Here is a 70,000-nt window from a genome sequence, read left to right on the forward strand (position 1 = left end):
ATAATCAGTTTGAGTCGTTATTAAAGAGAAAAAAAGCTCCAGATTCTCTGATTTCAGCTTCTTCAATGTGAATATTTCTGGTTTCTTTGTTCCTTTATGACAATAAACTGAGTCTCTCTTTGGTTTGTGGACAAAACAAGACATTTGAGGACGATGTCGTCTGGTGGTTTGAGAAACACTGGTTGATGTTTTTAAACATTTTATCGACCAAACAACTAATCGATTAATCGTTTAAATAATCAACAGATGAATCGATGATGAAAATAATCGTTAGTTAGTTGCAGCTCTAGATTCACCAGAAACATTAAAACAGCGTCGCTCTGCTCTGGCAGCGAGGACAGCTACAGTTGGTCTGTAGAGTGTGTTGTGTCATTTATGTGTTACAGTGTGTGTAGCTGTGTCTCAATTCAGGGGCTGCAGCCTTCGGAGGACCCAGCCTACGCCGTCTCCGGAGGCAACGGCTACGGAGACTCCTCCTCCTCCTCCTCCTCCTCCTCCTCCGTCGGCTGCATCAACCGTCGGTAAATGAGACGGTCTACAGGTCTAGCCTTCAGAGCATTTCCTGATCCGAATGTAAACAACGGCCGAACGTAAACAACAGCGTAACGTTAAACATTTGAAAGTGGCGCCTGCAACGGCTCTACCGCTCCTCCGCTCCTCACTTTTTTCTTTCTTTTTTTTAATAAATAGAATAAATTCACGGGCAGTTATCATTAATATACTAATAAACAAACAACTGAACAGCAGCCAGGGGGCTAAGCTTCAGGCTTCAGGCTTCAGGCTATGAAGTGAATAGAAAATAAAGAGCAGAGTGATATGTTTTCATAGCTTTATTATCATTTGAGTCAGATGCTTTGCCTCCGCTCCTCACCTGTGCAGCCAGAGCAGAGCTCAGCTCAGCAGCGGGCAGCCACACCTCCGAGCCGGCTGTAGAGCCGGGTTACCGTGGCTACAACACAGAGCTGCTACGTTCGATAGCTAGCGGCTAGGTTGCTAATAACAACAACGGTGCAGCAAAGCATCTTGGGATACGGGAGGCCGCGAAGGATAGTAGCGATGCATCCTCCGAATGCAGGGGAAAGGAGGCTGCATTTGGAGGAGCCTTCGAATTTGGAGGAATTGGGACCAGACAGCCTTCACGCAGCGTTGTGATGTAATCAGCCTTCAAATGCAGCCTCCGAAGGATGCAGACCCTGAATTGAGGACAGTTACAGTTGGTCTGTAGAGTGTGTTGTGTCATTTATGTGTTACAGTGTGTGTGTGTGTTGCAGTGACAGATGGAGACGGTCTGAGTGATGCCGACCCGTCACTGTGATGTCACGGCCTCAGCTCAGTGACAGTGTTATGACATCACTGTGATCCTCTCTGTCATTAACTAAACACAAGGAGAAGGAACTCCCTCTCCACCTGTTCTCTCTTTATTCTCCTTCAACAACTCAAAGTCATTAAATAATAAAATCCTCCAACGTTTCATTTCATCAGTTTGATGTTTTGTTGAAGCAGACGGAGGAAGAGGAAGAGGAAGAGTCACCATCCAGGGCTGCAGTTTATAAAGACACACACACCACAGATGGATGGACCCAGATACACACACAGAGGTGTACACAGTGTACACACACTGTACACACACTGCACACAATGACTGAACTCACGCTGTGCACAGTGATGTGAGGACGATCTGCAGCAGAAACAACCACAGGACTCTGAGCTTTACATATTATATTATATTATATTATATGTTCTTTATATTCTTATACTATATGTTGTTATCGTCACTGTGTGTCTGTGTAATGCTGCTGCATCTATCTATCTATCTATCCATCCATCCATCCATCCATCCATCCATCCATCCATCCATCCATCCATCCATCTTATTGTAGCACCTTTAACCCTGGTTAGAATAGATACTCACATCTCTAGGTTCGGTAGGAGTTGGGCAAATGACTCAAAAGAGGAGTGGTTTGAACAGGTGATATTTTAATATCAATCAGAAATGAATAATAAACAAACAACTTTGTTGTTCAGTTTTTTCAAAATAAAAGGCGCCAGAAAATAAAAAATAAAACAAAAGAAAATTGTCCTGAGACACTGAGCTCCCTTGCTCAGCGTGCTGGAGTGTTCCGTCGCGGGATCCAAGGTGAGTTTGTGTGTCAATGTCAGTTGAGTTTCTTTATTTTCAGTTCAGTATTTGTTTCAACTACTACCCGGGTAGGTGAGAAGTGTGTGCAATCTTATCTGCTCTCCTTGTATGAGATTCAGGTGATCTGGAGTCGTTGAGATAGGTGGGTTCAGCAGCTGGCCACACTGCTTTCCAACGTTCTCTCTCGCTCTCCGATCCGTTGGGCTGCGCTCGCCGTCTCGTTCGTCTCACTCTCAGAAGTGTTGGGCTGGGCTCGCCATCTCGTTCTGTATTCCTCAGTTCAGACTAGCAACAAAAAAAAACCCAACCTACACAGAAAGTGCATAGGTATAAGAACTTCATCTGACTCTGTCTATTTCTTATGAGACCTCATTGTTTTCTTAGTTCAAAATCAAAAATATATATCACCCAAAATTTAGGAAATACATCAAAACACATTACATTAATTACTATGAATTAAAACAGTTAGTTTTAACCATAAATGAATTGAATTATTCATGAAGTATTACATTAACAATATTTTTAGCAGACACAATTTAAATGCATCTCTTTTAAACTATCTTTTTATCATCAGGTTTTAAATATTAAACTGTTGAATGTAAGATTAATTACATATTTTATACACAAAAGTGCATTTTTCTTCATCAATAAATGAAATATACCACACCTAGAATGGTGCTGTTACCCTTTGCAGTGGCTAAAGACACAAATAAACAGTTCGAGTGGCATAAAAAAATAATTAAACCGTATCTTCTCAATGCAAACCGCATGTAAACTTAGCCTTAGCTTAGCGATTAGCATTACTAAGCATAAAACAAGGCACAAAATAGCATTCCGGACTAGCGGCTAGCATGACTAAGCATAAACCAATGGACAAAACAGCATCCCGACCTAGCGATTAGCATGTCGTGTTCGCTAGTAGCTTTAGCATTTGAAGCTAGCGATCTTTTTTCACACGATAACTACGGTAAAAAAATACACAAAAGTAACATAAAAACATTGGAAGGCATGGTATGGCATATTTTAAGCAACATAGACCACGATAACTCAAGTTAATAACACAATAAATGCATTTTTTCCGTCTAAATGGCTACCGAACTGGAAGCTAACTGTGTGCTAACTCACCGGAGTCTATGCATTTTACTTCACAAAGGGGGTTTTTCCTCTCGGCTCACGGCTTATCGGTCGAACCTGGATTCGCCCGTGACTACCGGGTCCACCTGCGGACGTCTCTGCCGTTATCCGCAGCTTTCTGCTTCTCTTTTCGTCGTGTTTGCTCTGGTTTTAGCTACCGACTCTCTTGGTGTGGTCTGCTCTGCTCTGCTGCTGCCTGGCTTATGGCTAGAGAGAAAATGGCGTCTACTCTCAGATGCAGACTCCACGCGATACCTGACCTAGGTTCACGCTAGGGATACAAACACTAGCAGGAGTATACTGCCACCTACTGGAGGTTTAGTAGAACTGCTTAAATAACAAAAATAGGATTAGTAACCTCATTTTTCATGCTGGTTACATTATATTATATTATATTATATTATATCAGTCTGAACCTGATCAAGTCTGAATGTAATGGAACTAACAGCAGAATAATGAACTGCAACTTCATTCACTGTCACTAATATCATCTATGTAATGTAACTAATGTCAGCTATGTAATGTAACTAATGTCAGCTATGTAATGTAACTAATATCAGCTATGTAATGTAACTAATGTCAGCTATGTAATGTAACTAATGTCAGCTATGTTGTTATATAGATGTTATCACACGTTCCCTGTGCAGGTTTGAATGGAGCAGATGAAGATCTGCAGCGTTCCAGTCCCTCTGCTCTCCTGCTGTGAATGATGAACCATCTGTGTCTTCTCTTCTGTTTATGATGTTTTTTTCAGATGAACTCTAACAAACCGTTTCCACTGACGATGCGTTCACTACCAACGTACTGTAGGTCGGTACACTCTCTGATTCAGCCCTGAGCCTGCAGGAGTGTGACAAGAACCAACCATCTGGTGTCTGGAAATGGACCGGAAGAAACAACATCAAGCGTATTTCCAAATCCTCTCGGCCCCGGGACTCATTTCATTTCTAAAGCTCAGTGTGTGTTTGACCTACAGCTTAAAATACACGTGTGGTGTTGGTTTGCTCAGGCCTCTCCTGACAGATCGTCCTCCCACCGTCGTCTCTGTCTGCAGCCACCTGCGTCCATGGAAGGACACGTTCACTGCAATGAGCATTTAACATAGACACACAGAGATAGATCTCCCTGTTCTCCACCTGCGCTCCTCTGCACATCCACACACACAAAAATAAAGCATAAAAAGTTTCTCTGTTGGAGAACGAGTGCTTTAGTTTCAGTGTGTCACAAACAACAGTCACTGAATCAGCTGTGTCATGTTTCCAGAGCCACTTCCTGTTGCTGCAGCAGATGTGGGTCAAACCAAAGATATTCAATATATGGAAAGATCCTCCATGAGAGGCTCCAATGATAGAAACGGTTTCACTTCCTGTCTCTCTAAATGGGCGTGGCCAACCATCACCCCACCTCCTCTGTGAACGTGTGTGTGGATTTATACATTTTGGAGTTAGATGGAAGTGAGATATTTGTTGTTTTAGAGGGAAATACAGAGACTGTTGATGAAAAACTGTCCCTGAAGGCAACGTGCGTCAGCGGTTTTGCATGAATTTCCCTCTAAAACAACTCTGTGTGGTAACATTGTGTTATTATCTCATAGCGTGGTGAATGTGCAGCTCACAACTTGTCCACCAGAGCGTTGTGGAGTTGTTGGATTGTGTATTTGATGAGTTTGATGAGGGAAACCAAGAAATCTAATGAGCCTCCGTAGCGTAGCTCTGAGCAGCTCACGGCTCTGCTCTGCCGTTCTAAAAATAGCTTGCACCGACAATTAAAGGTAACGAACCTACTGCTATGACTATAGGGATTATGGCAATGGGCCAATTTGACAAAATGTTGAACTATCACTTTAAAGTGAACAACATGCATGGAAAAACACAAGGAACACAAAAACCGTTACACAAATTGGAACGTGTCTAAAAAGAAACCAACAGATAATAAAACTACAAAATGAGGCAATTAACATGACACTACTATAAAAAAAAAACAACGACAATAAAAAAAAACAGGAATTTAATAGATTTAGGTGAGGTGAACTGTTTACGATGGATGAAATGGATGAAGATGCAACAATGCAAAGACCAGAACAGGGTTTCTTGATGGAGTTGTGCTAGGATGGGTTGACAACACAACGAAACCAAATATAATACAGTGTGATAAAGTGCTACAGTGCTAAAAAAAAACTGTCAGGGATGGATGGATGAGATGGGGGTGCAGCAATACAAGAACCAGAGCAGGGTTTTTTGTTGGAGTTGTGCTAAGATGGAATGAGAAACACAAACGAGAACCAACAATCAGATCCAGCAGCAGGTCAGGGGTCCGTTTCACAAAGCAGGTTCAACAAACTCTGAGTCTAATCCTGAACTCTGAGTTGATCTACTCTGAGACAGGAAACTCAGAGTTTTGGGTTTCAGAACAGGTGATAACAGTTGGTTCAATCAACTCTGAGTAACTTAACTCTGAGTTACGGGGAGATGAAAAGCCCTCATCAATGGAACAAAGATAACATGATTCACCATGGCAACCAGCAAAAAAAAGCCTCGCCCCTCCCACTTCTCACGGTGGAGTGACGTATGAATGCTGACGCAGAATCACGTCCTGTTTACACATCCTGTCAGCCGCTGCTTTCAGTCTGCAGCTTCAGATAAAAAGGAGAAACTCAGGGTTAGTTGGAGAAAACCTGCTCCCGACCAGGTGAGGTTCACGGAGTGTGTTGCCATAGTAACTGACTCTGAGCTTCAGTTACCTCTCTTTGTGAAACGGGCTGGAGTTACTCCTCTCTCCCTGGTTTGAGTTACCTCCCTTTCTGAAACGGAAAACCCAGACTTTACCTCATTTCAGGGTGAACAGACTCAGAGTTTTCACTAAACCTGCTTTGTGAAACGGACCCCTGACCCCACCAGGCTGGGTAACAACAACAACAACAACAACAGACTTTGTTCCAGGAATCCACTCGTGCCTCGATGGAACATCTTTCTGCCCAGAGCAGCATCATGGGAAACTTTTCTCTATGTCATGGGAACAGCGACTAGGACGATGCCAGTTCCCAGTTCCCAGGGTTTATGGATCTCTGTGCTCGTTGTCGTTGTCACATATTTAGTAAAGTTGATCAAACTTCATGTTGGTTGTTGGCTGTTGTGTGTGTGTGTGTGTGTGTGTGTGTGTGTCGACAGTGTGTGTCTATGTGTCACGTGACCTCTGCAGCCTCGACACACCAACGATTTCACACTGGACTCAAATGCATGAATCATTCAAGTCAGAGAAAACAGAGCAAATGGTGAAGTGTGTGTGTGTGTGTGTGTGTGTGTACATTTTGCATGACTCTCTTTCTCTCCCTCAATGTGTGTGTGTGTGTGTGTGTGTGTGTGTGTGTGTGTGTGTGTGTGTGTGTGGCCCAGCAGCAGGGCAGACTGTGTGCGACCAGCGACACTGAGCTTTAACATGTGCTGACAGATAATCAATAGCAGATAGTGTTTTTTAGCTTTTAGGGAGAACTATTTATACCAGACTGCACCATCACTCTGCTCAGCAAATCAGATATTTCCATGGGACAGACACACACACACACACCGAGTGCTGCACAACCATGCTACACAACAGAGTGTGTGTGTGTGTACAGCTGAGCACAGCATGATCCAGATGAGGCAATAACACAATTAGGCCAAATGGTCATTTCATTTTACAATAAAGAGAATGACTCATGACTCATCACATGACTCATTAAAGCAACATTGTGTAGGAATTCCTCCATCTAGCGTTGTGGTTGTATATTTTTCATGCTGCATTCAGGTGAAATTGGGCAGACGGCAGACGGACGACATAAACAAGCCTCTATGTAAACAAGTGGTCCGTCAGCACGAGGCAAAACAATACACGTGACGATATGTTGTCATGGCGATGTGGTATTGTTTTACCGTCTTTCTCTGGACTTCTGTGACTAAAATGACATCTGGTTTGTTAGCGATGTAGCGAGCTTACCCGCTCCATGGAGATATGAATGATATGAACGGCTCATTCAGAGCTGAAAGGAACACTTCACTTTGTTGATGGAGGGGGATTACTGGTTAATGAGAAACACACTGAAGAACCAAATAATCCATTTTCATGAAGAGAGAACAGGAGAAGTTACACAATGTCTGTAGAAAAGGCCCCAAAGTTATGACATGTAATGTGTGTGTGATGTGTTATGGATGTGGTGTTAGTCAGCCCATATAGCAGCGCCCCCCCTGCTGGTTACGTAGTGTAACTGACGGCGCTCAGTCAGTGAAGGTATATGCTCCGGTGAGTCGGCAGAGTGAGGATTACCTTCAAGCCGTTAGTTGTGTATGAAACGTGAGTATGTGTGTATGTTGATGCACTGTATTGACATTGCAGCGGCCCTAGATTATTTCTGTTGTTCTGATGTATGGGTTTGACACTCGCCATGTGATCACTGTTTAAGCTAGTTTAGCATTTAGCTCACCTGCCGCTGATCTACGTCACTCCACGTGTTACAGTGCGTTCACACCGGGCGCGAGTAAAATATTTGCCTCGCTCTACTTGCTCGAGTTTGCCTGCTGGAATATTTGTTTTTATTCGCGGCATTCACTCGAATATTTCGCTTGAGTTCAATATTTTGAACTTGAGCTTCATTCGCGTCGCGTCATTCGCGCCGCCGGCACAAATTTGCGTCCATTCGCGTCTGTACATTGACTTTGTATGTAATCTTATTGCGCAAAAAATTTGCCTCGCGCCCGGTGTGAACACGCCATTATGTTATTATCGTTCCGCCTCATTAGCGTAATGTTAGCTGTGAACGTTACGTAAATGTTGCCATGTGCTGTTGTTTACATTATGTTAATTTGCTAATAAGTCAGGTGAAGTGTGTTTCAGGGCTGTGGTAGTGGGAATTAAAGGCAAAATGGAGATGTAGTCATTTCAATACTCCTTTTATTCTGTTTATTGGAGATTAAGGGATTTATTCTTTATTCATTTGTGTATTTGTTATTATTTCTTTACATAGAAAACCACATGACCTCATTGCCTGTAAAGAAGAAAATAAACCCCCTGAACTGTCCCTCACCTGCCTCTTCATTTGGCCTGAACTGACGCCAGATACAGTCCATTCCCCCGTGTCTCCACTACAATGTCCCTTTAAAATAAGTCACGTGACTCATTAACGTCAGTCAGTCAGTGAGTGGATGTGTGAAGGAGGAAGTTGTGTCATGAGCAGTGTCACATTATTTTGATGCAGTGAGACAATCTGTTGATGCATCTGGTGAGAGAAAGAGGGGGGGGGGGGGGGGGGGGGGGGGGTCCGAATCCTCAGTGCATCATGATCATCATCTCTCTCTCTCTCTCTCTCTCTCTCTCTCTCTCTCTCTCTCTCTCTCTCTCTCTCTCTCAATCGTCTTCTCCTCCTCCCTCCTTTACTCCCTCATCCTCCCTCCTTTACTCCCTCCTCCTCCCTCCTCTAAGTCTTCTCCTCTCTGTTAGCTTCCATCGCTGCACCAGTCGGTGTTGTGGCAGCTGTCACGTCACTAAAGGAGCTCCTCTCTATTATCACCAGTGGACAGAGTCATGAATCTCTCATGTGTTGACACCACTGAGGATGATGATGAGGATGATGATGATGAGGATGATGAGGAGGAAGAGGACAGACAGAGAGACAGACAGACAGGTGAACATCATTACTGTGTCTGTGTCTCTGCTGTTGTTGGAGCTTCAGTCTGAATCTGAGCGTCTGTGACAGGAGCCATGTTACATAAAGAGGAGGAGGAGACGGTGTGTGTGTGTGTGTGTTCTTGTACATGCTACATTGTGAGGACCGGTCCTCACTTTTTCCAAGGGCTGTTTGAGGGTTAAGACGTTAGGTTTAAATTAGGTTTAAATTAGGTTTAGAGTAACGGTTAAGTTTAGGTTATAATTAGGTTTAAATTAGGTTTAGAGTAACGGTTAAGTTTAGGTTATAATTAGGTTTAAATTAGGTTTAGAGTAACGGTTAAGTTTAGGTTATAATTAGGTTTAAATGAGGTTTAGAGTAATGGTTAAGTTCAGGTTATAATTAGGTTATAATTAGGTTTAAATTAGGTTTAGAGTAATGGTTACGTTTAGGTTATAATTAGGTTTAAATTAGGTTTAGAGTAACGGTTAAGTTTAGGTTATAATTAGGTTTAAATTAGGTTTAGAGTAACGGTTAAGTTTAGGTTATAATTAGGTTTAAATTAGGTTTAGAGTAACGGTTAAGTTTAGGTTATAATTAGGTTTAAATTAGGTTTAGAGTAACGGTTAAGTTTAGGTTATAATTAGGTTTAAATGAGGTTTAGAGTAATGGTTAAGTTCAGGTTATAATTAGGTTATAATTAGGTTTAAATTAGGTTTAGAGTAATGGTTACGTTTAGGTTATAATTAGGTTTAAATTAGGTTTAGAGTAATGGTTAAGTTTAGGTTATAATTAGGTTTAAATTAGGTTTAGAGTGATGGTTAAGTTTAGGTTATAATTAGGTTTAAATTAGGTTTAGAGTGATGGTTAAGTTTAGGTTATAATTAGGTTTAAATTAGGTTTAGAGTGATGGTTAAGTTTAGGTTATAATTAGGTTTAAATTAGGTTTAGAGTAATGGTTAAGTTTAGGCATTTGTTTTGGATGGTTAAGGTTAGGGTTAGGGGCTAGGGAATACATTATGTTAATGACATGTCCTCACAAAGACAGATTTACAAGGATGTGTGTGTGTGTGTGTGTGTGTGTGTGTGTGTGTGTGTGTGTGTGTGTGTGTGTGTGTGTGTGTGTGTGTGTGTGTGTGTGTGTGTGTGTGTGTGTGTGTGTGTTTGTGTGTGAGAGAGATTAAACTCTAAGGTAAACTGGAGCAGCGTCTCTGCATCAACAAACACTGATCAATAAAGTTTAACCACATGCAGAGATCCAAGTTCAAGTGAAGCAAATTAATGAATAAATAAATAAATAACATAAAACCAAATATAATAAGACATGAAACAGAAACATCAGAGCTACATCGCTGAGGTTTCTAATTATTTCAGTTTTGTTCTAATCTGTAATGAGACGTTCACAGACCGGCTCACTGCTGTTCAGGCTTGTTTTGTAGCTTAATTAACTGTAATAATCAAATTATTTAAAGGTTCAGAGTACAGGACTTTATATTTACAGCTACAGTTTCCTCTGTCTGGATCTTTTTTATCTTTTTAAAGGGATAGTTCAACATTTTGTCAAACTGGCCCATTGCCATAACCCCTATAGTCATAGCAGTAGGTTTGTTACCTTTAACTGTCGGTGCAAGCTATTTTTTAGAACGGTGGAGCAGAGCCGTGAGCTGCTCAGAGCTACGCTACGGAGGCTCATTATGGGATTTCTTGGTTTCCCTCATCATCAAACTCATCAAATACACAATCCAACAACTCCACAACGCTCTGGTGGACAAGTTGTGAGCTGCACATTCACCACGCTATGAGATAATAACACAACGTTACCACACAGAGTTGTTTTAGAGGGAAATTCATGCAAAACCGCTGATGCACGTTGCCTTCAGGGACAGTTTTTCATCAAGCAGTCTCTGTATTTACCTTATCACAGCAGTAACAGTGTAATTATCCTCCACGTGAACAAGAGCATCTTAAAATAGAAGCTTTCAGAGCGGCGACACCAACACGTCACCGTGGCCCGGAGCCAAACTGCCACCTCAGTGTTTCCTGCTACTACAGGGACTTTCACATGGAAAATTCATGTCAGGCCGACACAAAGTGTGAGTTTTTCTTTCTTTTTTTAATCTCTGGAGTGAATGATGCTCAGCGTCTCTGTTAAAAAATTAAATTCTATAAGAAATCCTTTAGAGAATGACTGCATATACAAGAGATCATTAAAGATGCAGAGAGTCAGAGTTGTTTTTATTCTACAGGACGAATAGAAGAGCTCACTCAGTCTGAGTAAACATGTTTCCTTCTTTCTGTCTTTATGTCTCATCAGATATGTTGATTTTAATCATAGTTTTTCATGTTGATATTGTCAACACGCCCCTGACTGGTTTCACCTGTGTCTCCTCATGTATTAATAGTCCTCGTCTCCCTTTGTCTTGATTTGTTGCCAGTTGTTTTTTTCTGTCTTGTGTCACAGTCCTGTTGTCACTCAACCAAATGTTCAAGTTTCACTTCAGTTTTTTGGCGTTTAGAGTCGATTCTGCATTTAAGTGTTTGTTTTTTTATACTTTTATTTTCCTCCTTTAAGAGCGTCTTTTGTTTCTTGACTAAATTCCTTTTGCATTGTGCATTGGAGTCTTCCCTGTTGTGTTAAAGGTTGTTCCACGTTCATGTCCTCAGCCTTTGACTCATTTAAAATGATTATTGCATTATAACTCATTATAAGTCTGGTTATAATGCGTTATAGAGATAGGCGTCAAATAAAGTGATACAATTTCATATTTCAACATGAGGTGCAAGAATTGTCAGTTTTTATTTTTTCAACATCCCACACAGAGACAGAAACATGGAGCTGAATGTTGGTTTATGTAACAAACAAACCATCTTCTCCATATGTTCACACTTCACACTCATTAAGTTCATGTTCACACTCAGCGCTCCACCTCCACTTTTCACTATGAAAGACCATTGTTCTCCTTTACAAACAACACACACACACACACACACACACACACACACACACACACACACACACACACACACACACACACACACACACACACACACACACACACACACACACACACACACAGTTAAAGCCTCTGTACTCTACAGGCGCTGAGGTTATAATCCTCTTCTCTTCTGTTCTGCCAAAAAGGAATAAAAACCACTTTAAGTCCTGTGGGATCAAGAAGTTTTAAATAAATATGTAAATGAAGAAGTGTGAGTTCTTCCTGCAGCATCACAGGGTGGTGTTGTGATTATCTCTTAAAACTCTGTGATCTGCTGTAAAACTTTCATTTAGTTTCTGCTCATTCTGTGCAGATGAAATCTGTCTCAAGTCCTTGTTGCTGTGGAAACTGTTTGAAGTATCTGGGAACATTTATGGACAACAAACTGATATCGACACGTATGAAAAAGCTCCTCATGAGAGCATAACAAGGTTTTGGGCGTATTTGAGAGGTTTTTCGAAATGTAGCGTTTCCATTAGCAGCTTTAATTGCGATAAATATATAAAATATTTAGGTTAAATGATAAAACTCCATGTCTTCCCTCTGGAGCTCAGCTGCTCCTCATGAAACACCTGACTGGCTGCAGGTCACACACTGATACCACGGTGTGTGTGTGTGTTTCCCTCCGCAATCATTTTGTCACTTGACAAATACACCTGACGTGTGTGTGTCTGTGTGTGTGTGTCTGTGTGTCGTGTTCAGGGACCAAATACGTGTCAACACACATCAGTCAGGAAAATAATTTAAAAAATGAGGAGAGGAAGCTGAGAGAGAGACCACAGGCTCCAGTGTGTGTGTTTGTGTGTGTGCGTGCGTGCGTGCATGTGTGTGTGTGTGTGTGTGCGTGCGTGCATGTGTGTGTGTGTGTGCGTGTGTATGTGTTTTTGTGTGTGTGCGTGCATGTGTGTGTGTGTGTGTGTGTGTGTGTGTGTGTGTGCGTGCAGCAGTAACCCTGTGTGCACGTTGACCTTGGAGTCTCCTTATGCAGCCACTCAGGATGGGACTCCACACAGAGTCAGAACCAAGCATTGATTAGTGTTCACACACACACACACACACACACACACACACACACACACACACACACACGCACGGGGACACAGATATTGGCTGCACACTCCTCTGTTAACTCTCTCTCTCTGCAGTGCAGTTCATCCGATCCGATTGGCTCTTCGTGGTCATGTGAGGTCACACAGACAAACAGGAAGCAGCCAACCAGACGTTTGTCATTTCCTCTGCCAGCCACCAACACACACTACTTATATTTATTATTATATCATATATTACTGTAGGGTTCTCTAACAATGTATTAACATTTCATAGGTTTGTTTTCATTAAAAAGGTTGAGTTTGAGCTCAAATTAAAAACAATGGTAAGATTTTACAATAAGGGTCCCTTAATTAACGTTGCTACATTATTAAGCATGAATTAACTGTTTACAGATATATTAACAATCATTATTATGTATTACTTAGGATTAGGAAACACATTAATTAATGTAGCCTATTAGTAAGCAGTTTAGAGTTCCCTCTAAAACAGAGTTGTTTTAGAGGAATTAAAGGGACAACGAGGAGTTTCTATTCGGTTATAAAAAAGTCTCACGTTAATGTGGATGAATCTCCGCTACCCACACTTGTTAATGGGCCCATTTTCGATAAATATATCGTTCTGTCTCTATCGTTATTTTGTTATTATTAGTGGTGGCGGAAATGCTGGTCGAGCCGACCAGCGTTTCCTTCGTGGCGAGTTATGAGAATAACGCCGCCGAACCGCCGTTTATGGTCGGAACTACGGTGGTATGTGAACCTCTTTGAACCTCTGACTTTAATTATTGATGAATGAAAACATGAGTCCGTCTTGCGCCGGTCAAAGAAATGTACGGTGCGCGCGGAGGCTCATAAATGTAGTGTGAAAACGCTTCGCTTTTCCAAAACTCCTCGTTGTCCCTTTAATGAATTTCCCTCTACAACAACTCTGTGTGGTAACGTTGTGTTATTATCTCATAGCGTGGTGAATGTGCAGCTCACAACTTGTCCACCAGAGCGTTGTTGAGTTGTTGGATTGTGTATTTGATGAGTTTGATGAGGGAAACCAAGAAATCCCATAATGAGCCTCCGTAGCGTAGCTCTGAGCAGCTCACGGCTCTGCTCAGCCGTTCTAAAAACAGCTTGCACCGACAATTAAAGGTAACGAACCTACTGTTATGACTATAGCGATTATGGCAATGGGCCAATTTGACAAAATGTTGGACTATCCCTTTAATGAAGCAGCTCCAGAGTCTCTCTGCCTCGGCCCATTACTGTTCTCCATTTATGTTAATGATTCACCTCCGAGCATCCATGGAAATCGATGCAGATGACACTAGAATGTCTCAGGAGAAAATGCTGTGTCAGTGAATAAACTGCTGCAAGAGGAAGTGGGTTAGTGAGAATAGGCTTAAAGGGATAGTTCAACATTTTGGCAAATTGGCCGCACAGTCTCGGCCCGCCACAGTCTCTCACAGGAAAAAAGTTTTTTTTTTTTTAGCGTTTCACCGTCTTTGCTCTGATCTCTGCCAGTCAGCCCCTCCACCTGCCGTCTCTCTGGCGTAGGCTACGGTCGCACTGCACGTACACACGTACACACACACACACACACACACGGGCGCATGGACACGTGCTTGGCCGCTAATGTAAACAATAAATAACCTGTGTCTCGGAGGAGAGAGGAGAGGAGGAGGAGGAGGAGGGGGGGGGGGGGAAGTGGAAAGAGGAGAGGAGGAGAAATAGCAATAGAGTGTGTTCATACTGTCAGGACAGTGATCAGATATTGATCAGTGATCAGACAGTGAGCTGCTGCTGTGTTGAGTAAAGTTGGTAACAACAGTGGCATAACGTAGCAGCGAATACATGAGGGATAATTAACAGATTACAGACATGACGTGGAGACGAGGAACCAGCCGTCGCAAAGCGAAACTTTGGAATCTAATTGTCACATCTGTCGCATATTCGTGTCGCCGCCGGTGTGTATGGTTTTGATGCGAAATATTTGGCCGCGAATATTTCGCAATTTCGTGTCGTTTATTCGTTACGTCCGCGGTGTGAAAGGGCCTTAACTACCGTATTTTCCGCACTATAAGGCACACTTAAAAGCCTTTAATTTTCTCAAAAAACGACAGTGCGCCTTATAATACGGAGCGCCTTATATATGGATCAATTGGTTAATTGGTTGATTCATACTCAGCTCCATCTAGGGGATGCATAACGTAACCCCAGTTTGACTGCAGTATCTTCTATTCTACCGTAGATGACCAAATAATCGCCCGCGTGCAAATACGCGCCTGTGCTCTAATAGCCGCCGGGGTCCGACCTCATTTGGCAAAATAAACGCCGGTTCAATTAAACGCCCGGGCGATTAAGTGTTTACCATAGTCTAAAACAAAAGTTTTTTTTTAACAGCGCTTCACCGGCTCTCACCTCTTCTGTCAGTCAGCCCCTCCCCTCGCTCTCTCTCTCGCATGCAGGCGCGCACACACACACACACACACACACACACAGACACACAAACACAGGCGCGCTAGACTGAGGGATATAAGGATATAGATAAATGCGCTAATGTACAGTGTTGAAATTACCGCGATCGACCCCCCCTTCCCTTATCATTCATAACACTGCTCTGATCAGCTCCCTGTGTCGCGGTTACACAGACAAACTGTCTTTTTATTTATTGTCTGATGTCAATAAAGATGCATCGGGAGAAAAAGTAGTTTTATTCCAGTAGTGCTATGGTGAGCTCCCTGTTCTTTGCATGATGGTCTGGTGCTGCTCATTGCAAAAATAAATTGTAGCCTGTTGCAAATACGCGCCTGGTTCTTATAAACGCCTGGGCTCCAAGTCGATTTAGCATATTAAACGCCCGGGCTAATAAATGGTCATCTACGTATGCGCCTTATAATCCGGTGCGCCCTTCTAAAATAGGCCATTCATTGAAGGTGCGTTTTATAATCCGGTGCGCCTTATAGTGCGGAAAATACGGTACACTGCACTTTTTACATGCTGCTGTTCTTGTTTGTCTGAACTCCTGCAGATACCAAAACCATCAGTGTGATTAGTTCATCACACCTGGTGAGTTCAGGGTCACATGGAGGTCACAGCCTCAACTCAACATCCCCACGCACTATGACGAATCCTGATTGGTTGTAAGTTTGAGAAAATACTAGGGGTGTAACAATACACAAAAATCACGGTTCGATACATACCTCGGTTTTGACGTCTCGGTTCGGTTCATTTTCGGTACAGTAAGAGAACCAAATGCAAAACATAAATTTGCTTGTTGTTTATTAGGAATTTTTCTAAACCAAATGTACATGTTTTAGTCAAATGTAATTATTTTACTCACCTACTAATGTTATGTTGTACATTGTCCCTGAGGCGTAGTGTAGTGTAGTGTAGTGTAGCGTTGTGTAGTGTAGTGTGGCGTAGTGTAGTGACACAAACATCTGGCAGATGATTAATTTGATCAATAATCTTTAATAGACACTTTACACATGCTCATATGTTCAACATCCATAATATAATCCACATGAACCTGTTAAATGATTTATTTATTATTATAATGTCGTACAGTAAGTTTTTACACCTGTTCCCTAAAAGATCATAGTTTTAAATTTTACAATCTTATATTTTATATTTTTTCATTGGCAACGTGGATAATCTTTATCTTATTATAGTTTTATCCATAAATAAGAGTAAAGTGATTTAGATAACATGATTACAACAGCAGAACAGTCTGTGTTCCATACAACTACAGAGTAAATATTAAATCACCCAGCTTATATTCATAGTGATGATTAATATGATCAATAATCTTTAATAGACACTTTACACATGCTCATATGTTCAACATCCATAATATAATCCACATGAACCTGTTAAATGATTTATTTATTTGTATAATGTTGTACAGTAACTTTTTACACCTGCTCCCTAAAAGATCATAATTTAAAATTTTACCATCTTATATGTTTTGTCATTGACAACGTGGATAATCTTTAGAGTATTATAGTTACATATATATGTAAATATACTGTATATATATACTGTATATTTACATATACATGTAACTATAATACTATATAATATTCTCCATAAATAAGAGTAAAGTGATTTAGATAACATGATTACAACAGCAGAACAGTCTGTGGTCCATACAACTACAGAGTAAACATTAAATCATCCAGGTTATATTCATAGTGACACAAACATCTGGCAGATGATTAATATGATCAATGATCTTTGATAGACATTTTACACATGCTGATATTTTCCACATCAATAATATAATCCACATGTTAAATGCAAGTAACGATAAAGTTTCATCAAACTAAATAATCTAATCCAGAAGTAGAAAATAAAAACATTAGTATTGTGTTGTTGAAACAAACAAAATCACTGTGTGTATCAGTGCTAGTCTCACTCACCAGACCTTCCTCCAGAGAAGAAAGTTCGTCCTTCTTGGAGCAAAGGGAGTAAAGACATCACAGCAGAGAAGCTCCTCCAGCTCAGACTGGATCAGTGCAGACAAACCTACACACACAGTCGACTGCAGCATCATGATGAACCACACTAAACCTCCTGTTTACTGGAGCTCACACAACTCAGCTGTGGCTCCAACAGGAGAATAAAGCCTGAATCCAGGGTGTAGAGGCTGAGTGAAGGAGGTCTGGACTCTGTGGATCAGAGTCATGGTTTCAGTGACGCTGTAGAAAGACAGAGTACCTGCCTTGTGATCCAGGTACACTCCTATTCTGGAGGACCGAGGGCCTGAGACGAAGGTACCTTTATCGTTGTGTCTGAATATATAACCACTACTGTAGCAGTATAATGACCAGGATTTATCATTGTATCCAAATGCACATTCACACAGTGACCCTGTTCTCTGGATGTTCTTGTAGGAAACTGCTATATCAACGTTACCGCTCCACTTCACCTCCCAGTAGCGACGTCCTGTCAGACCCTCTCGACTCAGGACCTGACAACATCTATTGAATCTGTCTGGATGACGTGGATATGGCTGGTCCACCTTCATCCTAGTTACCTTTCTGTTCCTGTCACTCAGTAACAACCATCTGTATACTGTGTTTGGATCCAAAATGATTTGTTTTGAAAATCTCCAGAACTCAGCTCTGGTCTGAGGTTCTCTCTGCAGCAGTAAAACTTCTACTTGAGTCATTGACCATGTGACCTTTGACCCCTCCTCACTGAGAACAGCCTGTAGTTTGTCTCTGGCCTTTGACACTGCTGCTGTCACTTCCTTAAAGTACGTTGGAGATTGTTGAGTGATGGTGGGTAACTTCGTTGCTTCACCCAGATGAGGCAGAGAAGGGTAGTTGTTTAGGAAATGGAGGTGGTCCTCTGTGATTGACAGCTGCTCCAGACCAGAGTCTTTCCTCCTCAGCTCAGTGATCTCCTGCTGCAGCTTCTCCTCATCAGTGCGGCAGAAGATCTTCATCACCTCATCATGGCGAGGGCAGATGTTCTCCAGGAGTTTAGAAGAGGCTTGGACCAGCGTGTGTTTCTTCAGTGGAGCTACGTCGTAGTGAGGCTGAAGGTGCTGCTCACAGTAAGAGGCCGTACACACCAGACAGGACTTGACGGCTTTCAGCTTCCTCCCAGTGCAGAAGTCACAGGCCACGTCTCCAGGTCCAGCGTAGGAGTGATCGGCTGAAGGAGCTTTCAGTCCGACCTTCTTCACTTCCTCCACTAACTCTGCTACCAGGGTGTTTTTCACCAGGGCTGGCCTCGGTGTGAAGCTCTGTCTGCACTGAGGACAGCTGCACGGCTTCTTCTGATCATCTTCACCCCAGTAGTTTTTAATACAGCTCATACAGTAGCTGTGTCAACAGGGAATAGTCACCGGCTCCTTTAGAAGATCCAGACAGATCGAACATTTCCATTTTTCTTGATTCAGCTGAATCATTTGCTGCGCCATCTCTCTTCCAGGACTGAATGTCGGTAAGTTTCACTTTCTGTTTCCAGGAAGAGAGCTGTTCTCTGAGCCACACAAGCCCTGAAACGTCACTGGTTTCCCCCCATATGTGTGAGAGGGGAGGAAACAGTGAACAGGCTGAAATCTGATAGCAGGAGGAGGAGGGAGAGGTCGTCAGGCTGGTGTGTGTCAGGAAGAGGAGCAGTGAGTTAGAATATCGTCTCTACACATGGAGCCTGTGTAACTGTCATAAAGCAGCTGGTGATTGACTCAAACTCAGGGATCAGACAGGAAACCAAGTCAAAGTTCAACATCAAAGTCTTTAATGAAGCCTGAGCTCAGTCATGTGACGTCAGTAAATAGAAGTAAATAAAACAGGTGAGAAGCAGCAAACAGGAAACAATTATCACATCATCAGATTGAAGCAGCTTTGCAGCAGTGGTCGGAGCCATTTTAGACAAATTTAGGAAATTCTGAGCAACAAGAGACAAAATAGGAAGACAACAAGAACATCAGCTTTATTGACTACACTACACTTGTGTAGTGACGTAGTGTAGTGTAGCGTAGTGTGGTGTAGTGTGGCGTGGTGTAGCGTAGTGTAGTGTGGCGTAGTGTGGTGTAGCGTGTGGTTGCGTAGCATAGTGTAGTGTGGTTTAGTGTAGCATTGAGTGGTGTAGTGTGGCATAGCATAGTGTAGTGTGGTTTAGTGTGGTGTGGCGTAGTGTAGTGTGGTGTAGCGTAGTGAAGTGTAGTGTGTTGTAGCATAGTGTGCTGTAGTGTAGTGTGGCGTAGCGTAGTGTGGCGCAGTGTAGTGTGGCGTGGCGTAGTGTGGCGGAGCGTAGTGTGGCGTAGTGTAGTGTAGTGTGGCGTAGCGTAGCTTAGTGTAGTGTGGCGTAGCGTAGTGTGGTATGGCGTAGTGTAGTGTGGTGTAGCTTAGCGTAGCTTAGTGTAGTGTGGCGTAGCGTAGTGTGGTGTGGCGTAGCGTAGCTTAGTGTAGTGTGGCGTAGCGTGGTGTGGCGTAGCGTAGTGTGGTGTGGCGTAGCGTAGCTTAGTGTAGTGTGGCGTAGCGTAGTGTGGTGTGGCGTAGCGTAGTGTGGTGTAGCGTAGTGTGGCGGAGCGTAGTGTAGTGTTGTGTGGCTTAGCGTAGTGTGGTGTAGTGTAGTGTGGTGTAGTGTAGTGTGGCATAGCGTAGTGTGGCTTAGCGTTGTGTGGTGTAGTGTAGTGTGGTGTAGCGTAGTGTGGCATAGCGTAGTGTGGTTTAGTGTGGCATAGCGTAGTGTGGTGTAGCGTAGTGTGGTTTAGTGCAGTGTGGCGTAGTGCAGTGTGATTTAGTGTGGCATAGCGTAGTGTGGTGTAGCGTAGTGTGGTTTAGTGCAGTGTGGCATAGCGTAGTGTGGTGTAGCGTAGTGTGGTGTGGAGGAGCGTAGTGTGGTATAGCGTAGCATGGCGTAGTGTAGTGTGGTTTAGTGTGGCATAGCGTTGTGTGGTGTAGCGTAGTGTGGAGGAGCGATGTGTGGCGTAGCGTAGTGTGGTATAGTGTAGTGTGGAGGAGCGTAGTGCGGCGTAGCGTAGTGTGGTGTAGTGTAGTGTGGCGTAGCGCAGTGTGGTGTAGTGTAGCATAGCGTAGTGTGGTGTAGTGTAGTGTGGCGTAGCGTAGTGTAGTGTAGTGTGGCGTAGCGTAGCGTGGTGTAGCATAGCGTTGTGTAGTGTAGTGACACAAACATCTGGCGGATGATTAATATGATCAATAATCTTTAATAGACACGTTACACATGCTGATATTTTCAGTTTTTACACCTGTTCCCTAAAAGATCATAATTTTAAATTTTACCATCGTATATTTTTTTTCATTGACCACGTGGATAATCTTAAGAGTATTATAGTTTTATATCTTTCTCCATAAATAAGAGTAAAGTGATTTATATAACATGATTACAACAGCAGAACAGTCTGTGGACCATACAACAACAGAGTTAACATTAAATCATCCAGGTTATATTCATAGTGATGATTAATATGATCAATTATCTTTGATAGACACTTTGCACATGTTGATATGTTCCACATCCATAATATAATCCACATGAACCTGTTAAATGATTTATATACACTTTAAAAGATCATATTTATAAATTTTACAATCTTATATTTTTTCATTGACAACGTGGATAATCTTTAGATTATTATAGTTTATGTATATTTATACCATGGTCTGGGTGAATCCTCGATTCTGATTGACTGCGGGGTGTCCATTAAAAAGTGATAATGGACACCCATGAAGATGGCATCTGCCACTGTGACTCTGCCACTCAGGCTGTGGCAGAGTCACTGGTTGTACGCTGCGGTCACAGCGGGTACCACTTTTTTTGTTCTTTTATCGCCGACGAGAGTTATTAAATAGTCCCCTCAGCCGCTTAAAGACGTATGATTTTAACGGTAAAAACAACATTAAATTATAAGTAATTGATTTAATATGTATTTATCTCGTAAGTGACCATGGTATAAGCGGGATAATGCCCTTCGAGGTGTCCGATTATCAGAAATTAATGGACTTCGCGGAGGTTGCTTCCGCGTCCATCGTCCATTAATTTCTGATAATGGACACCTCGTCGGGCATTATCCCTTACATTTACATTACACATACATTTCTCCATAAATAAGAGTAAAGTGATTTAGATAACATGATTACAACAGCAGAGTAAACATTAAATCATCCAGGTTATATTCATTATGATGATTAACATGATCAAAAATCTTTGATAGACACTTTGCACATGCTGATATGTTCCATATAATCCACATGTTAAATGCAAGTAGAGATAAAGTTTCATCAAACTAAATAATCTAATCCATAAATAGAAAATAAAAACATTAGTATTGTGTTGTTGAAACAAACAAAACGAGAAAAAAACCAGGTGCTAGTCTCCCTCACCAGACCTTCCTCCAGAGAAGAAAGTTCGTCCTTCTTGGAGCAAATGGAGTAAAGACATGGCAGCAGAGAAGCTCCTCCAGCTCAGACTGGATCAGTGCAGACAAACCTACACACACAGTCGACTGCAGCATCATGATGAATCACACTAAACCTCCTGTTTACTGGAGCTCACACAACTCAGCTGTGCCTCCAACAGGAGAATAAATCCAGAATCCAGGATGTAGAGGCTGAGTGAAGGTGGTCTGGACTCTGTGGATCAGAGTCATGGTTTCAGTGACGCTGTAGAAAGACAGAGTACCTGCCCTGTGATCCAGGTACACTCCTGTTCTGGAGGACTGAGGACCTGAGACAGAGGTCTTATTACCGTTATGTCTGAATGTATAACCTCTACTGTAGCAGTTTAATGACCAAGATTTGTCATTGAATCCAAATCTACATTCATACCCTGTCCCTGTTCTCTGGATGTTCTTGTAGGAAACTGCTATATGAACGTTACCACTCCACTTCACCTCCCAGTAACAACGTCCTGTCAGACCCTCTGGACTCAGGACCTGATCCCAGTAAGTGAATCTGTCTGGATGACTTGGATATGGCTGGTTCACACTCATCTTAGTTACTTTTCTGTTCCTGTCACTCAGTAACAAATGTGTGTATGCTGTGTTTGGATCCAAAATGATTTGTTTTGAAAATCTCCAGAACTCAGCTCTGGTCTGAGGTTCTCTCTGCAGCGGTAAAACTTCTACTTGAGACACTGACCATGTGACCTTTGACCCCTCCTCACTGAGAACAGCCTGTAGTTTGTCTCTGGCCTCTGACACTGCTGCTGTCACTTCCTTAAAATACGATGGAGGTTGTTGAGTGATGGTGGGTAACTTCGTTGCTTCACCCAGATGTGGCAGAGAGGGGTAGTTGTTTAGGAAATGGAGGTGGTCCTCTGTGATTGACAGCTGCTCCAGACCAGAGTCTTTCCTCCTCAGCTCAGTGATCTCCTGCTGCAGCTTCTCCTCCAGCTCTTTGACTCGACTCACTTCAGTTTCCTGTTGAGATCTGATCTGCTGCTTCACCTCAGACCTTCTCTTCTCAATGAGTTGGATCAAGTGGGTGAAGGTCTTCTCACTGTTACTAACAGCTTCATCAGCAGAGAGGTTGATGGCCTCCGCCTCCTGTTGAAGCACCTTCACATCTTTCTCTCTGTCCTGGATTCTCTGTTGGATCTTTTGACGACTCAGCCCAAGCTCCTTCTGTTTCTCAGCCCTTTCTGCTACAGCTGAGACTGTGTCGTGGTCTTTGTGTTCATCCATGGAGCAGAGATAACAGATACACTGCTGATCGGTGCGGCAGAAGATCTTCATCACCTCATTATGGCGAGGGCAGATGTTCCCCAGAAGTTTAGAAGAGGCTTGGACCAGTGTGTGTTTCTTCAGTGGAGCTACGTCGTAGTGAGGCTGAAGGTGCTGCTCACAGTAAGAGGCCGTACACACCAGACAGGACTTGACGGCTTTCAGCTTCCTCCCAGTGCAGTAGTCACAGGCCACGTCTCCTGGTCCAGCATAGGAGTGATCAGCTGAAGCAGCTTTCAGTCCTACCTTCTTCAGTTCCTCCACTAACTCTGCTAACATGGTGTTTTTCACCAGGGCTGGCCTCGGTGTGAAGCTCTGTCTGCACTGAGGACAGCTGCACGGCTTCTTCTGATCATCTTCACCCCAGTGGTTTTTAATACAGCTCATACAGTAGCTGTGTCCACAGGGAATAGTCACCGGCTCCTTTAGAAGATCCAGACAGATCGAACAGCTCAGTTTGTCTTCATCCAAATGAATTTTTCGCTGCGCCATTTCTCTTCTACGACCGTCTCCAAAGTCAAGACGTTTCACTCTGGATTACCAAGTTGTTCTCTGAGCCACATCAGCTCTGACACGTCACCTGTTTACAGTTATGAGGTTCAAGGTTCTTTTATTGACATTCATAAACATGCTCTTACATGAAAACAATATCATTTATTACTCAGGTCAAAGTACCACAATAAAATGACAGTAAAAACAGGAGCAGTGAGATAGAATATCGTCTCTACACATGGAACCTGTAACTGTCATAAAGCAGCTGGTGATTGACTCAAACTCAGGGATCAGACAGGAAACCAAGTCAAAGTTCAACATCAAAGTCTTTAATGAAGCCTGAGCTCATTCATGTGACGTCAGTAAATAGAAGTAAATAAAACAGGTGAGGAGCAGCAAACAGGAAACAAATCACATCATCAGATTGAAGCAGCTTTGCAGCAGTGGTCAGAGCCATTTTGGACAAATTTAGGAAATTCTGAGCAACAAGAGACAAAATAGGAAGACAACAAGAACATCAGCTTTATTGACTACACTATTGTGGCGTAGTGTAGTGTAGTGTGGTGTAGCGTGGCGTGGTGTAGCGTAGTGTAGTGTGGCGTAGCGTTGTGTAGTGTAGTGTGGTGTAGCATCGTGTAGTGTAGTGTAGTGTGGCGTAGCGTAGTGTAGTGTAGTGTAGTGTGGTGTAGCATGGCGTGGTGTAGCATAGTGTAGTGTGGCGTAGCGTTTTGTAGTGTAGTGTGTGGTGGCGTACTGTAGTGTAGTGTGGCGTAGCGTAGCATGGCGTGGTGTAGCGTAATGTAGTGTAGTGTAGTGTGGCATGGCATAGCGTAGTGTAGTGAGGCGTAGCGTAGCATGGCATGGCGTAGCGTAGTGTATTGTAGTGAGGTGTAGCGTAGTGTAGTGTAGTCAGTGGCGTAGATGACGTAGGGTTGGTGGGTTTTGTAAACCCATGGGCCCTCTTGTGGTGAAATCCTGCGGCCCCACCACACTGCCGAGAATTTTAATTTTTTAATTTTTTTGGTTTAAATCAGGGGAGGTATATCATAGGGAGGTTCGGGACGCAGTTGACCGCGGCTGCCTTCCGTCGCAGCGGCAGGTAGCACAGAGTGTAACATCAGAATGGGTCACTGCATTATGTTTCATATTAAGGGGGGATACGAGCGGGCGTGGCCCCTCCCAATTTGAGCTGATCCATGCGTCTATTACATCAATTTAAACAACAGAAGCTGGTCTACAACGTGTAAAAAACATGTTTCTATGACCCAAACACAGCCCAAACACTACTCAAACAAACAACTAAACATCAAACTTCATGAAACACCTCTGTGTGGACCCAGTCGCCACATTTCTGGCTCGTATAGCCTACTACTGTACATTATGCAAAACAGTTAACAGCTACCGCTCATATGAAAGGGCTACAAAGATTGGAACGTTACATAGCAACGCGGCTGCACAGCAGCACGGCAGAGAGAGAAGACAAAAACCAGCAAAGCCCAGCACACACAGACACTGCTTGACCAAAACATGGTTGTACATTTCCTCTTACCTTTGCTGTTTTGCCGTGAAAAGGTTGTTTAATGGGTAAATCCCATAGACTGTAACGTAAATCCACAATATTTCCAGTTTGAACAGAACTTTGACAGGTGTTACATCTAAGTCGGTCCGGACGGGCTTTAGGAGCGGCCGAACCTTTGTTGTTTTTTTTCCGTTTTTTTTCCAACTTTATTTAAAGTTGTAGCAACAACAACATTTCAGTCTTTCCAGCTCACATTCGTTACAACAGTAACAGCACACTTTATCAGAATCAACCACTGCAGAGATAATGTTCATACATTGTACAATCATTTGATAGAGGTTTTGAGCTTTAGCAGCATCATTCTGAAGGACACTCATCTAAAATATGATTTTTTTTTTTTTTTTTTTTTTTTTGGGGGGGGGGGGGGGGGGTATTATTATTATTTATTTATTTATTTTTCCTGTGTGCCATCTTCATTTACTCTTCACCAGTAGGCTAACATATACTGAAATTTACACATCTCAGCAATTTCAGATGTTTTTCTAATCACTGTCATGGTTCATTCTTGATGCACTTTTTTGGCTTTTTTCTGTCCTCTATTTGTGTGTGCAATGTGGCCAGCTGCGCACGCGGGCCCCTTGGACCTCAAAACCCATGTGGAATACAGCCCAGCTACGCCACTGAGTGTAGTGAGGCTTAGCGTAGCATGGTGTGGCGTAGCGTTGTGTAGTGTAGTTTAGTGTATTGAGGCATAGCGTAGCATGGTGTGGCGTAGCGTAGTGACGCGTAGTGTAGCATAGCGTGGCATAGCGGAGTGTATTGTAGTGAGGCATAGCATGGCATGGCGTAGTGTAGCATAGCGCGGCGTAGCGGAGTGTATTGTAGTGAGGCATAGCATGGCATGGCGTAGTGTAGTGTAGTGTGGCATGGCATAGTGTAGTGTAGTGAAGCGTAGCATGGCATGGCGTAGCGTAGTACTAGTGTAGTGTAGTGTGGCATGGCATAGCGTAGTGTAGTGTACTGAGGCGTAGTGTAGCATGGCTTGGCGTAGCGTAGTCTAGTTTAGTGTGGCATGGCGTAGCGTAGTGTAGTGTAGTGTGGCGTAGCGTAGCGTAGTGTAGTGTGGCGTAGCGTAGTGTAGTGTAGCCTGGTGTAGTGACACAAACATCTGGAAGATGATTAATATGATCAATAATCTTTAATAGACACTGTAGCGACCCAGGTGCTCCCTGATCTTTCCTTGTACAAGCCACGCCCACGTTCATTCATAAATCCGGCCATTCATACATACGCCCACAGCTACACAGCCTATCATCGTTTACACACTCCCCGGCAAACCCGGAAAAGGCTCACTCCACTTTCACTCACGAGTACTCGAGACCACAGAAGCAGCCAGCAGGAGTAAGCACTCAGTCACATCGTAGGATGGAGGACGACCCTCGGACCCTCGGTAAGCGAACGGCCTGGCGATCGCTGGAATGAAATTAACCAAATCCAACCATACGCCATATGCCATAGTAATTTACTCACCCCCTCCCCCGCAGGACCGAGCGGCAGCCGCCGTGCCTTTCTCCTGACTGAGACTGACTGACCAGACTGGTGGAGGTACGAAGTTGAGATTAATTTATGTGATTACGTGTTATCTGTGCAAAATATATAATGTTATGAACACAGACTGATGGAGTGTATTATTTTCTTTGGTAGGGTGGGATCCGTGGTTAAACCCGGAGGGGACACCGTGACTTTTGGCTGTACATGAGATGCTCGCATGAACTGAATATGTGCAAATACAGACTACAATTGAAAGCAAACAAATCTTGTGTATTGTGAATGTTTTGTGTGGGGTTGCGGGGGTTATGGTGTGAGACGCAAATGTCCTTTGTCCGATGGGACTGACGACGGCCATACACTGTTTCACCCAGCCCGTTACACAAATGGCACCCCAGATGGGACAAAGAAAAAAAAAAGGACATTGCAACCCTGGCGTTTGGGATTAAAGTGTGGGAGTGGAGTCAATAAACACTTACCAGACAGACAGACAATGGAGTAAATATCTGGAAGAGGAATCAGGAAGTAACCAGGAAATGATGGAGTCATTGGTTGTCAGGGATTTGGCGGAATCAGGATTGCCCCCTGGGGGCCAGCAAGGACAATGGTCGCAATTGCCACCTCCTTTGGCTCCTTCCATTAATTACAATCCAAGGCTGACCTCTAGCGGCCAAGAGGCCCAACAGCGGGAGACAGAGGCCAGAGGGCTGGATCCCCTGGTGGAGAACAGTGGTAGTGTACCACTGGGAAATGAAGGAACCAGACGGTCACTGCAGGATATGAATTTGTGTGCTACTACAGAGCTAAATCTTGAGGTGTGGCCTCAAAGTCAGAGATGGCCTGAGGATGGAAGGAATGAGGCAATCAATGATTTAAGTAATAAAATTCAAATGCTTGTTGAAGCTCAAATGGCAGACAGGAATGAGCTACTGTCTGGTCTGAAGAGGATATTAAAGGAGGTCAAAGAGGGATTGGAGGATCACAATGGGAAAATGTAGGATTCCCTGGCTAAACATGATGGGTACATAAGGATTCAGGTGGCAGTAAATGTGAACTGGCGGTTATTGCATCATCATACAGAGCTATTAGGAAACATCAGAGACTTTATGTCGCCGGTGGTGATGACTGTGGATAAGTTGGAGGATGCAGTTGGTGACCTGACAAAGCACATGGACATCATGGTTCAAGATGTAACAACAATGCGACAGACCCTGAATGTGTCGGCACTGGCCACTGTGCCAGTAGGGGAGGCTCTGGTTCCGGGGTCTGCGAAAGGTCAGTTGTGGGTGACCCAGAGAGAACGTCTCCAGTCGACGGCCTTGCCGGAGGCCAAAAAGGGTCTCTTAGAGTCACCGGAGAGTTCCCCTGTGGGTACTGAGGTGTGGGCACGGGCAGCTGGGAACTGCCCTGTGAGACTACAGTTTCCCACATTTGGAAAAATGGGGGACGAAATACATCCACTTCTATATCTGGAGAAGTGCAACAACTTTCTCGCTTTAAATCCACTATCAGATGAGGAGGTGATGGCAACCTTGAGAAACGTCTTGCATGGAACGGCGAGGGACTGGTTGGCGGTGGCCAGATTACACATCCACACGTGGTCAGAGTTTCAGGAACAGTTCCGGGCGGCTTTCCTTGCAGAGGACTATGAGGATGAACTAGAAGAGCGAGTGAGGACGCGGGTACAGCAGGAAGGAGAAAGCATCCGGGACTTTGCCTATAGGTATCGTTCCCTGTGTCAGCGGTGGAGGCCGGAGGTAACAGAGGACACTGTTCTGAAAATGATGTTCAGGAATCTGGATCCGCGGATGGCCAGTCAACTCCGGGGCAGAGTTGGCACGGTGGATGAACTGGTGCGGTTAGGCCGGCAGCTGGAGAAGGAAAAGAGCAGTCTGTCACAATATGACCAAAGAAAAAAACATGGAGGGAGGCCGAGTGGAAAGGAGAAAGGGGAGTTACCACCTACAGATTTCCTGCCACCAGCTAACAACACCCCGACGGAGATTTACTGTTCGAGCCTGTCCTAATTATGCCCAGTATAATAGGACGAGGATCACGGCCCAGGCCCCCAACCAACCCCACCTGCAGCAATCCAACCAACCCCACCTGCAGCAAACCAACCACCCCCACCTGCAGCAAACCAACCAGCCCCACGGCCGGCAATTTAACCACTCGCAGCTCCACGGCCGGCAATTTAACCGCTCAAAACCCCACCCACCCCCTCCACCACAAGCTCAGTCTACCCAGTCAGCTGATAGTCATCATAATGCTTCGGTGGGCTTGGCCCACGCAGCTCAGTCTGGGCAGAGGGTCCCATCGCACTCCTTTGTGCAGGGACTAGGGGCCAAGGCGTTTCCTGGGATGGGTGGTGGCATACCCAGGTTGTTGAAAGTGCCACTGGCAGTGAAAGACTGGAAAGGGGATGGAGTAGTGGATACTGGTTCGTCGTATACACTATGCAGTGAACAGGTATGGGCACCGGGGACCCGGATTAAGCCTTGGTCCGGCGGGCCATTATTCCTCGCCGATGGTCAGCCAAAGCTTCCCCTGGGATGGGGGGAGGCAGAGATGTGTCTGCAAGGAAGGACATGGCTCATTCCAGTGGTTGTCTTAGATGCCATTTCCCTGGCTTTCCCTGTGTTGCTAGGCCTGGATTTCATCTTTTTCACGGGTCTGGTCTGGGATGTAGTCAGCCGGGAGAATTGTATTAGGGATGAGGAGGTGAAGAAGTATCCCTTCAGTGGGGCGTTCTCTCAACTGGCAGAGGGCGGGGCGAATGATTCCCTCGCTTTTTTCTCAGAAGAGGCTCCACCCGCTGCATCGTGGTCACCTTCCCTGGATGCCTTGGAGGACACTGACTTGGCCAGGAGGGCAGTTGAGGATTCTCATTTGGACGAACACCTGAAACCACAGTTAAGGTCGTTACTTCGGACTAGTATGGATGTGTGTACCACCAAGGTGGGCCGGACGGACGTACTGAAACATGAAATATACCTTACCAACTCCCATCCGATCCGTCAGAAGGCCTACAGGGTCTCACTTGTAAGGCTGAAAGTGATGAAGGAGCTTGTCGAGGACATGCTGAAAGACGGCGTCATTGAACCCTCTAGCTCTGCCTGGGCCTCTCCTGTGATTATGATTCCCAAGAAGACTGGTGGTAAACCCATATTCTGTGTGGATTTTAGGAAAATCAATGAGATCACTGTCACCGATGCCTATCCTTTACCCACGATTCAGGAAATATTAGACTGTCTGTCCGGAGCAGTTTTCACGTCTCTGGATTTGAACAGTGGGTATTGGCAGGTTGAAATGGACCTGAAGGTGCGTGAAATTACCGCTTTTGTCTGCCCTCTGGGTCTGTTTCAATTCCGTGTCATGCCTTTTGGCCTCAAAAATGCCCCGGCCACCTTCCAGAGGCTAATGGAGCGGGCGTTGGGGGAGCTGAAGGGAGTGATTTGCCTAGTGTACCTAGATGATATTATCATTTTTTCACGTTCATGGGAGCAACATTTTTTTGATGTACAAGCTGTCCTGGACAAGCTCCGGGAGGCTGGACTGTCAGTCAATATGAAGAAGAGCAAGCGTTGCAGGACCTCTCTCAGGTTTCTGGGGCATGTAGTGTCCGCAGAGGGGGTCCAGGTCGACCCCGAGAAGACAGAGGCCGTTCGGAAATTCCCAGCTCCCGCTGATTTGAAGGCCCTGCAGCGATTTTTGGGGATGGCCGGATGGTATCACCGGTTCCTCCCGAACTTCTCTACAATCGCGGAGCCTCTTAACGCTTTGAAGAGGAAAGGAGTGAAGTTTGACTGGACCCCCGCTTGTCAGGCTGCGTTTGAAGAGCTGAAGGAATGTTTAGTTGTGCCACCCGTTCTTGTGTAGCTGGGTCAATGTTTACTTTGTTTTATTCGCCTGATCATTCATTATTGTCATTATTTATTTATTTTTCTAATTAATTATGGTGAACATTCTCAAAACCTGGTCAATGCCAACACTATCTAAAAAAAGTTTGAATTTCCTGCATTGTTTTATATCAGTTCTATTTCTAAGTTCCATCTTCACCTGTAGCAAGGGGGAGCGATATTGGGGTAACACACAAGGGGGTACGTGGGTGACGTCGGACCAAACTCCCGGCAAAACTATGGCTGCTCTTGTTGTGGTAAGACGTGTTGTGAAGCTCTCACGTTACTCTGTAAAATATGCACTTAAACTGTCATGTAATGCGGTTGAAACTGTGCGCTAAAGTAACGACAGCCTTTTATTAATGTGTTACTGTGTTTTTAATTGTTTTTTACCGTGAAAAAGCGGCTGTAGTTTCGGTTTAACGTGACGTCTCCCGTGTGTGTGTTTTGTGGCCTGTCGTAGGAGGCAGACTGTTTCTACCTGCAACTGTGTGTTTCCTGACTCTGCCCCTGTGCTGCCTTTGCAGGTGCGTTTTGTCTGAAAAATGCTTTGAAATGTAATTTCTGAGATGTGTTTGTGGTAAATGTATGAGAGTTGAGTTTGGTCAGAGCTGTAAAAACGTCACTGGAGCACACATTATTTCAGTTTTTTATTATTGTCCTTGTGTAGAGGAAAAGTATGGAATATTTTTATTTAATAATTTCATGGTGATTTTTATTCTGTTTTTCTAATAATTATTATTTACAAGTGGGTAATAGACATTCATTTCATGTGATTATTTTCGTTTCCATTCTGGAATCTTTTCTCTAAAATTATTATTACTATTTATTTATTCATTTATTTTTGTATTTTTACAAACAATACAGTAAAGAGCAGCAAAAAAGGAAAAAAACTATGGCTGCTCTTGTTGTGGAGGCAGACTGTTTCTACCTGCAACTGTGTGTTTCCTGACTCTGCCCCTGTGCTGCCTTTGCAGAATAAATGAACCAACTCAGATCCATGGTGATGTCATCCTTCAGCCTATAAGCAACCGTTTCACAACTGCTACATAAAACTGGTGCCGTGACCCGGATCCATTGGTCAGCCGCCGCCGATCGCCGAGGTTCTGCTGTGTGCTTGTGACATCTGGGATATCAAGTTGGTGGACCTGTGGATCCCGTTAGTTGTTGAAGTGTTCGCTAAGACTGTTTAACACAGGAATTCAAAAAAAAAAAAATCAATACCTAACCGAGGAATCATATTGATATAAGTTGCATTTTTTTGTGATACCTGTAAAACTGATTTCTGAGGGTTTTTTTCATTACTGTATATGTGCATTACATTTGTGTGATATGGCAGGCAGAGGTCAGTATACCTTTGATATGTCTACGCCAGGTTTTGATAGGAACAGGGGTTTATTCAACACAGATGGGGTAGTTCGTAGTAAGACTACAGTGTTAATTAATGAAGAGCCCTTAGATCTAGATGATTTCACTGACACCCCTCCACTTGAGCCCTTGTTTTCCACACCTGTTGCTAACAACGAGAACACAGCCCAACAGCTACGTGATCTCATTGGTGAGCTGGGGAGCCAGATAGGTGAATCAATAGCCAGTCGTCTACTAGCCAGTCAGTCCCCATTCACCCCACAGCAGGCTCCTGCAGCTAATTCAGCAAAAGTTGGAGCACAAGACATGACCATTGACCTCTCTAAGGTGAGCCTGGTCGTCAGATCAGATGTGAGGGAACCTCCCATGTACCGTGGCGATGGAGATGACAAATATTCCATTCAGGAGTGGATTGACATGATGGAGGTGTATTTGCACAAGAAACAGTCCTCGACCCACGAACAGAGAGATGAGATTCTGAGCCACCTTCTCGGCAAAGCTAAAAGTATTGTCAAAGTAGGACTGAAGAGCAGCTCGCCACCTGGCACAGTTGTTAATCCTGAGACAATCTACAGCATACTGAGACGTTATTTTAGTGAAACCCCTGGGTCTTGTTTACCATTGGCTGACTTTTATGCCACACAGCCAGCGGCAAAAGAAACACCAGTAGACTATTGGGTTAAGCTAAATACAGCTGCTGAGGCAGCAGACAGACACCTCAAGCGCCAAGGGAGCAAAATGGACAATATGGATGCAGAAATAGCTATGATGTTCATTAGAAACTGTCCTGACCCCAGTCTTGCTTGTGTTTTCAAGTGTAAGCCCATAAGTAAGTGGTCTCTCACAGAGGTGCAGGAGGTCATCGATGAACATCAAAGAGAGTGTCAAATTAAAAGACCAACTGTAACCACGGCCAAAGCACATGTTCTGCAGGTAACTACAGCTACAGCATCCCTTAGCTCCCCTGAATCTGACACTGACTTTGCCCAAGTGAACACGGCCAAATGCACCCCAACTAACCCAACCAAGTCAAATGAAGCAGCTGTTTCAGAATCAGGTGCCCTGGAACGTGTGTTAAGTATGTTAGAGAGAGTGTTAGAGCGTACCAACCAGTCTGCCCCTGCTGCTAGACCTCAGTTCATCCCATCAGCTCAGTTTGGCCCATGCAGAGTTTGTGGTAACAGCTCCCACTCTACACGAACACACTGCATGAGAGAACGGAGATGTTTGAGCTGCTTAGGACAAGGACATATACGAAGAGATTGCCCCCAGGTCACTGCTACTCAGCAGGGCAGAAACTCACCTGATCAGGGAAACTAAATCACTCACGCATGGGAGGGGACAGTGTGAGTGACATCGACGAGACCCTCAATCCTAGTGAAGATATGCAATCAGTGTACGCAGAAAGCCTAAAATCTGCTCCACCTGGTGCCATTGTATTGTTCCAGAACATAACCCAGCTCAATAAATCTGACAGCCTATTCTATGCCAGTGCACAGGTGGATGACAAACTGACATTACAAGCTCTGCTAGACACAGGCTCCATGGCTTGCACCATTAGTGAAGAGGCTGAACAGATGCTTAAGAATGTTGGTTCAGTATCAGAGACCAACTCTGCCCATCCTGATGTTGTGCTTGTCGGTTGTGGTGGAACCAAAGTCAGGCCCAAATCCATTCACAACCTGAAGATGGAAGTATATGGTTGCACATTTATTGTACCTGTTTTAGTGGTTCCGGGGCAGAAAGATCAGTTGATTTTGGGCACAAATGTCATTAAGTATCTATTGAAGCAGTTTAAACAGTCTCCCCATTTCTGGCAGGTTCTGAGCAAACCTCAGTCTACAAACGCACCTGAGATAATGCAGTTTCTTAACATGTTGTCTGGCATCAACAGATGGAAAGGTGACACTATGCCGGATTTTATCGGGACTGTCAAGCTGGTGCAAGCAGTAACTCTTCTCCCAAAGCAAGAGCACCTGGTCTGGGGTAAGTTGCCGGAAGCCTCACCCCTCTCTGAAGGCAGCGCTGTTCTGGTTGAGCCATCGAGAACACAGATCCACAAGAAAAACATCATCATCTGTCGGTCTGTTGCTTCTATGAATGGTGAGAGATGGGTCCCAGTCAGAATCTTGAACACATCTGACAAGGCTGTCACATTAAAGCGCCACACCAAGGTAGCAGATGTGTCCTCCTGCATTGCTATTGAGGATCTGGATGTGGCCCCTGAGCAAACATCAACTGCAGAGGTCAGAATGCAGAACCAGACAATATGTGGTGAATCCGCCCACAGCTCAAATCCTCCACCAGGTTTCAGTTTTCGTGACAGCTTGTGTAATCTGGGATTGGATGATCTGGACATTGATTCGTGTGAGGTGACAGACCACTGGAAGTCACAACTGTTGCAACTGATACAAAAGTATGAGGACATCTTCTCAAGGAGCAAGCTTGATTGTGGGATGGCTAACGATTTCGTCCATCGCATCCATTTGTCCGACCAGCGACCGTTCAGACTCCCGTACCGGCGCGTTCCACCAGGGGAATATCACAAGCTCCGACAGGTTCTCACGGAGATGGAGGAACGTGAGCTCATTCGCAAGTCCAACAGCGAGTGGGCTTCCCCATTAGTGCTTGTATGGAAGAAGAACGGGGATCTCAGGATCTGCGTGGATTATCGCTGGTTGAACGCGCGCACGATCAAGGATGCACATCCCTTGCCCCATCAATCTGACTGTCTGGCAGCTCTGGGAGGTTGCGCCATTTTCAGTGCAATGGACCTCACATCAGGCTTTTATAACATCACCATGGCAGAAGAGGACAAAAAACTCACAGCCTTCACAACACCTATGGGGCTTTATGAGTTTAATAGACTCCCACAGGGGTTATGCAATAGCCCTGCAAGCTTTATGAGACTAATGATGGGTATATTTGGAGATCAGAACTTCCTAACTCTACTCTGTTATTTGGATGATGTGCTTGTGTATGCTCCCAGCGAAGCTGAAGCTCTGAGGAGGCTTGAAACAGTTTTCAGCAGACTTCGTGTTCATGGATTAAAGCTGGCCCCTAAAAAATGTCACCTACTGAGGAGGAGCGTGAAATTCTTGGGCCATATTGTGGATGAAAACGGTGTGTCGACCGACCCAGATAAAGTCAAGGCAATCGCCTCCATGTCTGAGTCTGATCTCATGATGGAAGACGGTGCTACACCGTCTCAAAAAAAGATCAAGTCATTCTTGGGTATGATCATGTATTATCAACAGTTCATTCCTGATTGTTCCCGCTTAGCCAAACCTCTGTTTGCATTGACTGCAGTACCAAAAGGGAAGAGAGGGAATGCAAGAGGCGCTGCTGCGTTCAAGAAACTGCACCCCAGTGACTGGAGAGAGGAGCATCACAACTCATTTGAACGGCTGAAAGCTGCACTCCTGGAGTCTGTTGTACTTGCACACCCCGATTTCAACCGACCATTCATTCTTTGCACTGATGCCTCCCAGGATGGCTTAGGCGCCGTGTTATCTCAGCTCCAGGATGGCGACAGCAAGGCACGTCCTATTGCCTTTGCCAGCAAAGCACTGACCCGTGCTCAATGTAACTATCCTGCACACCGCCTAGAGTTTTTGGCATTGAAGTGGTCCGTCTGCGACAAATTTAGCCATTGGCTAAAAGGGCACACCTTTACTGTCTGGACGGACAATAATCCACTGACGTATATCCTCACAAAACCAAAACTCGACGCGTGTGAGCAAAGATGGGTAGCCAAGTTGTCGCCATATAATTTCAACATCAAATACATACCTGGTAGCAAGAACATCGTTGCTGATGCTTTGAGTAGGCAGCCCTTCGTTCAAACCCGTGTCAGCCAAAGGCTCATGAAGGAGTCATATGCCGAGCTTTTAGACGAGTCTCAACAGGTTCGAGAGGGTGTCGTTCAAGAAGTGTTCAGGGCTGGCGCCAACCACCAGAGTGTTGAGCATCCACTTTCACTGGAGTGCTTGGAATGCCGCTCTATGACTGATGATGAGGTGTCTGCAGTGTTGGCAGGTCATGTTGAGTGGGATCAAGGGTCCAGACAAAGGGTGGTTGCTTGTCTAGCGCAGGATCTGGAGCAACTCATCCCACCAGGCCAAAGCACCCTGCCTGTCTTCTCACTTCAGGAGCTCCAGGATCAACAGAGAAACGATGCCACACTGTCGCAGGTCGTCCCGTTTGTCACCCGTGCTAGGCGGCCTTCAAGGAGAGAGCGAGCCGGATTGTCAGTGAGGGTGCTTAAAACTCTGAAACAGTGGCATAGGTTGAAAATGCTCGATGGCATCTTATACCGAGTGTGTAAAGATACAGTGACTAGGAGGAAGCGCCATCAGTACATGGTACCCACCTCTTTGGTCAACGCTGTTCTGCGTGGCGTTCACGATGATGCTGGCCATCAAGGTCAGAGCAGGACTTTGTACCTAGCACGGCAGAGGTTCTTTTGGGCCGATATGGAGCGCGACATCAGAGAGTACGTCAAGACTTGTAAGCGTTGTGTTGTCAGTAAGACCTTGGAACCTGAAGGAAGAGCCAAGCTTGAAAGTATTAAGACCACAAGCCCCTTGGAACTGGTATGTCTGGATTTCTGGTCTGCGGAGGATGCTAAAGGAAGGAGTGTGGATGTATTAGTGGCAACAGACCATTTCACTAAAATGGCCCACGCCTTCAAGTGCTCTGACCAGTCAGCAAGGCAAGTTGCACGTCAGTTGTGGGATAAGTACTTTTGCGTCTATGGGTTCCCCCAAAGGATCCATTCAGACCAGGGTGCAAATTTTGAAAGTCAGTTGATTCAGGAGCTGTTGCAGGTTGCCGGTGTAAAAAAGTCAAGGACCACCCCTTACCATCCCATGGGGAACGGCCTCACGGAGAGATTCAACAGAACCTTGGGGAATATGATCCGTGTTTTACCCCCCAGAGATAAACAAAGATGGCCGCAGATGCTCCAAACGCTGATCTTTGCATATAACTGTACAGCTCATGAGTCGACTGGCTATGCTCCCTTTTATCTGATGTACGGACGCATTCCCAGACTGCCTGTAGATGTGATTTTCTGCAATGTGGAAAGAGATAATGACATCACAGACTACGACAGTTATGTCAAAAGGATGAGAGATGACCTCAAGGAAGCCCTCACACTGGCCCAGGTCAACGCCAATTCCAGTCAACAGCGACAGGCAGACCTGTATAACAAAGGGGTTAAAGGCACAGATATTGAAGAAGGTGATCAGGTTCTCTTGGCAAATAAGGGTGGACGCGGACGCAGGAAGTTGGCTGACAGGTGGGAGTCCACACTCTACACAGTTGTTTCCAAAGACTCAAGGTGCCATACTTACTGCATTAAAAATCTCACCACCGGTCAAGAAAGAATCGTCCACAGGAACATGCTCTTGCAAGCTAACTTCTTACCAGTGGAAGTGGAGCATGAAGTTGGGTCATCCTTTGACAGTGGCTCAGAAACAAGTGAAGATCACAGGAGTCTCCTGTTGACTGAGTCTGAGTTTGACCCGTCAGATCGCACTGCCAGTTGGGTAGTTGAGTCTGCTGCTCCTGAAGGCTCCCCAGAAACTGAACCTGTGCCCTTTGAATCCCCTCAACGGCCCCTTGACAATCCTGTGTCACCCTCTCGGGAGTCACAGATAAGCGACGATGTCAACACTGAGGCTGATGAGGAGAGTGTCAATGCTGCATCAGATCTTCTCATTGAAACGGACATGGACAGCTGCAGTAAAGCAAGCAGCAATGTGGCAGATACTAGGCGAAGTAGTGTACAATCAGGAGCAGACAACAGCCAACCAAAGAGTCAACCAGCCAGGAGAGAAACTACTAAACTAGCCTTAAAACCTGATGGACTGCCACCAAGTAACTCAGTGGGCCGTATTAGGACAAGAGTAGGCAGGATTGTAAGGCCAGTTAACAGACTGATTCAGAACATGACACAGAAAAACACACAGCCAAATGGTATAGTTTCAGGGCTTGCTAAAGCTATGTTTATGTAGGTGAAAACCAGGTTGTTATGTCTCAGGGACGATTCTAAGTTCATCATTAATGTGTTTTTTTTGTGTAAACATACAGTTTGGGTTATAGTTATCTAAGTAACTACAGTGGATTGTGTATAAGGCACTTTCCTAGGCAAGAGGACATTAAAGAAGTCTGGCCAGCTTCTTCATGTTACTTTCCCTGCTAGTTGGGAGACATTCATGTTGCATGTAGTAAAGTATATTTGAGAGTGATAATATACTATGTTGAGATTGCCCTCCAGCCAGCTATTATCCTATACTGGAGCTGTTTTGAGAAGTTCAGGGAGGAGTATGTAGCTGGGTCAATGTTTACTTTGTTTTATTCGCCTGATCATTCATTATTGTCATTATTTATTTATTTTTCTAATTAATTATGGTGAACATTCTCAAAACCTGGTCAATGCCAACACTATCTAAAAAAAGTTTGAATTTCCTGCATTGTTTTATATCAGTTCTATTTCTATTTTTTTTTTTCTAATTTTCTATTAACACACAAGGGGGTACGTGGGTGACGTCGGACCAAACTCCCGGCAAAACTATGGCTGCTCTTGTTGTGGTAAGACGTGTTGTGAAGCTCTCACGTTACTCTGTAAAATATGCACTTAAACTGTCATGTAATGCGGTTGAAACTGTGCGCTAAAGTAACGACAGCCTTTTATTAATGTGTTACTGTGTTTTTAATTGTTTTTTACCGTGAAAAAGCGGCTGTAGTTTCGGTTTAACGTGACGTCTCCCGTGTGTGTGTTTTGTGGCCTGTCGTAGGAGGCAGACTGTTTCTACCTGCAACTGTGTGTTTCCTGACTCTGCCCCTGTGCTGCCTTTGCAGGTGCGTTTTGTCTGAAAAATGCTTTGAAATGTAATTTCTGAGATGTGTTTGTGGTAAATATATGAGAGTTGAGTTTGGTCAGAGCTGTAAAAACGTCACTGGAGCACACATTATTTCAGTTTTTTATTATTGTCCTTGTGTAGAGGAAAAGTATGGAATATTTTTATTTAATAATTTCATGGTGATTTTTATTCTGTTTTTCTAATAATTATTATTTACAAGTGGGTAATAGACATTCATTTCATGTGATTATTTTCGTTTCCATTCTGGAATCTTTTCTCTAAAATTATTATTACTATTTATTTATTCATTTATTTTTGTATTTTTTACAAACAATACAGTAAAGAGCAGCAAAAAAGGAAAAAAACTATGGCTGCTCTTGTTGTGGAGGCAGACTGTTTCTACCTGCAACTGTGTGTTTCCTGACTCTGCCCCTGTGCTGCCTTTGCAGAATAAATGAACCAACTCAGATCCATGGTGATGTCATCCTTCAGCCTATAAGCAACCGTTTCACAACTGCTACACTTGGTCACCCAGACTTCAGCCTGCCCTTTATTGTCTACACCAGACCTGGGCATTTTATGGCCCGCGGGCCGGACCCGGCCCGTGGACCATCTCAATCCGGCCCGCGACGTACACAAAGAAAAAAGAAAAGAAAAGATGCGTTTATTGATGCGTTACTCAGCTGTTTGAAACAGTGACGGCCCCGCGGAGCAGTAGCCTACACATCGCAGACAGAAACCTCCTCAAGGTAGAAGATCTCCTGCAGGACAGTGATGAACGGCTGCTCAGTGCTCAGTCTCTTTCTCTGTCTGACGCTCCGACGGAGGAGAGAGAGGAGCTGCTCTGGTGCAGGTTTTCTCCACAGCGGAGTGTCTGATCATCGCGGGGGGGTGAGCCGGTGTTTCACAACCCTCCGTCAGCCGAATCACGTCATAACTGCTGACTAACTAACGTGATGGCGCTCGACTAAGCGCCATCACGACATAACTTCCCAAACACTGAAATTTAACAAACTGTGATTAAAAGAGCATTTTATGAGATGGCTGGCGATCTCATTCTGACGTGATCCGTGCAACCGTGACTGATTGTAGCCACGTGCGTCTGAAGCCTCCATCCACCAATGGTAACGCTTGTAATCAAATCACTTATTTGAATCATTTTCATGTTGGTGCTGTTAGTTACAGTAAAGCAGCAGCAAAGTGTGTGTTTCTTCATAAATAAAACATACGCTAACCCTAATATTTTCTTCTTGATGCAGGTCTGTTAAAGTCTGGGTTATTTACAGAAATAGAACAGTCTCACTGAATCAGAACTGAAAAGGATCTGAGTTGATAAGGTGTCTGTGAATATTATTTATTGATGCAGTCATTTACTTAATGCTCAGTAAGTTTTGATGATAGTAAAACAATCTGCCATATTTATATCATAATACAGTATGTTTCTTCAGTGATCTGTGCTGGATATAGGTTGAAAATGCAGTTATATCGATTGTGGTCTGTCAAATAGCCTATTATAAAGCAATATGCCCACCAAATATATGTAGTTTAATATAATTCAGCAATAAATATCTAATGTTTAAATTCAATTTCGAATTGTGTGGCCCTTCGCTCACTTTATCGGAGTCAGTGTGGCCCTCTGGAAAAAATAATTGCCCACCCCTGGTCTACACCGACGCCAGCGAGGTTGGGCTAGGGGCCATCTTGGCTCAGAGGACCGGTGTTGGGAGTGAGGAAGTCCTTGCCTTTGCCAGTCGCAGCCTCAATTCCCCAGAACGGAACTATTCTGCCACGGAGCTGGAGTGTCTGGCTGTGGTGTGGGCTCTGGAGAGGTGGAGGCACTATCTGGAAGGATGACTTTTTTCTGTCGTGACGGACCATGCAGCTCTTCTGTGGGTTTTCAAGACCACCAAGCCAGGTTCCCGACTGATCAGGTGGGCTTTGCGGTTACAGGAGTTCAGCTTTACTGTTGAATATCGACGAGGGAAATACAACACAGTGCCGGATGCAGTCTCCCGAGCTCCACTTGACAGGCCCACTGTGCCTGTATGTGCAGCCCTGATGTCTGGTTCATCTGGTCCTGTGCTGGAGCTTCCCCTCTCCATAGAGGCCGTGTGGCAGGCCCAACAGGCCGATCCGGAATGTCAAGCATTATATCAGATAATGGAGGAGGAAGGGAAAGTCATCGTTAACTCCAGTACTTGCGTTGACCTTCTGGACCTTATTTACCGTGTAGTTACGTTTCCCCACAAGACTGTGTACCAATTGTACATCCCGGCCAGCTTCCGAAAACATCTTCTGGAGTACTTCCATCAGGACCCCCTTTCTGGTCATCTGGGGCGACCCAAGACCTATAGAAGGATGCAACAACTTGTTTATTGGCCAAGGTTGAGCTCGGATGTACGACTATATTGTCAAAACTGCACTGTGTGTCAGATCTACAAACCTGAGAACCAGAAACGGGCAGGAAAACTTCAGCAGACTGTAGTATATCGTCCCTGGGAGATGCTGGGGTTGGACCTGATGGGGCCGTTCCCCAGGAGCTCGAATCAAAATGTCTATCTGTTGGTTTTTGTTGACTATTACTCCCGGTGGGTGGAGTTGTTTCCCCTGAGGACCGCCACGGCAGAGTCCATCTCACGTACTTGTACCATCCCCAGACAAACCTCACCGAGAGGATAAACCGTACTCTGAAGACCATGGTTGCTTCCTATTGTGGCAAGGTGAAGAGGGCCCGGGCGGGGATTGAACCCACACCTCCCGGGTAAGAGTCACGCACGCTAGCCAGTCACCCAAAGGGACATCCCCTTGGCCAAGTAGCCAGGGCGCATGATCAATTGGGGGCATAGTGACAGGAACCTCAACTATCACACTATGTTGGCATGCAACATAAACAGTGGGACAAATATCTGGTCTGTTGCAACCTCAGGAGCTGTCCCCAAACTCCCCTTCCTACGGTAAAGTTGCTCAGCTGGAGAAGCTAACTGATCTTGTCTCGAAGAATTTGGCTACGACGCGACATCGCCAGAAGCGCAACTATGACAGGAACCGGCGGGAACAGGAGTTTGCTGAGCATGACAGAGTCTGGGTGAAGGCCCAGCCTATCTCTAACGCATCTAAATCTTTCATGGCAAAGCTAGCTCCCAAGTGGCATGGCCCATATCGAGTGGTCCAGCAAGTAGGACCTGTGAACTATCAGGTGGTGCGGGAGGATACAGGTGAAGACCTAAAAGTTGTCCACCTTGCCCGCTTGAAACCCTGCTATCCAAGTGCTCAGGAACAGGAGAAGCAGGAGCGGCAGCGGGTGTTGGACATCTTTGAAGAGGAGTCGGATGAAGAGGATTTTTTGGGTTTCCCCGATACCAATGGTCTCCTGACTGGAAAAGGCCGTGGACCTGGAACAACGGGAGACTCGACCAGATGTGGGAACATGACTGGGGACGACAGCATGGACGCTGACTGACCTTGGCTCAGAGTCACACCACTGCCTCCCTAGTCGGCTTTCGCTAAGGGGGGGGGGGGGGGAGTGTAGCGACCCAGGTGCTCCCTGATCTTTCCTTGTACAAGCCACGCCCACGTTCATTCATAAATCCGGCCATTCATACATACGGCCACAGCTACACAGCCTATCATCGTTTACACACTCCCCGGCAAACCCGGGAAAGGCTCACTCCACTTTCACTCACGAGTACTCGAGACCACAGAAGCAGCCAGCAGGAGTAAGCACTCAGTCACATCGTAGGATGGAGGACGACCCTCGGACCCTCGGTAAGCGAACGGCCCGGCGATCGCTGGAATGAAATTAACCAAATCCAACCATACGCCATATGCCATAGTAATTTACTCACCCCCTCCCCCGCAGGACCGAGCGACAGCCGCCGTGCCTTTCTCCTGACTGAGACTGACTGACCAGACTGGTGGAGGTACGAAGTCGAGATTAATTTATGTGATTACGTGTTATCTGTGCAAAATATATAATGTTATGAACACAGACTGATGGAGTGTATTATTTTCTTTGGTAGGGTGGGATCCGTGGTTAAACCCGGAGGGGACACCGTGACTTCTGGCTGTACATGAGATGCTCGCGTGAACTGAATATGCGCAAATACAGACTACAATTGAAAGCAAACGAATCTTGTGTATTGTGAATGTTTTGTGTTGGGTTGCGGGGGTTATGGTGTGAGACGCAAATGACGTCACCCTTTGTCCGACGGAACTGACGACTCAGACGGCCATACACTGTTTCACCCGGCCCGGTTGCACATGCTGATCAGTGTTTCCCACAGGATTTCAGGAGACCATGGCGGGGGGGGGGGGGATACGGGTCGTTGGTCCGACGGGGGGGGGGCGTTGGTGGCGAGCGATATAGAGCAGCTGAGCAATTAGCGCGATATAGCGCATTTAGCGTGCGCCCCTGTCTGTGTATCTATCTATCTATCTTTTCAATATAGCGTTTCACCAGCTCTCATCTCTGCCAGTCAGCCTCTCAAACTGTCGCCTCTCTCACGTGCGGTCACACCGCACGTAGACACACGTGAGGAATTTTTTTTTTTTTTTGAAAAAAACAGACTCGTTAATTAATGGGAAACACTGCTGATATTTTCCACATCCATAATATAATCCACATGAACCTGTTAAATTATTTATTTATTTGAATAATGTTGTACAGTAAGTTTTGACACCTGTTCCCTAAAAGATCATAATTTAAAATTTTACAATCTTATATTCTATATTTTTTCATTGACATTGTGGATAATCTTTAGATTATTATAGTTTTATATATTTCTCCATAAATAAGAGTAAAGTGATTTAGATAACATGATTACAACAGCAGTTTATGTGGTCCATACAACAACAGAGTTAACATTAGATCATCCAGGTTATATTCATAGTGACACAAACATCTGGCAGATGATTAATATGATCAATAATCTTTGATAGACATTTTACACATGCTGATATGTTCCACATCCATAATATAATCCACATGAACCTGTTAAATGATTTATACACACTTTAAAAGATCATATTTTTAAATTTTACAAACTTATATTTTTTCATTGACAACGTGGATAATCTATAGATTATTATAGTTTATATATATATATATATATATATATAGCGGGGAAAATAAGTATTGAACACGTCAACATTTTACTCAGAAAATATATTTCTAATAGAGCTATTGACATGAAATTTTCACCAGATGTCGGCATCAACCCAAGTAATGCACACATACAAAGAAATCCGAACATTAATGTCCATAAATTAAGTTATGTGTAATAAAGTGAAAAGACACAGGGAATAAGTATTGAACACATGGAGAAAAGGAGGGGCAAAAAGGTATGGAAAGCCAAGAAAGCAGCAGGAGTTTGTCAGTATTTAGAATGTAATCCTGTCTCCTATCAGTGCAAAGTAATATCAGCTGGTTTAGTCCTGATTGATGCCTTTTAAAGCAGCACTAAGGAACTTTTCAACCTTCATAAAATATTTTCATAACTTTTGTGATGATACATCGACTTACAACAAGTTGAATGACACCTCTGTCGTGGTCTGGGGGGGTCTGTATCTCTTTCTCTGGCACTAAGCAGCTTCGAGGAGCATGGTAGGAACCCGGCTGTCACTTTACTTTCACTTTCACTTTTGCGAGTCACAACAAGGAGGGAACAGGCAAAACAGCACTTTAGCAATGGATTATGTTTGTGTTTTCACTTTGAAATGATCCACTGGAAACAGAAACTTAGTTTTGATGTCTTCTGTTAATTTTAATGCAGGATATTTACAGGGCTTCACGCTAGTGTTCATGGGAAATGGAGTCTTCCTTCAGGCAAAACACTACCCCTTTGGTCCACAGGCGCCGCCAAACTCAACCAAAACTGAAAGTTCTTTAGTACTGCTTTAAAAAGGTTTCTCACCACCAAGGTGTCAGACAAGAAGTATTGCATGATAGGTAATAGCAAAGAGCTGTCTAAGAGCTGTCTAAAGACCTACGCAACCAAAGATTTCAGACAGAAGAGTCAAAACAATAATCAGAAGGGTTCCCTAACAGTCCAGGACACTGGTGGAGAGCTTCAGAAAGACTTGGAATCAGCAGGTACAGTTGTTTCAAAGAAAACGATAAGTAATGCACTCAACCGCCATGTCCTCCATGCACGCACACCATGCAAGACATGGAGGCCATGGCGGTTGAGTGCATTACTTATTGTTTTCTTTGAAACAACTGTACCTGCTGATTCCAGGTCAGTGCTAGTCTCACTCACCAGACTTTTCTCCAGAAAAGATAGTTGGGTGGAGGAGGGGGTTATAAAACTTTGCTGTAGCCGGTCAGCAATCACACAACGTCATTCTTGGAGCAAATGGAGTAAAGATATCGCAGCAGAGAAGCTCCTCCAGCTCAGACTGGATCAGTGCAGACAAACCTACACACACAGTCGACTGCAGCATCATGATGAACCACACTAAACACTCCTGTTTACTGGAGCTCACACAACTCAGCTGTGGCTCCAGGAACTGAATAAAGGCAGAATCCAGGATGTAGAGGCTGAGTGAAGGTGGTCTGGACTCTGTGGATCAGAGTCATGGTTTCAGTGACGCTGTAGAAAGACAGAGTACCTGCCCTGTGATCCAGGTACACTCCTATTCTGGAGGACTGAGGGCCTGAGACAGAGGTAGCTTTATTGTTATGTCTGAATATATAACCACCACCGTAGCAGTATAATGACCAGGATTTGTCATTGTGTCCAAATCCAGATTCAGTCCCTGTCCCTGTTCTCTGGATGTTCTTGTAGGAAACTGCTATATAAACGTAACCACTCCACTCCACCTCCCAGTAACAACGTCCTGTCAGACCCTCTGGACTCAGAACCTGATAATATCCAGTGAATCTGTCTGGATGACTTGGATATGACTGGTCCACACTCATCACAGTTACTTTTCTGTTCCTGTCACTCAGTAACAAACGTGGGTGTGCTGTGTTTGGATCCAAAATGATTTGTTTTGAAAATCTCCAGAACTCAGCTCTGGTCTGAGGTTCTCTCTGCAGCAGTAAAACTTCTACTTGAGACATTGACCATGTGACCTTTGACCCCTCCTCACTGAGAACAGCCTGTAGTTTATCTCTGGCCTCTGACACTGCTGCTGTCACTTCCTTAAAATACGATGGAGGTTGTTGTGTGACAGTGCGTAACTCCATTGCTTCACCCAGATGAGACAGAGAGGGGTAGTTGTTTAGGAAATGGAGGTGGTCCTCTGTGATTGACAGCTGCTCCAGACCAGAGTCTTTCCTCCTCAGCTCAGTGATCTCCTGCTGCAGCTTCTCCTCCAGCTCTTTGACTCGACTCACTTCAGTTTCCTGTTGAGATCTGATCTGCTGCTTCACCTCAGACCTTCTCTTCTCAATGAGTTGGATCAAGTGGGTGAAGGTCTTCTCACTGCTACTAACAGCTTCATCAGCAGAGAGGTTGATGGCCTCCGCCTCCTGTTGAAGCACCTTCACATCTTTCTCTCTGTCCTGGATTCTCTGTTGGATCTTTTGACGACTCAGCCCGAGCTCCTTCTGTTTCTCAGCCCTTTCTGCTACAGCTGAGACTGTGTCGTGGCCTTTGTGTTCATCCATGGAGCAGAGAGAACAGATACACTGCTGATCGGTGCGGCAGAAGATCTTTATCACCTCATTATGGCGAGGGCAGATGTTCTCCAGAAGTTTAGAAGAGGCTTGGACCAGCGTGTGTTTCTTCAGTGGAGCTACGTCGTAGTGAGGCTGAAGGTGCTGCTCACAGTAAGAGGCCGTACACACCAGACAGGACTTGACGGCTTTCAGCTTCCTCCCAGTGCAGTAGTCACAGGCCACGTCTCCTGGTCCAGCGTAGGAGTGATCAGCTGAAGCAGCTTTCAGTCCTACCTTCTTCAGTTCCTCCACTAACTCTGCTAACATGGTGTTTTTCACCAGGGCTGGCCTCGGTGTGAAGCTCTTTCTGCACTGAGGGCAGCTGCATGTCTTCTTCTGATCATCTTCACCCCAGTGGTTTTTAATACAGCTCATACAGTAGCTGTGTCCACAGGGAATAGTCACCGGCTCCTTCAGAAGATCCAGACAGATCGAACAGCTCAGTTTGTCTTCATCCAAATAAATTTTTCGCTGCGCCATTTCTCCTCTACGACCGTCTCCAAAGTCAAGACGTTTCACTCTGGATTACCAAGTTGTTCTCTGAGCCACATCAGCTCTGACACGTCACCTGTTTCCAGTTATGAGGTTCAAGGTTCATTTATTGACATTCATAAACATGCTCTCACATGAAAAAAATATCATTTATTACTCAGGTCAAAGTACCACAATAAAGTGGCAGTAAAAACAGGAGCAGTGAGATGGAATATCGTCTCTACACATGGAGCCTGTGTAACTGTCATAAAGCAGCTGGTGATTGACAGGAAACCAAGTCAAAGTTGAAAATGAAGCCTGAACTCAGATGTGATGTCAGTAAATAGAAGTAAATAAAACAGGTGAGGAGCAGCAAACAGGAAACAAATCACATCATCAGATTGAAGCAGCTTTGCAGCAGTGGTTGGAGCCATTTTGGACAAATTTAGGAATTTCTGAGCAACAAGAGACAAAAAAGAGAAGACAACAAGAACATCGGCTTTACAGCATCCATTCTGCCTCAGCTGAGGTTTGAACTCACAACCTCTGACACCAACAACCATCTTTCAACCTGGTGTGGCTTCACAAATGGACTAAGCCGGTCACCATTGTGACAGGAGCTGTCAAGGCTGGTTTCAAAGTTTGTCAAAATGTCAAAAATTCTGTTATCAAGACAAACGTCTGATAATACGTAAATGTTGGTGATTTGTTTTTAACGATAAGTGTTTTGCTTCATAAGAGAAACACTGATATTTAAAAATGGGTAACACTTTATTTTAAGGGGTCCTTGTTCCTGTGTATCTACCTAATTAATTACAGTGTAATTACCTATGTAACCGTATGTAATAACATGTACTTACATTGTAAATACATAGTGTATTTTGGTGTACTTACAGGTCCTTGTTACACTTGTAATAAGAAATGCCAAAGTGGCCTCTCTCTTTGCACAAGCATTTCTTATTACAAGTGTAACAAGGACCTGTAAGTACACCAAAATACACTATGTATTTACAATGTAAGTACATGTTATTGCCACTTTTACATTGACTGCAGTTGTTCCCGAGAGCAAAACAGGGTTACTGTAGGCTGTCACAGTTCACTAAAACTAAAACTAGCAGTGAAAATAATAATCTAGTAAACTGAAATAAAAATAGAAATGACAATTTCTGTAAAAAGGAGACCTAACTCCAACCTCCAGGTGTCGATAAAACCTGAACAACTACAACCAAGACTAAGGCCCAATCCCATTTCACCCCTTGGCCCTACCACTTACCCCTACCCCTCCGTTTTGCGCGTTCACGTGTAGGGGTAGGGGTGTCCCAATCCCCGTTAGGACAGAGGGGTAGGGGGAAGGGGTAGGGCTACATAGCCCTCCAAACGGAGATTTTTCAGAGGCACACTCCAAACGGAGGGGTATGAAAAGTTTCCCAGAATGCATCTTGCGGCAGCCGGCAGCGGTGGCTGTAAAACGAAAAGCTGTTTTATTTCTCACTGTAGCGCGGTTATTACGTCACTTTATTAAGTTTTAATATTTTTTCTTGCGAGAAAGTAACTATTTAGGTCCCAAATGTGCGATTAGTTTACCCAAATGACGGCGGGTTAGAAGTATGCTCCGACGTTTTTTCGGAGAAGTGAAGCTCCAGGAGGAGCGGCTCCTCACAGAGACAGCAGCCGGTCTGCAGCGCTGCTCCGCCGGCCAAATTACGTCCTTGTCCCGGTCCCGCCGGGAGAGAAGGCGGTCGTTAATTAACTTATCCGCGGGTTTTTAGAGGTTTACCACCAGCATGTTAAATTCTTTTTAGCATTTAAATGTTGGCCTTATTGATGAAATCTGACAATTGTGGCAGTAGCATTAGTTTATTTGGATGAAAAGTTATGCTTCATGTACCAGACAGAGGAGCAGGCAGCGCTGCCTCTGGGCTCTGTGTACAGAAATCACCACATTTACATCAGTAAATAAATGTTTTACAATGAACCGATCAGTCTGCATTAAGTTTTATCTTATTTTATTAAGTTATATGGAACACGCTATTTGATTTCTGGCAAAAGCTCGCCGCATCAGCTTACGTAAAAGCCAGTGAGACTACGTGATGACGTATGTGACTGTTGAAGGGGTGTCCCAATTCGGAGGGGTTGACTTTCTACCCCTACCCCTTGTAGCTCCGTTTCAAGGGGCGAGGGGCAAGGGGTAGGGGTAAAAAAGAGAAATGGGATTGGGCCTAAGACTAAATAAAAACTACAACTAAGACTGTAGTGTAGTGCAGTGTAGTGTGGTGTAGCGTGTGCTGGCGTAGTGTAGTGTGGTGTATCATGGCGTGGTGTAACGTAGTGTAGTGTGAGCCGGTGCATATTCTCATTTTTCCAGGTCATAGTGTTTCAAAGGAGGTTAAATGGAAAGCAACTGGACTTAGTTATTTGTCTAGGAAGACGTTTCACCTTCATCCAAGAGGCTTCATCAGTTCATGTAGCATCTGACCAGGCTGGGACTGGTCCAACTATCTGGTGTGGAGACTCACTATTTAACCTCTTGTGGGGGTGTTCACAAGGCTGAAGATGTCACTGGTTCCCTTTTGTGCTCCAAGTGCCAACGACAGTCGTTTCAATGACTGTCTTTGATGGAAAGTTGGTTTCGACTTCGTTAGTGCCTTATGTTGTTGTAACGACAGTCGTTGGAGGCACTTGCCACTTGTGAACAGTTGTTGTTCTTTGAGGGGAGGTGGCCTCAGACACCACCTATCTCCGATTTACAATGCTGCCCTTTCATCCCTTCCCAGGAGACTCAACAATCTAGCCTCAAAGAACAACCACTGTTCACAAGTGGCAAGTGACTCCAACGACTGTCGTTATAACACTAGGGCACTAACGAAGTCGAAACCAACCTTCCATCAAAGGCAGTCCTTTAAACGACTGTCGTTGGCACTTGGAGCACAAAAGGGAACCAGTGACATCATCACCCTTGTGAACGCCCACACAAGAGGTTAAATATACCCCTTTCCCACTGGCCAAAAAACCCGTTTAAACCCGCTAACAATCGGCTTTTGGTGGCAGTGGGAAAGGCGCACCGAGCCGCGTCGACGCGGGTCAAACGACTCGGCAAGCGACGCGGGTTAAAATCGCCTTTAATCGGCTCGGCTCCGAACGGCTTGCAGTGGGAACGCCAGACCCGCGTCAACCCGCTAATTTACGTGATGACACTGAACGTTACGTGACGCTACGTCATCGCGCCGGTCGCGTCTCATATCACGTACCAAAACAAAGCTCTGCTCCGCTCTGCTCTCATCCGAGACTGGGATCAAAACATCAGAGAACACCGACCGAAAACGATAGAAAAAAAGAAAAGAAAAGAAGCGACAGTCTGTTTAACTGACGTGTTGTGTTGTCATGGCGACAGTCTGTTTAACTGACGTGTTGTGCCGCGGACGTCCGTCATCCGGCCGCAGCAGACTCTCTGTCCTCCGCGGTCCTGGTGCTCCAGGTCAGCCAGCCAGAGAGTCTGCCTCGGCGGACGGACACTCCGCGGCGGGCGGCTGTGGCATGACTGTGTGTGTCTCTTGCACCGCGGATGAGAGCGGGGCGACTGGTTTATGCTCTGTCTGATCCCTCAGCGGGGGGTCAGACTCGGCTCATTTTGGTCAATGGGAAAGGGGCCAAATGCCGATTGTTAGCGGGTCGACCCGCGTTTAAAAAACCCGCGTCGACCCGCTAATTTTAGTGGGAAAACGGCTATAGTGAGTCTCCACACCAGATAGTTGGACCAGTCCCAGCCTGGTCAGATGCTACATGAACTGATGAAGCCTCTTGGATGAGAGGTGAAACGTCTTCCTAGACAACACGTTCTCACTCCCAGTGCGTCAACAGCCTGACGAACGGTCACTGTCCCTCCTCGTCACATGCATGACTCATTAGGTGCCCGTTTTTCGTCAGGTTTTGACGCGCTCGGCTTTCAGTTGATTCCAATGCAGTCCCTTTCGCGGCGATATGTGACGCTCAGAGCAAGTGATCCAGCCGACCGGCTGCGTCACTGACAGACGCTGTGAGCAGAGGAAAACTTTTTTTTAATTATTTTTTTAAACTTTTCCTTAAAGCTTTATTGAACCTGATGCTGCTGTGTCTGACGTAGCTTTCGGCAAGGACGTCCTTTCGGTTATCTATTCATTTATTTATTTATTTATTTAGTGATCATGGTGTTCGGTGCAGAATAATAAATAAATAAATAAATTAGGTCGGAAGCTACGTCAGACCGAGAGGGGGGGGGGGGGGGTGGATTCTACAGGTGAAGACCGCTTCCGCATTCAAAAAGCTGCTCTGTTTAATCAATATTCTGAAGAAAGATCTGATTATTAGCCATAACGCTGTAACCATCCAAGGAAGACTGTGTAACAATATTATGTGCTTCTGCTGAGTCCAAAAGCCCTGTGTAATATCAACTTTATTTTAAGAAAACACGCTTTGTTTCCAATGTCATATCACGGAGAAGCACTACATTACCCATAATCCTCATATTTATCAGCGACGTGTCTGATTGGTTGAGCTTGCTGTTACCAGCAAATGAAAAAATAAAACAAATTGAGCTTATATTATTTTCTTAGTAACTAAAAGGTCTTAACATCTTTTTTGTTTTCTACATTGAATAAAAAAACGGTGCTATATTGTTAAAATTCAACAATAAAGTGCATAAAAGTTGGCTTGACTTCTTTCTTTTTATCATAATTTTCACCAGCATCTTTCTGGTCCACATCACATCACATTTATTGTAATTTTTAATTCAATGAGTGAAATTTTATTTTTTATCTGAAAAACATTATTATGAATTCAAGGGTCAGAGGTAACTGATTAGTGTTAAATTTAACCTTTTTGACCCTGTTTCCTTGAATAAATCACTAAGACTTTGATGCGGGAAGCTGAAATTTTGATTTGATTTTGTTCAGAGCACTAGGGACAAAGTTTCTGTCGAATTTCAGACCTGTCGGACGTCCAGAAGGGTCACAGCTGACCGTCCAGGCTCGTTTCTCGGCCTTCAAAGCCTAGATTTAGAAGCCTTTTGTCTAATAACGTCTACATCCTTGGGGTTATAAGGCTGAAAGTTTCATGTATTTGTCCGGGGCCTAAGGCCATCCACCATGTGCAATTTCAAACCCGTGCGACCTTCACAAGTGTCAAAGGTCGCTGATTTGTGACCTTTTTGACCCCGTTCCCTTGAATAAAACACCAAGACTTTGATGCGGGAAGCTGAGATTCTAAAATGTGGTCCAGAATGTCTAGTAGATTGTGTGTGCAAAGATTCAGAGCTCTGTGACATTCAGAAGGGTCACAAATAGCCAAAAAGCAATGCTCCTTTCTCTGACATCTTATTAAGGAGAAATGTTTCAACAGCAATTCTTTAATAGCTTCCAGATGCTTTGGCCTATCAGGCTGCATTTTTAGCTACAGGAGCTGGTGTACGATCAGGAAGTAGGGGAGCTGTGCATAAAGCCAATTGGTAAGTGTCAAAGGTCACAGGGGTCAAACATCAAAGTGAATCCAGCCATTCCTGCTTTTTCTCAACAAAACATACACGCTTTAAGTTGTCATCATGAAATATAAATATGTTGTATATCAGAGAGTCCTCTATCAGAATATTTTGGTCCCGTTGCTCTAGGGGCCCCGGGGGGCCACTTGGCTTTCCCATGCTCCCACAGAGTTGGGTGTCGGGGTGATGGATAAGGGCCTCACCATGAGTCCACAGGCCAAGTTTCAAGTGATTTGGTCGGTTTCTATGGAAACGGCGGCCTCAAGGATACAGAGGAATGCGGCTGTTTGAAGCCCCGCCTCTCGAAAAGTAATGGCTCAATCAGGACCGAAGACACATCAACGCGTTTGTCTTGGGCCCCCGAACCAAATATTACAAAATCAGAACTGCACGACTTTTGGAAATGTGTTTAGTCTATTTCGACTTTTCAGACTCAGAGTCTGTCAGACTTAAAGCGTGAGAGACCCTCTTCGTCAGAAAAGCTGAAATAGACTAAACACATTTCCAAAAGTCGTGCAGTTCTGATTTCGTAATATATGGTTCGGGGGCCCAAGACAAACGCGTAGATGTGTCTTCGGTCCTGATTGAGCCATTACTTTTCGAGAGGCGGGGCTTCAAACAGCCACATTCCTCTGTATCCTTGAGGCCACCGTTTCCATAGAAACCGACCAAATCACTTGAAACTTGGCCTGTGGACTCATGGTGAGGCCCTTATCCATAACCCCGAGACCCAACTCTGTGGGAGCATGGGAAAGCCAAGTGGCCCCCCGGGGCCCCTAGAGCAACGGGACCAAAATATTCTGATAGAGGACTCTCTGATATACAACATATTTATATTTCATGATGACAACTTAAAGCGTGTATGTTTTGTTGAGAAAAAGCAGGAATGGCTGGATTCACTTTGATGTTTGACCCCTGTGACCTTTGACACTTACCAATTGGCTTTATGCACAGCTCCCCTACTTCCTGATCGTACACCAGCTCCTGTAGCTAAAAATTCAGCCTGATAGGCCAAAGCATCTGGAAGCTATTAAAGAATTGCTGTTGAAACATTTCTCCTTAATAAGAGGTCAGAGAAAGGAGCATTGCTTTTTGGCTATTTGTGACCCTTCTGAATGTCACAGAGCTCTGAATCTTTGCACACACAATCTACTAGACATTCTGGACCACATTTTAGAATCTCAGCTTCCCGCATCAAAGTCTTGGTGTTTTATTCAAGGGAACGGGGTCAAAAAGGTCACAAATCAGCGACCTTTGACACTTGTGAAGGTCGCACGGGTTTGAAATTGCACATGGTGGATGGCCTTAGGCCCCGGACAAATACATGAAACTTTCAGCCTTATAACCCCAAGGATGTGGACGTTATTAGACAAAAGGCTTCTAAATCTAGGCTTTGAGACTTCCGGTTAGCTGCAGCCCAAAATGGCAGCATAGAGAACTCGCTCCCGATCAGTACTCGATAAAATTCCCCAAACTCGACAACCTTGATAGAAATAGATAACCTGAAGCCGAGATGGAACGGGGTGGGAAAACAAGAAGACAAAGAAAACAAAGATACACGAGAAAACAACAAGAAATGACCGAAGACGGAGACGACACGACAGGCACGGACTCAGACCGTGAGGAAGAGCACATGGGGACACAAGCGGCTATGCTAATACGAACGGGACTGAAAGATATCGCCAAAGAAATAAAAGATTTTAAAACCGAAATGAAAGCAGAGTTCACAGCATTCAAGGAAGAAATAAAAAAAGAAATGAAAGAAGAACTCGAGGATTTAAAAAAAGACGTCAATCAGCGGCTCACAGAAACAACAACAGAGTTAGCTACACAAGACAAGAGACTCACAGAGGCAGAAGAGAGAATTGAAGAGATGGAAAACTGGAACATAGAGGCAAAAGAGGCCCTACTCCAATCGATGAAACAACAGAAAATATTACAAGACAAGCTGACAGACCAAGAGGGAAGAAATCGACGGAATAATATCCGCATCTTTGGTCTGAAAGAGGGAACTGAGGGTAGCTCAGTGGCACAATTCATTGAACAACTTCTGAAACAAGAACTACCGCTGCCGATAAGCATGGAGCTACAAATACAACGGGCACACAGAGCTCTAATGCCGAAACCAGACGCTGATAAACCTCCGAGATCGATCGTGGTGAACTTTCTTCAGTACACGGTGAAGGAGACGGTGCTGAAGGAAGCCTGGAAGAAAAAGATCCACTACCAAAACCAACCACTCTTCTTTGATCACGACTACGCCGCTGAGGTTATCCGGAAAAGAAAAGAATACAACGGTATTAAAAAAAACCTAAAAGAGAAGGGAATACGCTTCCAGACGCCCCTGACGAAAATAAGGATCCATTGGGAAGCCGGACAGCGGACATACGAGAGCGCGCTGGAGGCTGCAGAGGAGCTGCACAGGAGGGGAATCACGGCGGAGTCACCGGGGAGAGGCGCAGCCAGGACGGGGACGGAGGAGCGGCTCCAGCGGGCGCTGCCGTGGCAACTAACCGGGAACCCAGAAGACACTGTTGCGCGAATCAAGAAAAAACTACAAGACTTTCAAAGGAAATGATGGTCTAAGGTATGTGAGTGCATTAAAACAGACAGAAAAGGACACGAAAGGACAGACCTGAAGTGATTGAACTCGTAAAACCGGTCATAATATTGATCAGTCTTCATATACTACGTATATCTGATCGATGAGAACATGTTTACCTAGGAGGTTAATGCACAGACATTACTGGACAATTAGACCAAACCTACCTAGAGAGGGGCCCCCATACACAGTGGGATTTTCCCCTCAACCCACACAGGTAATGTGGGAGGCACACACAAGGACACATGCCTATTTTTGGAAGTTAAACTGTTCTATGTTATACGTTCTATATCAAACGGTTCTGTTTTTGTTTGTTGTTGGTTACTATGGCTACGATGTGGATCCAAAGATTGAACGACTGAAGTATGAGTAATATCTCACTAGTGTCACTAAACATAAATGGGCTAAACAACCCGGTTAAGAGAGGCAAGGTAATTTTGAAAATGAGGAAAGTTAAAGCACAAATCATCTTCCTCCAGGAAACCCACTTATCCAAGGAGGAGCATGAAAAGCTTAAGAAGTTTGGTTATAGGAAAACTTACTATAGCACATGCAGGCAAAGCCGAAAAAGAGGGGTTGCTATAATGATACAAAACACAGTTAATTTTGAATGCCTGAAAGAAATCAACGATGACGAAGGGCGATATGTTATTGTTAAAGGAAAACTAGAGAACAAAATGATCACATTAGTTAATGTCTATGCCCCACCAGAAAGTGACAAGCATTTCTTTAAAGCTTTATTTTCCACCATATCATCTGAGGCAGAAGGTATTATGATGTGTGCAGGGGATTTTAATGTCATTCTGGATCATAAGATAGATACAACAAGCAAAAGAAAGAATAAGATCCACCTAACTAAATTCATGAATATGTCACTGAAGGAACAGGGTATGAAAGATGTGTGGAGGGAATTTCATCCAACGGAGAAGGATTATACACACTACTCTAACACACACAAGACTCACTCCAGAATAGACTATGTATTTATGAATAGCTGGGACCTGCACAGGGTGAAAGAGTGTAAAATTGGGGTGGCGGATGTTTCTGATCATAATGCAGTTCACTTAACTGTACTTCTGGATAGTAGACATAAAAACACAACATGGAGAATGAACGTGGGAATAATGAACAGTAAGGTAATAACTGAACAAATTAAAAAAGAAATAAAGAGCTGTATAGAAGATAATGATACAGAAGAAGTTAAACCAACTATCCTATGGGACACTCTAAAGGCAGTAATTAGAGGAAAATTAATAGCTATAACATCACAGCAAAAGAAGCTTAAACAAGCAGCCTATCTCAACTTGACTGATAAATTAAAAAATCTGGAAACAAAATATCGAAACACGAAGAAAACTCAACTTCTACAAGAAGTGAAGACTATTAAAGAGGAAATAGACAAACTTCTGAAAGATGAGATAGAAAAGAAACTCCGATTTGTGAAACAGCAATACTATGAAACTGGCCCTAAAGCTACTAGAATTCTTGCAAGGCGTATTAGGAAACAACAGGTCCAAAGTACAATACCCAAAATCAGAGACCCACAATCGGACAAATTAGAATATGAGGTAGCGGAAATAGAAAACATATTTAAAAATTACTACAAAAAACTATATTCACAACCACCCTCGTCTAGTGAGGAGGCGAAAAGGCAGTTTCTCAACTCACTCGACTTACCAGCTATTGGGGAATTACAGAATAACAAACTCACAGCTCCTATAACACCTGATGAAATATCCAAGACCATATCCAAACTTAAAGCTAACAAAACCCCTGGAGGAGATGGTTTCCCATCGGAGTGGTATAGAGCCTTTAAGCAGGAACTGATACCTCTCCTTACAGCTTCTTTTAACTGGACCCTCAAGGAAGGCCAATTACCACCATCTTGGAAAGAGGCAATCATTTCGTTAGTCCCCAAAGAGGGAAAAGATACAGAATACTGTAATAATTACAGACCAATATCAGTTCTTAATGTGGACTACAAGATATATACATCTATCATAGCACAAAGATATAAGACCCTTATGAATGACCTAATTGATGAAGACCAAACAGGTTTCATCGCAGGGCGCCAAACACAAGATAGCATTAGGAGGACAATCCAGATAATCAATACAATACAATCAAATAAGAACAGCGCAATTCTATTATGTCTTGACGCTGAAAAAGCTTTTGATAGCGTTAATTGGAATTTCCTATATTTAGTATTAGAACGATTCGGATTTAACAAAGATTCAGTCAATTGTGTTAAAACTATTTACCAAAACCCTACAGCCAGGATAAAAGTTAATGGCAACCTAACAGATAGAATATTACTAGAAAGAGGTACCCGACAAGGATGTTGCCTATCTCCGCTCCTTTTCGCTTTATATATTGAACCGTTAGCACAGGCAATCAGACAGAATGAGAAGGTAAAAGGAATTAATATCAAAGGACAGGAACATACAATAAGTCTATTTGCGGATGATATTTTAATATATTTGGACCACCCCAACACAAACTTTATTCAATTAATGCACCTTATAAATGAGTTTGGGATCCACTCAGGATACAAAATAAATGTAAATAAGACGCAGATTCTGACCTTTAATTATACCCCATCCCTAGAAATCAAGAAAACCTACCAATTAAAATGGCACGCAAAAACTATAAAATATCTTGGTGTAACTCTAACAAAACGACTCTCTGACCTATACAAAGCAAATTACGACCAGATCCATCTCCAGATAAGTAGAGACATAGAAAGGTGGACAACCTTGCTATTAGATCTTAACTCAAGAATTGAAGTAATTAAAATAAATATTTTCCCTAGACTACTTTACTACTTTCTCTCTCTACCTATCAAGATTCCACAGGAAAAGTTCAAAATCTGGGATAAAATGATCTCCAGATTCATATGGAATGGTAAAAGACCACGGATAAAGTACTCTACGCTGCAATTGGGAAAAGAAAAAGGCGGTATGGGACTCCCAAAATTAAAAGATTATTACCGTGCAGCAAAATTAAGACCAATAATTATGTGGTGTGACAAGGACTATAATGCAAAGTGGAAAGATATTGAAAAGGTGGTGGCAGATACACCAACCCAGGCCCTGGTTGGCAATCTAAAACTAATGAAGTCACTACAAGAATGGATAGACCCAATAACTCTACACACACTGTCTATTTGGTTTGATTTTGTCAGACAACACAAATTAGAAAGGGACATAAAATTGTTAAGCTGGTTTTCTTATGATGACGGATTTAAGCCAGGTGTAAATGACTACAACTTCAGGGACTGGAGTAGGAAAGGGCTCACAGCAATGTGTAAACTAATGAAGAATGGACACATAATGAGCTTCCAGGAGCTGAAAACGGACTATGGCCTTGAAAATAGAGATCATTTTAGATTTCTACAGCTACGGGACTATTTTATAAAGGAAATACAAACTGTGAAAAATCTAAATGGTGTACTTGATGTAATGATCAGGACATACAATGGAACCAAACTGAAAGCAGTTTCAGTACTGTACCGAAACTTAAGAGACTCAGAAGATGTCTCCACTCTGTACATTAAGGAGAAGTGGGAGAAGGAATTGAAGATTAACATTACTGTAGAGGAGTGGCAGAGTATGTGTGAAGCACAACACACAACCACAAATTCGAGAATATGGCGGGAATTCGGGTGGAAAAACCTGACCCGTTTTTTCATCACTCCCAAATTAAAAAGTAAACAAACAGGCTCCCAGCACTCATGTTGGCGTTTATGTGGAGAAAGGGAAGCAAATCATACACACATTTTCTGGGGATGTCAGAAACTTAACCCATTTTGGGAAAACATACACGATATAATTAAGAACATCCTGGGTTATGAAATACCTAAAGAATGTGGTGTTATGTACCTTGGGAACTTGAATCAATATGTCCTGGTCAAAGACAGATATTTAATAAAAATATTACTGGTCACATGTAAAAAAACAATAACAAGAAGATGGTATAAGACCGAGCCACCAGCTGTGAATGAATGGCTAGAAATCATTAGAGAAGTCCATAACATGGAGAGAATGACATATAGACTTAGAATGAAGGAAAATGTTTTTGTGACTAAATGGGAGAAGTGGACCCGATGGGACACAGTTGGGAATACCTGAAATCTGTCTTATTCATATTTTTTCTCTTGGATCTGTATACAGTGTAATTTAACAATGGACACATGTAGCCACGACTGCTGTACTTCTTTTTTTCTTATTCTTTTTTTTTTCTTTTTGTGTTCTTTTTTCCCAGTTGTATCTGATTTTTCCAACTGCTCCACACGCAGAATGTAATTCATGGATCTACTGTATATGTATACCTTGTTGTTTACATGTGGAGATGGAAAATTTCAATAAAAATTTAAGTTATAAAAAAAAAAAAAAATCTAGGCTTTGAAGGCCGAGAAACGAGCCTGGACGGTCAGCTGTGACCCTTCTGGACGTCCGACAGGTCTGAAATTCGACAGAAACTTTGTCCCTAGTGCTCTGAACAAAATCAAATCAAAATCTCAGCTTCCCGCATCAAAGTCTTAGTGATTTATTCAAGGAAACAGGGTCAAAAAGGTTAAATTTAACACTAATCAGTTACCTCTGACCCTTGAATTCATAATAATGTTTTTCAAATAAAAAATAAAATTTCACTCATTGAATTAAAAATTACAATAAATGTGATGTGATGTGGACCAGAAAGATGCTGGTGAAAATTATGATAAAAAGAAAGAAGTCAAGCCAACTTTTATGCACTTTATTGTTGAATTTTAACAATATAGCACCGTTTTTTTTATTCAATGTAGAAAACAAAAAAGATGTTAAGACCTTTTAGTTACTAAGAAAATAATATAAGCTCAATTTGTTTTATTTTTTCATTTGCTGGTAACAGCAAGCTCAACCAATCAGACACGTCGCTGATAAATATGAGGATTATGGGTAATGTAGTGCTTCTCCATGATATAACATTGGAAACAAAGCGTGTTTTCTTAAAATAAAGTTGATATTACACAGGGCTTTTGGACTCAGCAGAAGCACATAATATTGTTACACAGTCTTCCTTGGATGGTTACAGCGTTATGGCTAATAATCAGATCTTTCTTCAGAATATTGATTAAACAGAGCAGCTTTTTGAATGCGGAAGCGGTCTTCACCTGTAGAATCCACAACCCCCCCCCCCCTCTCGGTCTGACGTAGCTTCCGACCTAATTTATTTATTTATTTATTATTCTGCACCGAACACCATGATCACTAAATAAATAAATAAATAAATGAATAGATAACCGAAAGGACGTCCTTGCCGAAAGCTACGTCAGACACAGCAGCATCAGGTTCAATATAGCTTTAAGGAAAAGTTTAAAAAAATAATTAAAAAAAAGTTTTCCTCTGCTCACAGCGTCTGTCAGTGACGCAGCCGGTCGGCTGGATCACTTGCTCTGAGCGTCACATATCGCCGCGAAAGGGACTGCATTGGAATCAACTGAAAGCCGAGCGCGTCAAAACCTGACGAAAAACGGGCACCTAATGAGTCAGGCATGTGACGAGGAGGGACAGTGACCGTTCGTCAGGCTGTTGACGCACTGGGAGTGAGAACGTGTTGTCCTAGACAAATAACTAAGTCCAGTTGCTTTCCATTTAACCTCCTTTGAAGTAGTGTAGTGTGGTGTAGCGTAGTGTGGAGTAGCGTGGCATAGTGTAGTGTGGTGTAGTGTAGTGTAGCATGGTGTAGCATAGCGTTGTGTAGTGTAGTGTGGTGTAAGGCAAGGCAAGGCAAGGCATCTTTATTTATATAGCGCATTTCATACCAAGGCAACTCAATGTGCTTTACATAAAGACAAAACATAAAAAAAAAGAAGCATAAGACAGAATAAAAACAAACAAAACAATAAAAACAGAGTTAAATGCAAGAGCGTAGCGTGACGTAGCATAGCGTTGTGTAGTGTAGTGTAGTGAGTGTAGTGTAGTGTAGTGACACGAACATCTGGCAGATGATTAATATGATCAATAATCTTTAATAGACATGTTGCACATGCTGATATTTTCCACATCCATAATATAATCCACATGAACCTGTTAAATGATTTATACACACTTTAAAAGATCATATTCTTAAATTTTACAATCTTATATTTTATATTTTTTCGTTGACAACATGGATAATCTTTAGCTTATTATAGTGTTTTTTTAATATTTCTCCATAAATAAGAGTAAAGTGATTTAGATAACATGATTACAACAGCAGAACAGTCTGTGGTCCATACAACTACAGAGTAAACATTAGATCATCCAGGTTATGTTCATAGTGACACAAACATCTGGCAGAGGATTAATATGATCAATAATCTTTGATAGACATTTTACACATGCTGATATTTTCCACATCCATTATATAATCCACATGAACCTTGTAGCAACCAAAAACGTAATAACGGCCAATAACGTAATAACAGCCAATAATGTAATAATTTTGGCCATTTTAAATGTAATAAAGCCAATAATGTAATAACGTTCCAATAATGTAATAAAACTTTTGAGCCAATAACGTAATAACTTTTTGCCAATAATGTAATAACAAATTACATTATTGGCTGGTAATAACTGGTGTCGATAATGTTATAATACATAAATATGACTGCAGTTCTTGGAAATAAAAGTTTTTTTTGCAGTTTTTGTGCAGTTTGCTAATCAAAAATAGGTAAGTGGATGACATATACCCTATAACCCTAACCCTAGGACAAATGATGGCTAAATATGTTAATAAAAAAAAAATCAGCGCCGTTTTATAATGTTACAGAAAACCTGCATGTTTTTTCTTCTCATGTCCTACACTAGAGAACTTGTTCTTGTCACCAAACGAGGCTGCTCTCTCTCTCTGACAGATGATTTTTAAACGTCCAGATCTGGATGTTTCTTATGTTTTCCATTCATCTTGCTGGTATTTCAAGCAAAAACGAAAAAGATGCAATCAGGAAATTTTGAGATTAAAGCAGAAGTGAGTGATATATTTGTGTTAATATAAGTCTTAAATAGTTATATCTTCCGACAGCAATCACTTACATAGAGTGTTTGGTCTGAAACACGGGTCTCTCAGTCCCTCTGCTCTGCTCTGAGCCGAAGAGAAAACATTTATCGTATCCTACAGTTTTTATCCAATGAGGAGAGAGAACGGCATGCAGGGCTGTGTGTGCAGCCAAGGAACGCCGTGAATGTGGTGACGTAGCGACGAGGACTGTTATGGTGCGTTCAAGGAAACTCGTATTTTTCCGACCGTGAAGTGGTACCAGTTCGATCTGGTACGAGTTCACGGGTCAGAAGTTACGAGTGGCCGTTATAGTGACTTTCACCGGTAAAACAGGTCGGAAAAACACGAGTGGGTTGCCTGGAACGCTACAAAGTCGTAAGTTGTGACTTGAAGCTGTAATTTACGATTTCAAAAGCCTGCCTGGAACGCAGCATTAGCGAAAACGACCGGATCACTCACTTCTGCTTTAATAGCGATTAAAAATTTGAATCGTTTGACAACTAATTATCATACAATATTTGAAAATATACCCTGTTTTCAGAAATATTTGTGATTTTTATACTTGTCTCGAACACTGAAGTGGCCCCCCACTGAGATGACAGTGCCAGCAGTGGCCCCCAGCTCATTTGAGTTTGAGACCCCTGTGTTAAATGATTTATACACACTTTAAAAGATCATATTCTTAAATTTTACAATCTTATATTTTTTCATTGACAACGTGGATAATCTATAGATTATTATAGTTTATCTATATATATATATTTCTCCATAAATAACAGTAAAGTGATTTAGATAACATGATTACAACAACAGAGTAAATATTAAATCATCCAGGTTATATTCATAGTGACACAAACACCTGGCAGAGGATTAATATGATCAATAATCTTTAATAGACACTTTGCACAGCTGATATTTTCCACATCCATAATATAATCCACATGTTAAATGCAAGTAAACGATAAAGTTTTATCAAACAAAATAATCTAATCCAGAAGTAGAAAATAAAAACATTAGTATTGTGTTGTTGAAACAAACAGTCGAGAAAAAACCCATTACTGTCTGTATCAATGCTAGTCTAGTCTATGTTTACTGGGCCCCCCAGGCGCTCGAGACTTACGGTGAGCGTGTTACGTCATTTCCTGCCTGTACCTGCTGCACTGTTGCTGTGTTGTGTTAGACTTTCTCAGTCCTCCGTCTAGTGTTCTGCTAATTTAATCACTTTAAGCACCAGTATACACCACGTTTTGCTACATTACACAACTTTCTGTCACTTAAGTCTTTAACAGGACTCTCTTTGTATTTCTCCATTCAACTTGGTGTATTTTCCACAGGTCCGCTAGTTAGCTTAGCATACTAGCTTAGCATACTAGCTATGGCTTCTCCCCCCTCCTCTCTCTCCTTCTCCTGCTCTGAGTGTCAGATGTTTAGCTACTCCTCTGCCTCCTTTAGTGATAATGGTATGTGTAATAAGTGTAGCTTGTTTGTAGCTCTGGAGGCGAGGCTCAGCGAGTTAGAGTCCCGGCTCCACACCATGGAGGCTAGTCCAGCTACAGTAGCTTCACAGTCCAGCTTAGCCGGTGCGGAGCCACCTAGCCTAGCCGCCGCTAGCAGTTCCCCCCCAGCCCCCGAGCAGCCGGGAACTAGCCAGTCCGGCTGGGTGACAACAAGCCGAGGGAATCATAGACACAAAAAGCCCGTGTTGGCCCACCAACCCCTTCACGTCTCCAACCGCTTTTCCCCACTCAGCGACACACCCGCTGAGAACGTAACTCAACATGTCGACTCTGTTGCTCACAGCCCCGCTGTGAAGTCAGCATTAGTCATTGGCAGCTCCATTTTACGGAACGTGAAGGTAGAGAATTCAGCGAGCATAAAGTGCATCCCAGGGGCCAGAGCGGGCGACGTTGAGGCTAATCTGAAGCTGCTGGCATGTAAACGTAAGGTTAAATACAGTAAGATTGTAATCCATGTCGGCGCTAATGACACCCGGCTTCGCCAGTCGGAGTTAACTAAGGTTAATATGGCTTCGGTGTGCAACTTTGCAAAGACAATGTCGGACTCCGTAATTTTCTCTGGCCCGCTGCCCAACTTAGTGAGTGACGATATGTTTAGTCGCATGCGTTCATTCCATCGCTGGATGTCTAGGTGGTGCTTAGATAACGACGTGGCTTACATAGATAACTGGACCCTCTTCTGGGGAAAGACTGGTCTGATTCGGAGAGATGGCGTCCATCCTACTCTGGATGGCGCATCCCTCCTATCTAGTAACATAGGGAACTTTATTAGCCATGCTAATCCCTGACAAGCACCCAGAGTTCAGACCAGCAGGCAGAGCCGCAGTTTAACACGCCCCTCTGCTGGGTCCTTCGTGTTGTCACCCACCCAGCCTATAGAAACTGTGTCTGCCTCGAGGCTGTCTAAGCCTAAACCCCAATCTAGAGGAGTTGTTTATAGCAACTTAGTTAAAATCAAAAACACTGCTCCAGCAAGCCAACCTAATAGAACTATTAAATGTGGTTTGCTTAACATTCGTTCTCTCCCATCCAAGTCTCTCCTAGTGAATGACTTAATTACAAGTCACCATATTGACATATTAACACTAACTGAGACCTGGTTGCAGCAAGATGAATATGTTAGTTTGAATGAATCTACTCCTCCTAGTTACATTAGCCGTGTTTCCACTGCAGGAACTTCGGGGTAATTTTACGGGGCCAGCCCCGTTGGTGCGTGTTTCCACTGCAGGAACCTCCCCCACAGGGCCATTTACAGGAACTTTTACAGGGGCCAACGGAGTACCTACTCCAGGGTAGGTACTCCGTTGGCCCTGAAAAGCTCCTGGGTGGGGCTCGAGGTTAACCCGGCACTGATTGGCTAAAGCTAGAGCAGGCTCTGACGCTACCAGAAAGCACCAAAACAACCGGCATTTTTAAAAGGGGGAGCAGAAGGGGAGCATTAGCCTAGCAGACACCGCTGTAAACAACAAGAAAACAGCAGGAAGATGTACACAAATGGACCGACGGTGAGGTGCAGACATTGATTGCAGTCTATACCGAGGAGATAGCGGCGAAATGAAAATATCAGCGCACCTCGACACACTGGGGATCCATCACGCCACAAAACAATGCCGTGAAAAGTTAAAAAAAAAACAAAAAAAACTCAAGCAGGATTACAATCAGCCGCCATGTGCACAAACACACAAACCAGAAACGCGGCTACCGCCTCAGCTCCTTCCATCCTTCTCCGTTGTTGTTATGATTTTTGTGCATGTGCTTGTGACCTGCCTGGGTGACGTCACGGTCGAAGCGGCGATCGAAACTCATGACGTCGCCGCGGGGTCCGACTCTGCAGTGGAAACACGGCCACTGAGAGGGCCGAGTGAGAGGACGGTTCCTGTAGAAGTTCCTACCCCCTCCCTTTACCAGGAACTCCTGCAGTGGAAACACGGCTATAAACTGTCATGTGCCTCGTAACACAGGCCGAGGAGGAGGAGTGGCTGCTATTTATCAGTCAAATCTGATTATCAACCCTAGACATAATAGTTCATATAATACATTTGAAAGCCTTACTGTCAGCCTCTCTCACCCAGACTGGAAAGCAGAAAAACCACTCTTACTTGCTGTAGTGTATCGTCCTCCTGCACCTTATTCTGAGTTCCTAGAAGAATTCCCTGACTTTCTGTCAAATTTAGCAATGAGCTCAGACAAAGTCATTATAGTAGGTGACTTTAACATTCATGTGGACGTCGATGATGATTGTCTGGCTACTGCGTTCAAGTCACTTTTGGATTCAGTCGGCTTCTCTCAGAGGGTAAACAAACCCACTCACACTTTTAATCATATCCTTGACTTAGTACTTACTTATGGAATAGAAACTGACCATGTCACAGTTCTTCCTCAGAACCCCGTCTTGTCTGACCATTCTTTAATAACATTTGAATTTACTTTAACAAATTATATCCTACCTGGGAAAAAATCCCGCTACAGTAGATGTCTATCTGACACTGCTGTTTCTAGATTTAAAGAGCTTATTCCAGCAGAGCTTGGTGCCACATCCTGTAACCATATTATGGGCAGTTATGCTGGTTTCACCCCCACACAGGTGGACTATCTTGTGGATAGCACTGCAGCAGCACTCCTTGGGACACTTGATGCTGTAGCTCCCCTGAAAAAGAAAGTTATCAACCAGAAAAGAATAGCTCCCTGGTACAGCCCAAATCTGCGCGCTCTGAAACAGAAGACCAGACAGCTGGAAAGGAAAACACATTCGAGCCAACATGAGGAAGACCGTCAAGCCTGGAAGGATAGTTTATTAATATACAAAAAAGAACTCCGTAATGCTAGAAGCAATTACTATTCATCTTTAATAGAAAAGAATAAGAACAACCCCAGGTTCCTTTTCAACACTGTGGCCAGGCTAACCAAGAACCATAGTGTCGTTGAGCCATCCATCCCTCCAACTCTCAGCAGTAACGACTTCCTAACTTTCTTTACCGAAAAGATAGTTAATATTAGAACGAAAATTACTAGTAATGGACCACAGATTACGGTACCCATAGAAGCACCTCCCAGACTTGGTACACACTTGGACAGCTTCTCTCCCATCGACCTGTCAGACTTAACTTCTGCAATTACTTCTTCCAAATCAGCCACATGTCTGCTGGATCCAGTCCCGACAAGACTACTTAAGGATGTCTTCCCCTTAATTAACATTTCTTTTCTGAACCAAATCAATCTTTCCTTAGCCACAGGCTACGTGCCACAGGCACCAGCCACCAGCCGCCAGCCGCCGCCTACATCGCCCCCCTCCCACCCTTTCCCCTGCTGTTAGACCGGCCTCCCCTCCCTTCCCATGGACCAGTCTGCCACCCAGTCCTCCCATCGAGCTGACCGGCTCTCCCTGCCCCCCCCCCCCCCCCCCAACAGAGACTGCCTTCATCAACTCCTGCTAACATTTCCATATTCCGCACATTCTGTGACAAACTGTAAACTGTTTTCTTGTCTGTAACAACATCTATTGCACGTCTGTCCGTCCTGGGTGAGGGATCCCTCCTCTGTTGCTCACCCTGAGCTTTCTCCTGGTTTTCCCTGTTAAAAGGGTTTTCCATGGAGTTTTTCCTCAGTCGATGTGAGGGTCTAAGGACAGAGGATGTTGTTACGATGCCATGTGAAGCCCTTTGAGACAAACTGTTTGTAAAAACGGGCTATACAAATAAAATTGCCTTGCCTTTCCTAGTCTCACTCACCAGACCTTCCTCCAGAGAAGAAAGTTCGTCCTTCTTGGAGCAAAGGGAGTAAAGACATGGCAGCAGAGAAGCTCCTCCAGCTCAGACTGGATCAGTGCAGACAAACCTACACACACAGTCGACTGCAGCATCATGATGAACCACACTAAACACTCCTGTTTACTGGAGCTCACACAACTCAGCTGTGCCTCCAGGACCTGAATAAACCCAGAATCCAGGATGTAGAGGCTGAGTGAAGGTGGTCTGGACTCTGTGGAGGAGAGTCATGGTTTCAGTGACGCTGTAGAAAGACAGAATACCTGCCCTGTGATCCAGGTACACTCCTATTCTGGAGGACAGAGGACCTGAGACGAAGGTACCTTTATCGTTGTGTCTGAATTTATAACCACCACTGTAGCAGTATAATGACCAGGATTTGTCATTGTATCCAAATGCACATTCACACAGTGACCCTGTTCTCTGGATGTTTTTGTAGGAAACTGCTATATCAACGTTACCGCTCCACTTCACCTCCCAGTAGCGACGTCCTGTCAGACCCTCTCGACTCAGGACCTGACAACATCTATTGAATCTGTCTGGATGACTTGGATATGGCTGGTTCACCTTCATCCTAGTTACTTTTCTGTTCCAGTCACTCAGTAACAAACGTGTGAATGCTGTGTTTGGATCCAAAATGATTTGTTTTGAAAATCTCCAGAACTCATCTCTGGTCTGAGGTTCTCTCTGCAGCAGTAAAACTTCTACTTGAGTCATTGACCATGTGACCTTTGACCCCTCCTCACTGAGAACAGCCTGCAGTTTGTCTCTGGCCTTTGACACTGCTGCTGTCACTTCCTTAAAGTACGTTGGAGATTGTTGAGTGATGGTGGGTAACATTGTTGCTTCACCCAGATGAGGCAGAGAGGGGTAGTTGTTTAGGAAATGGAAGTGGTCCTCTGTGATTGACAGCTGCTCCAGACCAGAGTCTTTCCTCCTCAGCTCAGTGATCTCCTGCTGCAGCTTCTCCTCCAGCTCTTTGACTCGACTCACTTCAGTTTCCTGTTGAGATCTGATCTGCTGCTTCACCTCAGACCTTCTCTTCTCAATGAGTTGGATCAAGTGGGTGAAGGTCTTCTCACTGTTACTAACAGCTTCATCAGCAGAGAGGTTGATGGCCTCCGCCTCCTGTTGAAGAACCTTCACATCTTTCTCTCTGTCCTGGATTCTCTGTTGGATCTTTTGACGACTCAGCCCGAGCTCCTTCTGTTTCTCAGCCCTTTCTGCTGCAGCTGAGACTGTGTCGTGGTCTTTGTGTTCATCCATGGAGCAGAGATAACAGATACACTGCTGATCAGTGCGGCAGAAGATCTTTATCACCTCGTTATGGCGAGGGCAGATGTTCTCCAGAAGTTTAGAAGAGGCTTGGACCAGCGTGTGTTTCTTCAGTGGAGCTACGTCGTAGTGAGGCTGAAGGTGCTGCTCACAGTAAGAGGCCGTACACACCAGACAGGACTTGACGGCTTTCAGCTTCCTCCCAGTGCAGTAGTCACAGGCCACGTCTCCAGGTCCAGCGTAGGAGGGATCAGCTGAAGCAGCTTTCAGTCCTACCTTCTTCACTTCCTCCACTAACTCTGCTACCATGGTGCTTTTCACCAGGGCTGGCCTCGGTGTGAAGCTCTGTCTGCACTGAGGACAGCTGCACGTCTTCTTCTGATCATCTTCACCCCAGTGGTTTTTAATACAGCTCATACAGTAGCTGTGTCCACAGGGAATAGTCACCGGCTCCTTTAGAAGATCCAGACAGATCGAACAGTTCCATTTTTCTTGATCCAGCTGAATCATTTGCTGCGCCATCTCTCTTCCAGGACTGAATGTCGGTAAGTTTCACTTTCTGTTTCCAGTAATAGAGCTGTTCTCTGAGCCACTCAAGCTCTGACACGTCACTGGTTTCCTCCCCTCTGCAGAGAGGAGGGTGTGTGAGAGGGGAGGGAACAGTGAACAGGCTGAAATCTGATAGCAGGAGGAGGAGGGAGAGGTCGTCAGGCTGGTGTGTGTCAGGAAGAGGAGCAGTGAGTTAGAATATCGTCTCTACACATGGAGCCTGTAACTGTCATAAAGCAGCTGGTGATTGACTCAGACTCAGGGATCAGACAGGAAACCAAGTCAAAGTTCAACATCAAAGTCTTTAATGAAGCCTGAGCTCAGTCATGTGACGTCAGTAAATAGAAGTAAATAAAACAGGTGAGGAGCAGCAAACAGGAAACAAATCAAATCATCAGATTGAAGCAGCTTTGCAGCAGTGGTCGGAGCCATTTTGGACAAATTTAGGAAATTCAGGGAGAGCTGGTCAGCTCAATGGGAGGACTGGGTGGCAGACTGGTCCATGGGAAGGGAGGGGAGGCCGGTCTAACAGCAGGGGAAGGGGTGGGAGGGGGGGCGATGCAGGCGGCGGCTGGTGCAGAGAGATGGAGCTCCGGTGGATCTGCGGAAACACAGAGAGAGTGAGAGACACCAAGGCCAAACTACAAAGTACAACAGAAAATGACAGTTCAAAAATATACTGAGGAGAGGAGAGGAGAGGAGAGGAGAGGAGAGGAGAGGAGAGGAGGGGAGAGGAGAGGAGAGGAGGGGTGGGGAGAGGAGTGGAGAGGGGAGGAGAGGAGAGGAGAGGAG

General features: G+C 44.1%; 3 protein-coding genes across 3 annotated transcripts; all 3 read right to left on the minus strand.

The window, feature by feature from the left end:
- Window positions 1-20,239: 20,239 nt before the first annotated feature.
- On the minus strand, window positions 20,240-23,635 carry LOC310997198 (tripartite motif-containing protein 16-like; the record flags this gene model as incomplete). The annotated part of the gene is made up of 2 exons (XM_083986875.1): window positions 20,240-20,595; window positions 22,585-23,635. 2 exons carry the CDS (start codon window positions 23,633-23,635, stop codon window positions 20,240-20,242), a joined length of 1,407 nt encoding a protein of 468 aa, XP_083843001.1.
- A 21,672-nt stretch (window positions 23,636-45,307) lies between these two features.
- On the minus strand, window positions 45,308-46,981 carry LOC310997199 (tripartite motif-containing protein 29-like; the record flags this gene model as incomplete). Its single annotated transcript, XM_083986876.1, has 2 exons — window positions 45,308-45,345; window positions 45,931-46,981. 2 exons carry the CDS (start codon window positions 46,979-46,981, stop codon window positions 45,308-45,310), a joined length of 1,089 nt encoding a protein of 362 aa, XP_083843002.1.
- A 20,526-nt stretch (window positions 46,982-67,507) lies between these two features.
- Window positions 67,508-69,181, minus strand: LOC310997200 (tripartite motif-containing protein 16-like; the record flags this gene model as incomplete). The annotated part of the gene is made up of 1 exon (XM_083986877.1): window positions 67,508-69,181. One exon carries the CDS (start codon window positions 69,179-69,181, stop codon window positions 67,508-67,510), a length of 1,674 nt encoding a protein of 557 aa, XP_083843003.1.
- Between the last annotated feature and the right edge of the window lie 819 nt (window positions 69,182-70,000).

This window comes from Trachurus trachurus, assembly GCF_905171665.1.
Source record: "Trachurus trachurus genome assembly, chromosome: 14".
Lineage (NCBI taxonomy): Eukaryota > Metazoa > Chordata > Actinopteri > Carangiformes > Carangidae > Trachurus > Trachurus trachurus.